Genomic DNA, 72,089 nt, shown 5'->3' with positions numbered 1-72,089 from the left:
CTCAATCTCGCCTCTCTGACTTTGTCTCCAAACTATCCCACCTGAGCTGTCCCTCTGATATGTACATTCCTAATCTTGTCCATTCTTGTCACTCCCAACGAGAATCTCAACATCTTCAGCTCTGCCACCTCCAGCTCTGCCTCCTATCTTTTTGTTAGTGCCACCGTCTCTAAACCGTACAACATAGCTGGTCTCACTACTGTCTTGTAAACTTTCCCCTTCACTCTTGCTGATATTCTTTGGTCACAATCACTCCTGCCACCTTTCTCCACCCACTCCACCCTGCCTGCACTCTCTTCTTCACCTCTTTACCACACTCTCCATTACTTTGAACAGTTGACCCCAAATATTTAAACTCATCTACTTTCACCACTTCTACTCCTTGTAACTGCACTATTCCACTGGGCTCCCTCCCATTCACACACATGTACACAGTCTTGCTTCTACTGACTTTCATTCCCCTTCTCTCCAAAGCATATCTCCAGGCCGACTGGGTGACTGTGAGGAGGAAGCGTAGTTCTAAACAGAAGCCCCGTGTACACCGCCAACCCTTCACATTTCTAACCGTTTTCCCCACTCGACAACACACCCGCCGAGGATCAAACTCTGGTTATTGGCGACTCTGTTTTGAGAAATGTGAAGTTAGCGACACCAGCAACCATAGTCAATTGTCTTCCGGGGGCCAGAGCAGGCGACATTGAAGGAAATTTGAAACTGCTGGCTAAGTCTAAGCGTAAATTTGGTAAGATTGTAATTCACGTCGGCAGTAATGACACCCAGTTACGCCAATCGGAGGTCACTAAAATTAACATTGAATCGGTGTGTAACTTTGCAAAAACAATGTCGGACTCTGTAGTTTTCTCTGGGCCTCTCCCCAATTGGACCGGGAGTGACATGTTTAGCCGCATGTTCTCCTTGAATTGCTGGCTGTCTGAGTGGTGTCCAAAAAATGAGGTGGGCTTCATAGATAATTGGAAAAGCTTCTGGGGAAAACCTGGTCTTGTTAGGAGAGACGGCATCCATCCCACTTTGGATGGAGCAGCTCTCATTTCTAGAAATCTGGCCAATTTTCTTAAATCCTCCAAACCGTGACTATCCAGGGTTGGGACCAGGAAGCAGAGTTGTAGTCTTACACACCTCTCTGCAGCTTCTCTCCCCCTGCCATCCCCTCATTACCCCATCCCTGTAGAGACGGTGTCTGCTCCCAGACCACCAATAACCAGCAAAATCTATTTAAGCATAAAAATTCAAAAAGAAAAAATAATATAGCACCTTCAACTGCACCACAGACTAAAACAGTTAAATGTGGTCTATTAAACATTAGGTCTCTCTCTTCTAAGTCCCTGTTGGTAAATGATATAATAATTGATCAACATATTGATTTATTCTGCCTTACAGAAACCTGGTTACAGCAGGATGAATATGTTAGTTTAAATGAGTCAACACCCCCGAGTCACACTAACTGTCAGAATGCTCGTAGCACGGGCCGGGGCGGAGGATTAGCAGCAATCTTCCATTCCAGCTTATTAATTAATCAAAAACCCAGACAGAGCTTTAATTCATTTGAAAGCTTGACTCTTAGTCTTGTCCATCCAAATTGGAAGTCCCAAAAACCAGTTTTATTTGTTATTATCTATCGTCCACCTGGTCGTTACTGTGAGTTTCTCTGTGAATTTTCAGACCTTTTGTCTGACTTAGTGCTTAGCTCAGATAAGATAATTATAGTGGGCGATTTTAACATCCACACAGATGCTGAGAATGACAGCCTCAACACTGCATTTAATCTATTATTAGACTAAATTGGCTTTGCTCAAAATGTAAATGAGTCCACCCACCACTTTAATCATATCTTAGATCTTTTTCTGACTTATGGTATGGAAATAGAAGACTTAACAGTATTCCCTGAAACTCCTTCTGTCTGATCATTTCTTAATAACATTTACATTTACTCTGATGGACTACCCAGCAGTGGGGAATAAGTTTCATTACACTAGAAGTCTTTCAGAAAGCGCTGTAACTAGGTTTAAGGATATGATTCCTTCTTTACGTTCTCTAATGCCATATAACAACACAGTGCACAGTAGCTACCTAAACTCTGTAAGTGAGATAGAGTATCTCGTCAATAGTTTTACATCCTCATTGAAGACAACTTTGGATGCTGTAGCTCCTCTGAAAAAGAGAGCTTTAAATCAGAAGTGCCTGACTCCGTGGTATAACTCACAAACTCATAGCTTAAAGCAGATAACCCATAAGTTGGAGAGGAAATGGCGTCTCACTAATTTAGAAGATCTTCACTTAGCCTGGAAAAAGAGTCTGTTGCTCTATAAAAAAGCCCTCCGTAAAGCTAGGACATCTTTCTACTCATCACTAATTGAAGAAAATAAGAACAACCCCAGGTTTCTTTTCAGCACTGTAGCCAGGCTGACAAAGAGTCAGAGCTCTATTGAGCTGAGTATTCCCTTAACTTTAACTATTAATGACTTCATGACTTTCTTTGCTAACAAAATTTTAACTATAGAGAAAAAATTACTCATAACCATGCCCAAAGACGGATCGTTATCTTTGGCTGCTTTCAGTGATGCCGGTATTTGGTTAGACTCTTTCTCATCCGATTGTTCTGTCTGAGTTATTTTCATTAGTTACTACTTCATCAAACCATCAACATGTTTATTAGACCCCATTCCTACCAGGCTGCTCAAGGAAGCCCTACCATTATTTAATGCTCGATCTTAAATATGATCAGTCTATCTTTGTTATTGGCTATGTACCACAGGCTTTTAAGGTGGCAGTAATTAAAACCATTACTTAAAAAGCCATCACTTGACCCAGCTATCTTAGCTAATTATAGGCCAATCTCCAACCTTCCTTTTCTCTCAATAATTCTTGAAAGGGTAGTTGTAAAACAGCTAACTGATCATCTGCAGAGGAATGGTCTATTTGAAGAGTTTCAGTCAGGTTTTAGAATTCATCATAGTACAGAAACAGCATTAGTGAAGGTTACAAATGATCTTCTTATGGCCTCGAAAGTGGACTCATTCTCTGTGCTTGTTCTGTTAGACCTCATGCTGCTTTTGATACTGTTGACCATAAAATTTTATTACAGAGATTAGAGCATGCCGTAGGTATTAAAGGCACTGCGCTGCGGTGGTTTGAATCATATTTGTCTAATAGATTACAATTTGTTCATGTAAATGGGTAATCTTCTTCACAGACTAAAGTTAATTATGGAGTTCCACAAGGTTCTGTGCTAGGACCAATTTTATTCACTTTATACATGCTTCCCTTAGGCAGTATTATTAGACGGTATTGCTTAAATTTTCATTGTTACGCAGATGATACCCAGCTTTATCTATCCATGAAGCCAGAGGACACACACCAATTAGCTAAACTGCAGGATTGTCTTACAGACATAAAGACATGGATGACCTCTAATTTCCTGCTTTAAACTCAGATAAAACTGAAGTTATTGTACTTGGCCCCACAAATCTTAGAAACATGGTGTCTAACCAGATCCTTACTCTGGATGGCATTACCCTGACCTCTAGTAATACTGTGAGAAATCTTGGAGTCATTTTTGATCAGGATATGTCATTCAAAGCACATATTAAACAAATATGTAGGACTGCTTTTTTGTATTTACGCAATATCTCTAAAATTAGAAAGGTCTTGTCTCAGAGTGATGCTGAAAAACTAATTCATGCATTTATTTCCTCTAGGCTGGACTATTGTAATTCATTATTATCAGGTTGTCCTAAAAGTTCCCTAAAAAGCTTCAGTTAATTCAAAATGCTGCAGCTAGAGTACTAACGGGGACTAGAAGGAGAGAGCATATCTCACCCATATTGGCCTCTCTTCATTGGCTTCCTGTTAATTCTAGAATAGAATTTAAAATTCTTCTTCTTACTTATAAGGTTTTGAATAATCAGGTCCCATCTTATCTTAGGGACCTCGTAGTACCATATCACCCCAATAGATTGCTTTCGCTCTCAGACTGCAGGCTTACTTGTAGTTCCTAGGGTTTGTAAGAGTAGAATGGAGGCAGAGCCTTCAGCTTTCAGGCTCCTCTCCTGTGGAACCAGCTCCCAATTCAGATCAGGGAGACAGACACCCTCTCTATTTTAAGATTAGGCTTAAAACTTCCTTTTGCTAAAGCTTATAGTTAGGGCTGGATCAGGTGACCCTGAACCATCCCTTAGTTATGCTGCTATAGACGTAGACTGCTGGGGGGTTCCCATGATGCACTGTTTCTTTCTCTTTTTGCTCTGTATGCACCACTCTGCATTTAATCATTAGGGATCGATCTCTGCTCCCCTCCACAGCATGTCTTTTTCCTGTTTCTCTCCCTCAGCCCCAACCAGTCCCACCAGAAGACTGCCCCTCCCTGAGCCTGGTTCTGCTGGAGGTTTCTTCCTGTAAAAGGGAGATTTTCCTTCCCACTGTAGCCAAGTGCTTGCTCACAGGGGGTCGTTTTTGACCGTGGGGTTTTACATAATTATTGTATGTCCTTGCCTTACAATATAAGGCCCCTTGGGGCAACTGTTTGTTGTGATTTGGCGCTATATAAAAAAAAATTGATTGACCTCTCCAGACTAGACTCAACTTGCTCTGTACTCTCACTACAGATCACAATGTCATCTGCAAACATCATAGTCCATGGGGACTCCTGTCTGATCTCATCCGTCAACCTGTCCATCACCACTGCAAACAAGAAAGGACTCAGAGCTGATCATTGGTGTAATCCCACCTCCACCTTGAATGAGTCTGTCATTCCGACTGCACATCTCACCGCTGTCACACTATTCTTTTCCATGTCCTGCACTACCCTAACATACTTCTCTGCCACTCCAGACTTCCTCATACAATTCCACAGCTCTTCTCTTGGCACCCTATCATAAGCTTTTTCTAAGTCCACAAACACACAATGTAACTCTTTCTGGCCTTCTCTGTACTTCTCCAACAGTATTCTCAGAGCAAACATTGCATCTGTAGTGCTCTTTCTCGGCATGAAACCGTATTGCTGCTCACAGATCTTCACCTATTTTCTAAGCCTAACTTCTACTACTCTTTCCCATAACTTCATGCTGTGGCTGATCAACTTTATGCCTCTGTAGTTACTGCAGCTCTGCACATCACCCTTGTTCTTGAAAATAGGAACCAGCACACTTTGTCTCCACTCCTCAGGCATCCTCTCACTTTCCAAGATTTTATTAAACAATCTGGTTAGAAACTCTACTGCCATCTCTCCTAGACATTTTCATGCCTCCACTGGAATGTAATCTGGACCAACTGCCTTTCCACTCTTCATCCTCTTCGTAGCAGCCCTCACTTCTTCCTTACTAATCTCTTGTACTTCCTGATTTACTCTCACCACATCATCCAGCCTTTTCTCTCGCTCATTTTCTTTATTCATCAGCTCTTCAAAATATTCCCTCCACCTTCTCAGCACACACTCCTCACTTGTCAGCACATTACCATGTGCATCTTTTACCACCCTAACCTGCTGCACATCCTTTCCAGCTCTGCCCTTTGTCTGGCAATCGGTACAAGTCCTTTTCTCCTTCCTTACTATTCAACTTCTTGTACAGCTCGCAATATGCCTTTTCCCTTTGCTTTTGCCACTTCTCTTTTTGCCTTACACCGCATTCTTATCCTTGTACTTCTGTTACTTTCTTCATCTCTCCGACTATACCAAACCTCTTTCTCCTTATGCTTTCCTGGACCTCTTCATTCCACCACCAAATCTCCTTGTCTTCCTTCCACTGTCCAGATGGCATACCCAGTACTGTCCTAGCTGTCTCCTTCACCACATCTGCAGTACTTTTCCAGTTGTCCAAAATTGCTTCCCCTCCAACCACCTCTCACCTGCTCTCTAAATTTCACACAACAGTCTTCCTCCTTCAGCTTCCACCATCTGATCCTTTGTTGAGCTCTCACCCTCTTCTTCTTCTTTACCTTTAAAGTCATCCTACAAACAACCATCCTATGCTGTCTAATGATGCTCTCTCCTGTCACCACCTTACAGTCTCTGATTTCTTTTAGCTTGCATCTCCTATAAAGAATGTAGTCCACCTGTGTGCACCTTCCTCCACTCTTATATGTTACCCTGTGCTCCTCCCTTTTCTTAAAGTAGGTATTCACTAAGCCATTTCCATCCTTTTTGCAAAATCAACTACCATCAGGAAGAGTGGAAAAGGTGCTGCTGATCCAGAGTAAAGGTGCCTGACACTTGCATGACTTTGATACACGCACTCGCCGTGATGATCCCACCCACTGTGTTCCCAGCTGTATGCAGTGCTTTGCTCCACCGGCTGCCACGCACTCTGTGCTGGATACTGTGTATATAAAATTATTATTTTGTAGTGGATTAATCATTTTCTCTACAAGTTGGCTGCTGAAAATGGCTCTAATCGCTTCCTGAATCACAGAGGACCGCTCCAGCCAGAGCTGTTCACGCACACACTGAACGAGGTGGAGAAACAATTTGGAGGCTCTAAAAAGGTAATTATTTGGCTTTGTAAAACAGTTGCGTGTTCTTTCTTTCTTGTGTGCAGCTGTAAAAGAATGTTTATGATAGATTTAACATCTTGTTATAATCGTTTTGATGAGCTGCGCTCTGATGTGGTGCGCTGACGCAATCACTCGCACTGTTCACTTCTTTACTCGACATGACGAGCTGCGCATAGTGTTGGCGAGCAGATCGCGCCACGTTGCACTACATTTATGCGTGAAAGATTTTTTGAACATTTCAAAATTATCTTTGTGCAGTTGCACAGTTGCAGGCATCTTTCTGACCAGATGATACATGTAGCTGCTGTATTGTGTAACCTACAGAGAAGATTGGTAAATTGGAACATGATCTCACTGCTGCCCAATCACAGAAGGGGTGAGAAATGTCAATACAGCAAAAAAGAAAAACCTCCCAGGATTTATATATTTTTTTAATCAGCCATATTGGTAGAGTGGTTGCCATCATGTGGACCCCCATCTGAAACTTTTGTCCACTTATTTTGTGCATTGCCAAAAAGCTATACCGCTCTCTGTGCCCAAAAGACTGGGTTGGTTTTAGAGGATGGGTTTAGCCACTGCAATCACAGTGAAGAATGAGAGAGGTGGAACTGTAGTAATAAAAATATTTCAACTGGATTTTTGTTTACTGCATTTCTTTAAACAATGAACCTACTTAATAATTCATGATTTGTCTGAAATTTTTGTTCTAATATTTTGTTTTCCAATAAAGCTAGCAGTTATAGCCTCCTGTGCAAAAATATATTTGATCAAAAGTTGCAGAGAACGAATCAGAGCTGGTTGTAAACTTGTGGGTGTTAATCTAGAACTTTTGTCCAAATATTTTCAGTTATCTCTACTGCCTCTACTGGTGGTTGGCTCTCACTGCGGTATTGTATCACTTCCTGTTCCGGAGCACAGCGGTGTTTTGCTGTATCTGTTAGCTGTTTAATCTGCGCAGTTAGATTGATCTAGATAACTAGATAACGATTTGTTTCACAGTGTAATCTTCACGTGCCTTAACTAAAGCACTCCCTCTGCTGAATCACCTCTAAATTATTTACACATTATTCACTTTGTGTGTTTTTAGGAATCCGCTAGCTTAACGCAGCCACTAGCTCTTAGCCAATTTAGCACGGCGGCTTCTCCTGTCTCTCCCGCACTTTTCTGCTCTGGGTGTGAAATGTTTAGTTATTCCTCGGCCTCCTTTAGCAGTAATGGTACTTGTAATAAGTGTAGCTTATTCGTAGCTTTGGAGGCCAGGCTGGGCGAATTGGATACTCGGCTCCACACCGTGGAAAATTCTACAGCTAGCCAGGCCCCTGTAGTCGGTGCGGACCAAGGTAGCTTAGCCGCCATTAGTGCCCTTCCAGCAGATCCCGAGCAGCCAGGAAAGCAGGCCGACTGGGTGACTGTGAGGAGGAAGCGTAGCCCTAAACAGAAGCCCTGTGTACACCGCCAACCCGTTCACATTTCTAACCGTTTTTCCCCACTCGGCGACACACCCACCGGTGATCAAACTCTGGTTATTGGTGACTCTGTTGTGAGAAATGTGAAGTTAGCGACACCAGCAACCATAGTCAGTTGTCTTCCGGGGGCCAGAGCAGGCGACATTGAAGGAAATTTGAAACTGCTGGCTAAGGCTAAGCGTAAATTTGGTAAGATTGTAATTCACGTCGGCAGTAAAGACACCCGGTTACGCCAATCGGAGGTCACTAAAATTAACATTGAATCGGTGTGTAACTTTGCAAAAACAATGTCGGACTCTGTAGTTTTCTCTGGGCCCCTCCCCAATCGGACCTGGAGTGACATGTTTAGCCGCATGTTCTCCCTGAATTGCTGGCTGTCTGAGTGGTGTCCAAAAAATGAGGTGGGCTTCATAGATAATTGGCAAAGCTTCTGGGGAAAACCTGGTCTTGTTAGAGAGACGGCATCCATCCCACTTTGGATGGAGCAGCTCTCATTTCTAGAAATCTGGCCAATTTTCTTAAATCCTCCAAACCGTGACTATCCAGGGTTGGGACCAGGAAGCAGAGTTGTAGTCTTACACACCTCTCTGCAGCTTCTCTCCCCCTGCCATCCCCTCATTACCCCATCCCCGTAGAGACGGTTCCTGCTCCCAGACCACCAATAACCAGTAAAAATCTAAGCATAAAAATTCAAAAAGAAAAAATAATATAGGCACCTTCAACTGCACACAGACTAAACAGTTAATGTGGTTTATTAAACATTAGGTCTCTCTCTCTCTTCTAAGGTCCCTGTTAGTAAATGATATAATAATTGATCAACATATTGATTTATTCTGCCTTACAGAAACCTGGTTACAGCAGGATGAATATGTTAGTTTAAATGAGTCAACACCCCCGAGTCACACTAACTGCCAGAACGCTCGTAGCATGGGCCGAAGGGGAGGATTAGCAGCAATCTTCCACTCCAGCTTATTAATTAATCAAAAACCCAGACAGAGCTTTAATTCATTTGAAAACTTGACTCTTAGTCTTGTCCATCCAAATTGGAAGTCCAAAAACCAGTTTTATTTGTTGTATCTATCGTCCACCTGGTCGTTATTGTGAGTTTCTCTGTGAATTTTCAGACCTTTTGTCTGACTTAGTGCTTAGCTGAGATGAGATATTATAGTGGGCGATTTTAACATCCACACAGATGCTGAGAATGACAGCCTCAACACTGCATTTAATCTATTATTAGACTCAATTGGCTTTGCTCAAAATGTAAATGAGTCCAACCCAACCACTTTAATCATATCTTAGATCTTGTTCTGACTTATGGTATGGAAATTGAAGACTTAACAGTATTCCCTGAAAACTCCCTTCTGTCTGATCATTTCTTAATAACATTTACATTTACTCTGATGGACTACCCAGCAGTGGGGAATAAGTTTCATTACACTAGAAGTCTTTCAGAAAGCGCTGTAACTAGGTTTAAGGATATGATTCCTTCTTTATGTTCTCTAATGCCATATACCAACACAGTGCAGAGTAGCTACCTAAACTCTGTGAGTGAGATAGAGTATCTCGTCAATAGTTTTACATCCTCATTGAAGACAACTTTGGATGCTGTAGCTCCTCTGAAAAAGAGAGCCTTAAATCAGAAGTGCCTGACTCCATGGTATAACTCACAAACTTGCAGCTTAAAGCAGATAACCCGTAAGTTGGAGAGGAAATGGCGTCTCACTAATTTAGAAGATCTTCTCATAGCCTGGAAAAAAGTCTGTTGCTCTATAAAAAAGCCATTCGTAAAGGTAGGACATCTTACTACTCATCACTAATTGAAGAAAATAAGAACAACGCCAGGTTTCTTTTCAGCACTGTAGACAGGCTGACAAAGAGTCAGAGCTCTATTGAGCCGAGTATTCCTTTAACTAGTAATGACTTCATGACTTTCTTTGCTAATAAAATTTTTATTAGAGAAAAAATTACTCATAACCATCCCAAAGACATATCATTATCTTTGGCTGCTTTCAGTGATGCCGGTATTTGGTTAGACTCTTTCTCTCCGATTGTTCTGTCTGAGTTATTTTCATTAGTTACTTCCTTCAAACCATCAACATGTCTATTAGACCCCATTCCTACCAGGCTGCTCAAGGAAGCCCTACCATTAAGTAATGCTTTGATCTTAAATATGATCAATCTATCTTTATTAGTTGGCTATGTACCACAGGCTTTTAAGGTGGCAGTAATTAAACCATTACTTAAAAAGCCATCACTTGACCCAGCTATCTTAGCTAATTATAGGCCAATCTCCAACTTTCCTTTTCTCTCAAAAATTCTTGAAAGGGCAGTTGTAAAACAGCTAACTGATCATCTGCAGAGGAATGGTCTATTTGAAGAGTTTCAGTCAGGTTTTAGAATTCATCATAGTACAGAAAACAGCATTAGTGAAGGTTACAAATGATCTTCTTATGGCCTCAGACAGTGGACTCATCTCTGTGCTTGTTCTGTTAGACCTCAGTGCTGCTTTTGATACTGTTGACCATAAAATTTTATTACAGAGATTAGATCATGCCATAGGTATTAAAGGCACTGCACTGCGGTGGTTTGAATCATATTTATCTAATAGAGTACAATTTGTTCATGTAAATGGGGAATCTTCTTCACAGACTAAAGTTAATTATGGAGTTCCACAAGGTTCTGTGCTAGGACCAATTTTATTCACTTTATACATATTTCCCTTAGGCAGTATTATTAGACAGCATTGCTTAAATTTTCATTGTTACGCAGATGATACCCAGCTTTATCTATCCATGAAGCCAGAGGACACACACCAATTAGCTAAACTGCAGGATTGTCTTACAGACATAAAGACATGGATGACCTCTAATTTCCTGCTTTTAAACTTAGATAAACTGAAGTTATTGTACTTGGCCCCACAAATCTTAGAAACATGGTGTTTAACCAGATCCTTACTCTGGATGGCATTACCCTGACCTCTAGTAATACTGTAGAAATCTTGGAGTCATTTTTGATTTTTGATCAGGATATGTCATTCAATGCGCATATTAAACAAATATGTAGGACTGCTTTTTTGCATTTGCGCAATATCTCTAAAATTAGAAAGGTCTTGTCTCAGAGTGATGCTGAAAAACTAATTCATGCATTTATTTCCTCTAGGCTGGACTATTGTAATTCATTATTATCAGGTTGTCCTAAACGTTCCCTGAAAAGCCTTCAGTTAATTCAAAATGCTGCAGCTAGAGTACTGACAGGGACTAGAAGGAGAGAGCATATCTCACCCATATTGGCCTCTCTTCATTGGCTTCCTGTTAATTCTAGAATAGAATTTAAAATTCTTATAAGGTTTTGAATAATCAGGTCCCATCTTATCTTAGGGACCTCATAGTACCATATCACCCCAATAGAGCGCTTCGCTCTCAGACTGCAGGCTTACTTGTAGTTCCTAGGGTTTGTAAGAGTAGAATGGGAGGTAGAGCCATCAGCTTTCAGGCTCCTCTCCTGTGGAACCAGCTCCCAATTCAGATCAGGGAGACAGACACCCTCTCTACTTTTAAGATTAGGCTTAAAACTTTCCTTTTTGCTAAAGCTTATAGTTAGGGCTGGATCAGCTGACTCTGAACCATCCCTTAGTTATGCTGCTATAGACGTAGACTGCTGGGGGGTTCCCATGATGCACTGTTTCTTTCTCTTTTTGCTCTGTATGCACCACTCTGCATTTAATCATTAGTGATTGATCTCTGCTCCCCTCCACAGCATGTCCTTTTCCTGGTTCTCTCCCTCAGCCCCAACCAGTCCCAGCAGAAGACTGCCCCTCCCTGCCCCCTCCCTGAGTTTTTCCTTCCCACTGTCACCAAGTGCTTGCTCACAGGGGGTTGTTTTGACCGTTGGAGTTTTTCCGTAATTATTGTATGGCCTTGCCTTACAATATAAAGCGCCTTGGGGCAACTGTTTGTTGTGATTTGGCGCTATATAAATAAAATTGATTTGATTTGATTTATCAATAGCAGTTATAATCCTCTGCGCAAATCAACATTTGAACACAAGTTACACAGAAAGCCTTTTTTTAATCTCAGTGCAGCTGAGTGTGTATTTGTACTTATGAATCTATAACTTTTGCCCTATTTTTTAGCACAGGTAGCAGTTATTGCCTTCCATACAAATAAATATTTGAACAAAAGTTGTAGAGAAAGGCATCCTCACAAATAATGTGAGCCTGGTAAAAATCAATAAATTCCACAAATGAGTTTTCAGATATATTTATTAAACAGGACTATCAAAATACACATATTATATGGTATGGGATTTTGCCAACTTCTGATTGGCCCATTTGCCACTGCTGAGTTGACCGCTGGTGGAGCAGAGTAGACCGCGCGCGAAACGAGTACACCTCGCGTGCAGTGTAGCGCTAGCGGAGGTCACTAAAATTAACATTGAATCGGTGTGTAACTTTGCAAAAACAATGTCGGACTCTGTTGTTTTCTCTGGGCCCCTCCCCAATCAGACCGGGAGTGATATGTTTAGCCGCATGTTCTCCTTGAATTGCTGGCTGTCTGAGTGGTGTCCAAAAAATGAGGTGGGCTTCATTGATAATTGGCAAAGCTTCTGGGGAAAACCTGGTCTTGTTAGGAGAGACGGCATCCATCCCACTTTAGAGGGAGCAGCTCTCATTTCTAGAAATCTGGCCAATTTTTTGGGATCCTCCAAACTGTGACTGTCTAGCGTTGGGACCAGGAGGCAGAGCTGTGGTCTTATACACCTCTCTGCAGCTTCTCTCCCCCTGCCATCCCCTTATTACCCCATCCCCGTAGAGACGGTGCCTGCTCCCAGACCACCAATAACTAGCAAAAATCTATTTAAGCATAAAAATTCAAAAAGAAAAATAATATAGCACCTTCAATTGCACCACAGACTAAAACAGTTAAATGTGGTCTATTAAACATTAGGTCTCTTTCTTCTAAGTCCCTGTTGGTAAATGATATAATAATTGATCAACGTATTGATTTATTCTGCCTAACAGAAACTTGGTTACAGCAGGATGAATATGTTAGTTTAAATGAGTCAACACCCCCGAGTCACACTAACTGTCAGAATGCTCGTAGCACGGGCCGGGGCGGAGGATTAGCAGCAATCTTCCATTCCAGCTTATTAATTAATCAAAAACCTAGTCAGAGCTTTAATTCATTTGAAAGCTTGTCTCTTAGTCTTGTCCATCCAAATTGGAAGTCCCAAAAACCAGTTTTATTTGTTATTATCTATCGTCCACCTGGTCGTTACTGTGAGTTTCTCTGTGAATTTTCAGACCTTTTGTCTGACTTAGTGCTTAGCTCAGATAAGATAATTATAGTGGGTGATTTTAACATCCACACAGATGCTGAGAATGACAGCCTCAACACTGCATTTAATCTATTATTAGACTCTATCGGCTTTGCTCAAAAAGTAAATGAGTCCACCCACCACTTTAATCATATTTTAGACCTTGTTCTCCCTGAAAACTCCCTTTTGTCTGATCATTTTTTAATAACATTTACATTTACCCTGATGGACTACCCTGCAGTGGGGAATAAGTTTCATTACACTAGAAGTCTTTCAGAAAGCGCTGTAACTAGGTTTAAGGATATGATTCCTTCTTTATGTTCTCTAATGTCATATACCAACACAGAGCAGAGTAGCTACCTAAACTCTGTAAGGGAGTTAGAGTATCTTGTCAATAGTTTTACATCCTCATTGAAGACAACTTTGGATGCTGTAGCTCCTCTGAAAAAGAGAGCTTTAAATCAGAAGTGTCTGACTCCGTGGTATAACTCACAAACTCGTCTTGTCTCAGAGTGATGCTGAAAAATTAATTCATGCATTTATTTCCTCTAGGCTGGACTATTGTAATTCATTATTATCAGGTTGTCCTAAAAGTTCCCTAAAAAGCCTTCAGTTGGTTCAGAATGCTGCAGCTAGAGTACTGACGGGGACTAGCAGGAGAGAGCATATCTCACCCGTGTTGGCCTCCCTTCATTGGCTTCCTGTTAATGCTAGAATAGAATTTAAAATTCTTCTTCTTACTTATAAGGTTTGAATAATCAGGTCCCATCTTATCTTAGGGACCTCGTAGTACCATATTACCCCATTAGAGCGCTTCGCTCTCAGACTGCGGGCTTACTTGTAGTTCCTAGGGTTTGTAAGAGTAGAATGGGAGGCAGAGCCTTCAGCTTTCAGGCTCCTCTCCTGTGGAACCAGCTCCCAATTCAGATCAGGGAGACAGATACCCTCTCTACTTTTAAGATTAGGCTTAAAACTTTCCTTTTCGCTAAGGCTTATAGTTAGGGCTGGATCGGGTGACCCTGGACCATCCCTTGGTTATGTTGCTTTAGACGTAGACTGTGGGGGGGTTCCCATGATGCACTGTTTCTTTCTCTTTTTGCTCCGTATGCATCACTCTGCATTTAATCATTAGTGATCGATCTCTTTTTCCTGGTTCTTTCCCTCAGCCCCAACCAGTCTCAGCAGAAGACTGCCCCTCCCTGAGCCTGGTTCTGCTGGAGGTTTTTTCCTGTTAAAGGGAGTTTTTCCTTCCCACTGTGGCCAAGTGCTTGCTCATAGGGGGTCGTTTTGACCGTTGGGGTTTTTCATAATTATTGTATGGCCTTGCCTTGCAATGTGGAGCGCCTTGGGGCAACTGTTTGTTGTGATTTGGCGCTATATAAGAAAAAAGTTGGTTGGTTGGTTGGTAGCTAATCGAGCAACGCCTTCTATCGATAACGACCAATCAGATAACGTGATACAATGCCTACTTTGGCTGTCAGTTTGTTGACAGAATGGCAGAAGACAGGTGTGCGTCTGTTAGCAACGCTAACTTAAAACAAATTTTACATGAAAAAGATGCGAAGAACACCCGCAGAAATACACAGCCAGCAGCCAACCTGTTTTGCAAGTATGTCAGTAAAAAGGGACACACGCCCAGCTTTGAAACTTCTGACAGACGGATGTTTGACAGAGTACTCAGTCGATCTTACGCGGAAGCTAGACAGGCGAATGGCGAACTTTATAAGAAAACAAGCCTGATGACTCTTCATCACGGACTTAACAGGCAACTCCAGTCAATCGATGAGATGTCAATTGGTGCAGTATGACAGTAATAATAAAGAGTTGAAATTTGAGATTGATTTTTCAGTTTTAGTATGTTTGACAAACTCCCAATTCTCTTGTTTACCATATAATAAAGTAGTTATAGACTTTTGATTTTGGTGTACCAATGATTATGCGGACCTGGTCAGGATGGGGTTCACCTCAGCCTTGGCCGAGTCTATAATTGTATAATGTACAACAGTTTTCAATATTAACATACATGGAACCACAACTGGAGGAACTGAGGTAGAGGTAGGCTTGCAACATCATAAATTTTGATGTTCAAGGAAACTTTTCAAGATAATTTCATACACAAGTGTTCAGTCTCTGCAAAAATATATACACAACACAAATCATAGCTACTAATCATAACTTTGTATCTCCACTGAGAATAAAAGTATCACAACTGAAGTGTAAAATAAACTGTTACGATTCAGAGCCAGGGACTAATCAAAGTAGAACCCCAATATACAGGTCAGCAAAGTCTCAAGGTGCATTCCAAAAGAAGCCAGTCCTCAGTCACTGAGATAAAAATCACAAAAACAGGAGTGGGGAAGGCATCAACAAAAATACAGTCTTAATCCAACTTGGGGAGTGATATCCAAAAACACAACAGGAGTGGGGAAGGTCTCAATGAAAATACAAACTAGCCCTGAATGCAAGGTGAGGAGAGAGAGAGAAAAGTGAAACAGGGAATGCAAACAAAAAGACTGAAATGCTTAAAGTCCATGGGAATTAACTGAACGCATAAGCTAACAAGATATACATACCACCCACACATGAGAAGTACGAACAATGGACCCACAAGGACTAACACAAATATCTGACCTTAAATAACCAACATACAAATTACTCCCAGGTGTACTCATTGGGCATACAAATTCATATGCTAACAAACTACAAACATCCACAGCTGGCTGAAAATCAAGCAAAACAATGACACGATTAACAGATCAAGAAATAAGAACACATTAACACAGCATGCACGGGGAGTATACAGTGCAACAGGATGGTAATACCAGATTAACTGGTGAAGACACGGGGGTGGAACACAGGGAACAGACCTCAACAACAAGATGGACAATGAAAACATGACCTAAAAGGTTCAACTCAAACATGCAAAGGACTAGAGACCAAATCGAAAAACCCCCATAACAGATGTCCCCACAACATAAATAATAAAATAAGGCCAATGTTACAGAATACCTGAATATCCTAAAATCCATGTATCTTGTATTATCAGTTACTGAACAGCTACACATTCACAGATCAGATTCATCAGCACTTATCAAGCGTGGTGGACAGAAATGGCTGGACACAACTGCACGACTCGAAATCACAGCTCTGTAGAGTAAAATGTTTTAATGAAGAATTTAGCTGCGGTCGGTACATGGTAAGGCAGTCCAGGAGAAGCAACAATGCAAAAAACATCAGGCAAGGGCATGGTCAAACAAACAGTCAGGTGATCTGAAAATGCGATGAAACTGGCAGGACGATAAAACACGAAAACAGAGCTGGAGAGAAGGCACAAGGGGCATCAATCTGGCGAGAGACAAGGCAACCAGTGGAGCTTATATACACCCAGGTGATGAGCTACAGATTAGGAACAGGTGAGTGGAAAGCACCAGAACAAGGGTGTGGCCCAACAGAGTGACACATCCACCACCAAGCACCAAGAGAAATAGGGACAGAGAAAGCCCAAGCAGGAAAGGGACCAGCAAGAGAATAAACACCCACAGAAAACATTCATTTAAAATAATAAAAAAAACAAACATAAGCATATACCAAATCCTGACAGCACTACTGTGTATTATGTCTCAGTATGCATGATTTCACTACTAGTCTACATACTAATTACCTTTACTACAATCTTCTACTGTGATGTCTTATCCTTCATTTGTCTTATTACTTATTATATATACCTTTTTCTTGAGCTGGGTGGGTAGGGAGAGTTTCCATGGGATCAAAAAGGTTTTAAACCTACCATCCCTGGTTCTCAAGACCAGGCACCTAAGTGGCCCTACTCTACTCTTTTCTACGCTTCCTTTTTAGATATACCTTTGTATACTGGCATATTTCCACCTTAGAATTGGAATACAATATATAAGATATACCTTACTGAATTCTCATGTAACTGTAGCAGATAACTGAAACAATCCTTCAAATTTTGATACAAGCACCAAATTTGGCATAAATACTCCTTGAATTTTCAATAGAATCAGAATCAGAATCACCTTTATTGTCATTGCACAGCGATCAACACAACGAAATTTGCTTGTGCATCCTCAAAAACAATGACCGCCCTCAAACACACTCACCCATGCACAGACTTCAATAAATATTGAAAAAAAACATCAGGAGATTGGGGGGGGGGGCAAGCTTGGAGACAAACATAACTTGTATTGCACTAATCCCACATTGTCATTATCCCATATTACACTTATCCCATGCTGCACATGTCCCATATTGCACGTATCCCTCTAAAACATCAATTAACAGTAAAAATACCCAACTTAATAAAACCCATTAAATAGCATAAAAACAGTAATAAATATACCTAAAATGAAAAAATAATTAAAAACAATTATTGCACATGTCCGTCCTTATTTTAATTAGAATAATGCAATTGTTTCAACTGAAGCTTGGGCGTGTCTGTTCAGTTCTGTAACAGTTCGAGGAAAGACGCTGTTTTTCAGCCTTGTGGTGTGGGCTTTAAAGGCCCGATAACACCTGCCGGATGGAAGCAAAGAAAAAAGGTGATGTGAGGGGTGTGTTCCATCCTGCAGAATACTGCTTGCTCGGCGGAAGCAGCGAGTCCTAAAAACATCATCCAATGAGGGCAGAGGGAGACCAGTGATCTTTTCTGCCGTTCTTATGACTCGTCTGATGGATTTCTTATTGTTTTCAGAACAGTTTGCAAACCATGCTGTAATGCAATAGGTTAAAACACTCTCGATGGAGCAATGATAAAAGGCCTTGAGCAGCTCAGCTGACAGGGTGTTCTTCTTCAATGCTCGTAGAAAATAAAGCCTCTGATGTGCCTTTTGACCACAGCAGATGTGTTAACTTCCCATTTAAGATCCTCAGTGATCCAGGTGCCCAGAAATTTAAAACAAGAGACCCTCGCAAGTACCTCACCTTTGATGGTTAAGGAAGAGGGGTCACCCTTGCGCTTCCTGAAGTCAACTATAATCTCTTTGGTTTTCTTGACATTCAGGGTCAAATTATTTTCTGTGCACCATTCAACTAGCCTTTCAACTTCATCTCTATAGGCTGCCTTATTGCTGTTGAAGATCTGTCCCACCACAGTAGTGTCATCAGCAAATTTTATTATCATGTTTGAGGGATGGGTGGGAATACAGTCATATGTATAGATGGAATAAAGCAACGGACTTAGCACGCAGCCTTGTGGTGCGCCGGTGCTAAGAGACAGACTGGAGGATAGATGTGGGCCCAGTTTGACTGCCTGTGGGCGGTCAGACAGGAAATCCTTAATCCATGCACATAAGGTATTGCTAAGGCCTAGGTTCAGGAGCTTTGTGACCAACTTACTGGGTACAGTTGTGTTGAAAGCAGAACTGTAATCTATAAAAAGCATTCTCACACTTGCACCTTTATTGTCGAGGTGCGTTAAAGCTGTATGGAGAGCTGTGATGATAGCATCCTCTGTGGATCTATTTGCCCTATAGGCATATTGATGCTGGTCCAGATTAAGGGGAAGGACAGATTTTAAATGCTTCATCACCAGCCTCTCAAAGCACTTAGCCACAATAGGAGTAAGGGCCACCGGTCTGTAGTCATTCATGTTTCTGATGTTACTTTGCTTGGGCAATGGAATGATGGTGGCTGTTTTGAAGCAAGTTGGTACAGTACCTTTGAAGAGAGGTCTTTTAAAAATATCTGCAAAGACATCTGCCAAGTGGTGGGCGCAGTCTTTAACCTCCCTTCCTGGAATTCCATCAGGCCCCTCTGCCTTCCTAGTGTTCATGTTGTATGGCTGGGGGGCCTGGCTGCCTTTTTGTTTCTGTCTTTTGTTTTTCCTTCCAGGTGGCTTGCATTTGGGACTGAGTGGCTGTGTAGCTGAGTTTATCAGGACCTCACCCTGATCACCTGAGGCTGATCACCTGCGGCTCTTCAGGACTCACAGCTGTGGTGCATCTACATGGATTGGAACATGGTGGCATTTAAGACTGGAGTACACAGTGTGTATTTGCCAGAGACTCGACCTTGTGACCAGACGGGTGAGATCGTCGTCTCAAGAGCCATCTCATCATCAGTGGATGCAGAGAACGTCCAGGTTTGATGCACGGTCTGTGAAAGAGGAGGGGGTGAGGTCTCACGCTCGTCAGCACACTTCCTGAGGTACGTTAGATTTTGTGACTAACATTTATACAGTCAGTAAATGTGGTGTCCCTCACACCTTTATTATATTAAGCTGTATGTTGGTCGTTTAAATCAGCTTCCACTGCAGTGGAGTTTTGTGAACTGGATGTTCCATGCCTGCAGGGTGGGAAGCTGATTAGTAACCAAGCCAGGAAGTGTTTGCTGTTTGTGCACCTTTGAGCGTTCTCTCTGTGTGTTGAGTGTGGACTCACATAATGATTCCTTCTTTCACAGACTCGGTTTGTCGCGGCCACCTGGGGGGTGTCGGCGGGGTCCTTGGGTCCGAATTGGTTCTGGCTCCGGACCGTTAGCGCTGCTGGGAGCGCACCGCAATCCACCACGCCAGACCGCGCACTTTTATATTTATCACAGCACTGTTATGTTCATTAAATTCTGTTATCCTTTGTACCGTGCTCTGCTTATTTTATACTGGGTCCTTCAAACGCTGGTCGGTTCTCCGGGCTGCGTCCGACACATAACAGTAGTTTCTGGCCAAACATCGCGGACCCAGCGGTAGCAAAGACGGTAACGCGCCGGGAAGGCAGCAGCAGACGGTCAGAAGTTATCCGGATCAGTTGCGGGTGCTCTCCGCCCGGATGGTGCGCGTTGGAGAACCCATTACTGAATACTGATTTGAGCGCTCATGCAGCCGTGTTCCTGTGTGTACCTTATCCGAGGGTCGTGGTGGAGTGTGACTGGCGACGGCTTTGCGTCGCACTTCGACCGGATAAGAGGTTTGAACGGGAGCTGCAAGAGTGTGTCTGTAATGGGTGCACGCGCACGGCGGAGCTCTGTGGCACGGGTCGCTGTGCTTCCCGTGTGACAGTTGTAGCCCCGTTTCCCCGGATGAAGATAACTACTGCGTCTATTGTGTCAGCTCCGGTGTTATTTAGTTAAATCACATTTTTGGTTGTGTGTTACACAGAGCTGCGCACAGGAAGGCAGCATGAGTTTGTTTTCTCAGTTACCAAAGGGGGTTTTTCATTTTTAGCACTTTGGCTCCCTCTTTTGGTGACTGAGTCACATTACCGTCAAGCTCTTAAGTTGGAACAGGTGTGTTCCATTTGTTTGAGCTTGACGGTATAAATCACTTATTAGTTTTGTGTTGGTTCATTTTTTGTGGGTGTTTTTTGAGTTGGTTTTTGTTTGGGGGTTTTATTTGTACACTATTTAGTGTCTGGGGTCGTGACCCTGCGGTTCTGTCTGGAGCAAAAAAAAGGACCCAAGCAACTTTGTTAGTCTGTTAGTCTTTCTTTTTATTTCTTTCAGTTTCACCTCCCAGGGTTTGATGGGACGGTCCCCTGGGGGGTAATTGGGTTGTTTTTTCTTTTTTTTTTGTTTTGTTTTTGTTATGCCCTCTGTTCTCCTCTGACTCCAGCCGGGTGAGCCGTAGAGTCGGCGTTGCTGGAGTGGTGCAGTTTGGTTATGCTGGGCATTTCCCAGGTAACCTCTGCACCCGGGGGGGGGGGGGGGTATTTTCTTTTTGTTCCCTCTCTTCTCCTCTGGCTCCAGCCGGGTGAGCCGTAGTGTCGGCGTTGCTGGAGTGGTGCAGTTTGGTTATGCTGGGCGTTTCCCAGGTAACCTCTGCACCTGGGGGGGGGGGGATGTTTTTGTTTGTTGATTCCCTGTTCCACCTCCGGCTTCAGCGCGCCTTTGAGCCGTCTGCCATCGGCGTGGCTGAGGTTTGGGGCAGTGGGATATACCCGCAGCTGGTGGCTGGTTTGGAAGTCGGAGGAGTGGCGCCGTTTTGTGCCGTCTGCCATAACCGCTGTTCCACTCCTCCCGGTTGGCTTCTGGGGTATAGTCACGGTTGGTGACACTGGACGTGCTTCCAGTTTCCACTGCGCCAAGGGGGTGGGGTTGGGGTTGTTTTGTTTGTATGTTTTTTTTTTTTTTCTCCTTTTGTTTTCCCCCCAGTTTCCGCCCTCAGGGTTTGACTGTGGTGTCCTCTGGGGGGGAAAGGGCTGTGGGTCCATCTAGCCATAGACGGCCGGGGCTGGGTCCGTTGGTCATGAGGGGAGGCGTCTCCTGGGGTTGATGGAATGGTCCTCTGGGTGGCGCTGGGAGTCCCTGTGGGTGACGTTGGATCCCAGAGGGACCTCGGCTGTGGTTATTACTCCTGGAGCTGGCGGGATGTCCTCTGGGGGGTGTTGGTCCCTACATGTCGTTGGGGGGGGGGGGGGGGGGTGTTTTTTATTTGTTAGCTTAAGTTTGGGTTGTTTTTTCTTTTCTCCCCTTCCCGGGGTTTGATGGAACGGTCCTCTGGGGCGGGGGGTGGGGGGGGGGGTGTTTTTTATTTGTTAGCTTAAGTTTGGGTTGTTTTTCTTTTCTCCCCTTCCCGGGGTTTGATGGAACAGGCCTCTGGGGAGGGGGGGGGGGTGTTTTGGTTGTTTGTGTTTGTCTTTTTTGTTTTATGACTAATCAGACTGTGAACATGGTTGGACAAAGGCTGACCGCACAGGTTCAAGAACTCCTGGCCACACCTGTGCTAATTGACTGATAGAAACAAGGGCAAAGATGCAGCCAGAGGAGAAGACATCTACCGTTCTGTTAGATGAAGATTCTGTTGGAAGATGAATGCGGGAGGTTCCAGCCATGGTCCCTGGAGGGGGGTGTTTCTCCTGGGCCAGGTTTGTGTGGTCGCCAGGAGGCTTCCCGTGAGGGTGGGGTACTGTTGTATGGCTGGGGGGCCTGGCTGCCTTTTTGTTTCCGTCTTTTGTTTTTCCTTCCAGGTGGCTTGCATTTGGGACTGAGTGGCTGTGTAGCTGAGTTTATCAGGACCTCACCCTGATCACCTGAGGCTGATCACCTGCGGCTCGTCAGGACTCACAGCTGTGGTGCATCTACATGGATTGGAACATGGTGGCATTTAAGACTGGAGTACACAGTGTGTATTTGCCAGAGACTCGACCTTGTGACCAGACGGGTGAGATCGTCGTCTCAAGAGCCATCTCATCATCAGTGGATGCAGAGAACGTCCAGGTTTGATGCATGGTCTGTGAAAGAGGAGGGGGTGAGGTCTCACGCTCGTCAGCACACTTCCTGAGGTACGTTAGATTTTGTGACTAACATTTATACAGTCAGTAAATGTGGTGTCCCTCACACCTTTATTATATTGAGCTGTATGTTGGTCGTTTAAATCAGCTTCCACTGCAGTGGAGTTTTGTGAACTGGATGTTCTATGCCTGCAGGGTGGGAAGCTGATTAGTAACCAAGCCAGGAAGTGTTTGCTGTTTGTGCACCTTTGAGCGTTCTCTCTGTGTGTTGAGTGTGGACTCACATAATGATTCCTTCTTTCACAGACTCTTTGTCGACTGTTTGTCGCGGCCACCTGGGGGGTGTCGGCGGGGTCCTTGGGTCCGAATTGGTTCTGGCTCCGGACCGTTAGCGCTGCTGGGAGCGCACCGCAAAACCACCACGCCAGACCGCGCACTTTTATATTTATCACAGCACTGTTATGTTCATTAAATTCTGTTATCCTTTGTACCGTGCTCTGCTTATTTTATACTGGGTCCTTCAAACGCTGGTCGGTTCTCCGGGCTGCGTCCGACACATAACAGTTCACAGACTTAAAGATCTGCCTCACCTCCTCTGCTGAAACAGTGAGTGGATAGTCTGTGCCACCAGAGGGGTGGGGAATAGCTCCGTTGTTAAGTCCTTTTGTTTCAAAACGGGCATAAAAATGATTGAGCTCCTCAGCCAGGGAGACATTAATGTCTGCAGTTGGTTCACGGGTGCCTCTGTGGTTTGTGATCTGCTGGATCCCCTGCCACCCTGCCACTGCCAATAGGCAATCAGGTCGGTCAATTGAAGAATTACACAGGTGTCAAAATTTAAAAATGCTCCAATCAAATTGAAAACTATGCCACATTATTTGTCTGATCATAAAGATTCCAAAAAAGTATAGTTTGGACAATCTGTTAACTGAATGTTATGGAGTAAAAACAGTAAGAATTGAGAAAGGTCAAGTTCAGTTTGTACAGGGGTTAAAGTTGCTTCAATTTGGTAAAACGTGATGCAAATTATTGGTTGAGCTAATAGGATTAATAAATGGAATGGTTTTGACAGTGCTGAATGCTTGGTCTCCAAAGTAAAAGTCAAACAAGGTCAACATCCATTGGATTCTATGACATGTGACATATGTTACCCCGTAACGTTATAACTAAGCATGTTTGCAGGCCACACCTGATCAATGAGATTCTTCAAAGCTTATTTAAACTACAACAGCAGCATTTCATTCTGCAAATGAGGACAACAAAGTAGTAGATCAGCTGGCAAAAGCCTCTCTGGAATCAGAAATACAGACCAACTTGGTAAATGTGAAGTCTAAATAATTATCAAGACAGAAATGAACAAAGCATGGCAAAAGCTATGGGACAGGGAATATTAGGGTCCATTTTTTACATAAAATTCAGGGACAGGTTGTATCAAGGAGCCAGGAGGTGGAGATGTATGGAAGAAGTCATCACACCACTACGTAGAGGTCACACATATTTAAATCATACTCTCAGCATCATTAGAAAACATGAAACCAGTCAGTGTTTGAGATGCAGCAGAAGGAAGACTGAGCGCCTGTTGCTGCAGTGCCAAACACATAACAGACAAAGAAGAATTCTGTTAGACAATGTCGATTGATTTATTGATTGATTTTTATTCATATAAAATATGAAATACAGGGTAACACAAAAAAGCAAAAAGAAAAATGCTTGTTTCCACTGTGGCCCAAACAATGGAACATTATGTCAGAACAGTTTAACATTTCAGGGATGGCTTTCTTTTTACTTACACCATGCTTGGAGGCATGTAATTGCATAATTAAAGGGAACAGGGTTATTCAACAGAATGTATTTCTTTTTCTTCCTCGCCTCCCTATTTTCTCCATTTCCTTATGGATATGGCATATACGTCAGACTATTAATGTTCCACTTCCAAACAGTTGGCAGCGGTAATGCACCGTGTCTATTTGCAAACCGCCAAAATACTCGACAAGAAGGAGACAAGGAGCAGAAGAAGAAGAAAAAATGGCGTCGTTAGATGGGGGTCTCGGTTCTGGGCCGACACCAGAACCGACTCCTAAAACCGACCTCTCAGCAGCCATGCGGGCTAAAATCGAACGGAATAGGCAGCGAGCGTTGTTGCTTCGCCAAGCTCGACTAGCGAGTCGCCCTTTTGCGGCGGAGGAGGGCGCAACAATGGCAAAGATCTCCAAAACGGTCGATTCCGGAGCCGGTTTCTTCATCGAGGAAGAGGAGGGTGGAGGTGAGGAACAGCAGGTCAGGAAGGTGGTGCAGCAGCCAGGTGAGTGATGTTTGCTTGTCTGTGTTTTGCGGAGTGTTTTTGTTGCCGTGGTTTGACTGTGTTTATTCGCAGCTCCAGTCATGGAGCCGGACTACCTGCTGTGTGATGACTGTCAGAAGCCCTTCATGGACTCTTTCCTCAGCAACAGCTTCGACCTGCCTGTCTGTGACACATGCAGGTATTCTCAAAGTCGGCCAGTAGCCCAGCGCCCCCTGATGGCCGTTTTTAAGTCGGTGAAAACATCACCGAACTCGGTAGCCTACAAATATATGTATTTTGGTAATTTCTCGAAGGGGTTAGACTTGTCAGTAAAGTCAATAATGTACAGTGTTTTATTTCATGTCAGTTTGGTGTATAAATCTCGTCGGTCCAGGCAATGAGAGCTGTCCACTGACTGTTAGAAGCAAGCTATAGACAAAAACCAAACCAGCTGATTTTAATAGAACAGCATACAGCCCGAGTGTGTTTTCACAGAGCGGCCAGTCGCACATGTGTGCAGAAGTACGAGTTCTTACCTTCGGCTTCGCCACTTCACCAGAAGTAACGTGTACCCGGCCGCGAGAATATACACATTAAATCAGGGGTCACAAACCCTGTTCCTGGAGGGCACCTACCCTGCATGTTTTCTAACTCTTACTGATCCACTCCAAGGCAATTAACTATCAGGTGTGCTCAAGCAATCAGCAGCTGGAAGGGGCTCTCCAAGAACTGGAAACTTGTTGGCGGAGGTTTGTGCGCTACAAGCGCAGTGCTCTAGTTCAAAATGTAGTCAATTCTATATAAAGACAGTTTTCATTTGGTATCTTGTATGTCTCGTTTGCTTAAAAGATGACGATTTGGTAACTCTTTGTGTTGTGTGAGGGGGAAAGAGTTATTTCATAGGCGGACATTTTGTTGTGGCAAGCAGAGTTGGTGGCCAATTGGTTAATGCACTTGGTTTCAGTGCGGAAGGTTCCCGGTTCAGATCCCATCCCTGCCACATTTCTCCATGTAATGCGGACTTGCATCAGGAAGGGCATCCGGCATAAAACGTCAACATGCAGCTCCACCTTGGATTTGCTGTGGCAACTCCAAGTGCCAACTCCAAGGGACCTGCCTAACCACATTTTGTTATGACTAGGTAGGTCAATAAAAGTGCTTGTGTGTCATCGTGAGTCCCAGAATGTTTACTGTTACCAGTTATTTTTGTAATATAGATGTCCTAAGCTTTCTAATGATACCAAATTTCTAGGGTTTTTTTGGGTGGGGGGTGCACATTGGATGATGCTGGCCCATGGCCTATATGAATTGGTGGAAGATTTCATGGATGGGATGTTCATCGAATAGAGACACTGCCATGGGTTTTTATGACTAATATATAAAACATCAAATGACATGAAATATATTGTTTACTTGCCGCAGCTGCTCTCCCAAGATTTGATGTAGCTTATACACAAGGTCAACAAGATTTCTTGCGACCAATTGACCTTTCATCAGCCGGTGCAGGAGCTTTTGACAGGCAAACTCCCTCATACTACATTTTTCCAGAAAAATCCCTGGTATGTAATCTGTTGTTGAGCATAGTGACCATCATGAAGTTTCTGAAAATTGGCATTCATATTGCGATATTGTGATCCGCAAAAGCGAATCACTGGATGGAATCTGTGCAGATAGGGTTTAATATGCCTCTTTTATGTTCATTTTATAGATCTCTTTGGTTTTATTTTGTTACTCCATCTTCAAATTCCTGCTTAATGTGGGTTTGGCTGCGCAGTTACTTTGATGCCAAGTTAAAATTAAAGGCTAAAGAGTAATTTTAAAAAAGGCTAATTTTATTTTTCCCTTAAAATTTAGCATTCACTAAACAGAATGAAAAGCTAACTTGTTTCAAGTAATGAGGTCTAGAATTAAATAACAGTAAATATTATTTTTATCTTTATGGTTTGAAAGGTGGCCAGAACTATGAGGAGCGTAGCACAATTTACAATCATGATTATTCTTGTACGACCTATGCTTTGTGTCTTCTTTCAGGAGTCGTAGTGAGGTGTGGTATGAAAGAAGAGTCGAGGGAAAAAAAACAGTTATATTCAGATGTGAATTTTCAAATATGGCAGGAGTATAATGCCCTAAAGTGTTACACTCCTGACACTTTTGTGTGTGTGTGTCTGGATATACTCACTGTTCATTGACCTTGTTAAATCTCCAGAAAGATAATGTACATCCATAATCCCTTGAACGGCATGCCGCACTCTTCAGCAGACAACGGTTTTCAGATACATTTTAGCTTTGTAGTAGCATCTTGTTATAACCACAGACCTGAGCGCATCGACTGCACACAGTACTTTTGTGAACATGCCCGGTACTTCCCATGTTGCGGTGCTGTGTTCAGTGTCACTTATAATCGGCAGTAACCTGGTGTATAATAATGTACTATGAAACACAGCTTCAGACTGTTTCATGAATTGGGCCTGATTTCCTTATCTTTGGAATCAGGAAGGCAAAAAATCGGCAGTGGGAGACTGGCCTTAATCTCATTTCAGTGAGGATGGATGAGAAAGATTTTTCTCCTGATTTGACAGAAAACTGTTTTTTTTTCCAGAGACAATGAGCAGAAGCACAGGCTGATCTCTCGCACTGAGGCCAAGCAGCAGTACCTGCTGAAGGACTGTGACCTGGACAAGCGAGAGCCTCCGCTCAGGTTCATACTGAAGAAGAACCCTCACAACTCACGCTGGGGAGACATGAAGCTCTACCTCAAGCAACAGGTACTCACTGAAATATTGGGACACTTCAAGGGCCCTATCTCGACATTCTATGACACACAGTGTGCAACACATAGTGCAAGTCCATTTATGGCCTGTTTGACTCCTTTTTTTTTTTTTGCTATTTAAACTGTGTGCAACTCCATGCAGCCAAACTCTTCTTGATGTGTCTGATTAATTTTCGCTTTGGATGTAGAGTTGTGGGCTACCACCAAGACTGTAGGCCTCTCTGAAGCGAGCAGCATACTACGTCACACCGGGACACTGCTGGTGTCTGACGTGCGCTCAGCCCAGTCTCACGCTTTTTTTTATGTTCTCGTCATGAAATGAGTCACATTTTCTGGATTTTTTTTTTCTTTTTTCTAACCCCCCCACTTACTTTGCATTCTGTGCTCCTGTCACGAAAAGTGCCACATTTTCGTGACAGGAGCACGAACCTTAAACTAATTTACTTTTTGTGATGCCATTACAGAATGGGGTGTGATAGGGTTGCGTGCGTTAGGACTCCCTACTGTAGCCCAGGAGGTGTTCAGCTTTTACCACCAAAACAGTAATGTTAACAAAATGACAAATAGAGTTCTACAGCAACATCAGCATATGTTAAACTTCAGAGAATGGATGCCTTTGGCCAACCATTGCTACCTCTGCCTACCACCAGAGGAAGGGCTGAGAAATATGCGTCAGATCTTTGTGATGTCATAAATTAAGAATGCTAAAGATTGACATCAAAAGAAAATTCTTGCACCTTTTAATATCAATGATAAAAGTGGAGATTTTGAAACTCACCAACAATTTGCTGAAGTGTTTCTTCACACAGGGACCATCTCTCTATGAAACCTGTCATCTGAACCAGTTTTTTGATTTGGCAAAGAAGAGCAGTGACATAACACCCACCTTTCAGCTGCAATCTTATCAAATATGACTTTCTGTTATGACACACACACACACAGGTGAGCCCTGTTAACTCACACACACACGTAAGTCACAATTCAGTTTTACTCGCAGTCATGTTGTGGTCCACGAAAATGTAGGCTACCGTATGTCAATTTTGATTTGACCATTTTTGGGAGGGATAGTCAATGTGGAAGATTCTGGAGGATTGAACATTTTTGAATGTGACTTTTTAGACCTTTACATCCGGTTCAGATTGGGAAAGAATTTATACACGCACCTGCCACAATGGTGGGCACATGTGGCAGATGTGTGTAGTGGGCTTCAAATCGTCCACACTGACGAAGCCCTCATCGCGGATGTGCAGCAGCCGGAGGAGGAAGAAAAAGATCCCAAACCCGCTCCAGATGAAGAAATCATCACCACCCAGGAAGGAAATCACGCTTAAAATGGTTGAATCTATTGTAATACGATCAAGGTAAGCTGATTTTTTTTTTTTTTTTTTTTTTTTTTTTTTTGGTCAACCTCATTTACCCGCGGTTTTAGATAACTCGCGGTCCGATTTTGTGGACTGCAACTCAGGTGAGATCACAGGGTTCACCTGTATATACGTGTGAGTGTATAATAATCTTCCTGCTCAAACAGCACATCAAAATTGAGTCAAACCTGGCACACGTGTACTTTGACATATGAGAATTGACACAAGCTATTGAGCACTTTAATAGTAGTAGTAGTTGTTGGGAGAGACACTTCTGTGCTGCATCTTCATCGGCAAGTGTGATAAAACATTGGCGTCATGCTTTTTTCTTTTTTTTTTGCTTTTTAAACTTTTTACCTATTAATATTTGCAAGTAGTGTAGTAGTAGCTGCTGCTGTTTTTTCTTGAGGCAGGTTTATTTGAACCCCAACAGTTCTCCAGAATTTGGGATGGGTGGGAGGTGATAGCTTTGTTGGTGAAGATGACCCACCCAGTCTAGTTTATAAGCAGTGAAAAAAGCACTGCTTTTAACAGTCAAACAGGCCAGGGCGTTTGTCCAATTATGGACAGTCAGATTTGTTACATTGTTTGAATCCAAATCATTATCTATCAGTGAGGTGACGTGACAGAAAAGTCACTGTATCCATCCAGATGTGCGCTCATCAGGTCTACAGGATACAGTACACTGCAGATGACAAACCCATGTCATTTGGGCCAGAATTCAACATGTACAAACTACATTTACATGCAGAGAGCATATTGTAAGATTTCCACATCAGTGTTGGCTGTGACAGGTACGTAACTGTAGGACATGTGACCCTCGTCCTGTTTGGTTCTCTTACATATGCTGGCATGAAATGTATTTGTGCACGTGTGTGCATGTTGCTGCAGGTGGAGAAGCGATGCATGGAGGTTTGGGGTTCAGAAGAAGCTCTGGAGGAGGCCAAGGAGACAAGAGAAGAGAACAGAGAGGTGCAGAAACAAAAGCGCTTCAACAAGAAGGTCAAAGGTTGGTTTTTAAAGGTATTTTTTCAGCTTCCGTTTGTAAACGGCATCAGTCAGCCGGTGTCACAGACCAAACGGTCCCTCTAAAAATCAGTCCGCCCTGCTTTCACTGCACATGCGTCATTAGCAGTGAATCACCGATTATCACGTTGTTTCTGCTTAAAACTGCAGTCATCTGTCTCAGCGACATATCTGAAGCTTTTGTACAAAAATCATTTCCACATTAATTCAGCATTATTTCATCGTAAAAGATGGAGGAAGTGATCAGAGCGCCGCAGCTCCACAGGGTGCTAGCTGTTGCGTTCACTGCATGGCCGCCATTTCAAAGCGTCACAGATTATGGTCTCGTTTCTACTTAAAACTGACTTTAGAACGATTTAAGAGGCTTTACCTTGTCATCTGGTGGTTAATAATCACATTAATCCATTTGATCGCTTTAGGTAAAGAGACTGTCTCAGACGAGCTGCTGAGCTCCTACATGACGCATGCGCAGTGAAGGCAGGGCAGACCGCTTGGTCTGCAACACCGGTTTCTACAACTGCAGTGCACTTATGTTATTGTCTCAGCAACATTCCCAAAACAAATCTTGAGTTCAGGCATGTTTTTAGAGATACTAATCTTTATCAACAGAGGAAAATGTGGATATTTTCATATTTATAATAATAACAATACTACATTTTATTTGTTAGGTGCCTTTCTGGGCACTCAAGGTCGCCTTACACCAATACAACAACAATATAAAATGACATTAAAACAAAGTTAAAAACAGTTGGAGGGAGCGGAGGGAACGGGCAAGTGAGTTGATGTAGATGAGGTCAGTCAAGTACGGGGGGGGCGAGGTTGTGGATGGCTTTAAATGTGAGGAGCACAAGTTTGTAGTAGATGTGGTGAGAGATGGGGAGCCAGTGAAGCTGCTGGAGAACCGGGGTGATGTGATTTATGGAGGGTGTGTGTGATGATGCAGGCAGCAGAATTCTGGACCAGTTGTAGTTTATGAATAGTTTTGTGGGGGGAGACCAAACAGGAGGGAGTTGCAGTAGTCCAGACGGGAAGTGACGAGGACGGCGGTGTAGTGAGGACTGAGGAAGGGACGAAGCCGGTGGATGTTTCGGAGGTGAAAGTAAGTGGAGCAGACGATGTTATACAGTAGTGTTCAGAATAATAGTAGTGCTATGTGACTAAAAATATTAATCCAGGTTTTGAGTATATTTCTTATTGTTACATGGGAAACAAGGTACCAGTAGATTCTCACATATCCAACAAGACCAAGCATTCATGATATGCACACTTAAGGCTATGAAATTGGGCTATTAGTAAAAAAAAAAAGTAGAAAAGAGGGTGTTCACAATAACAGTAGTGTGGCATTCAGTCAGTGAGTTCGTCAGTTTTGTGGAACAAACAGGTGTGAATCAGGTGTCTCCTATGTCAGGATGAAGCCAGCACCTGTTGAACATTCTTTTCTCTTTGAAAGCCTGAGGAAAATGGGACGTTCAAGACATTGTTCAGAAGAACAGCGTAGTTTGATTAAAAAGTTGATTGGAGAGGGGAAAACATACGCAGGTGCAGCAAATTATAGGCTGTTCATCTACAATGATCTCCAATGCTTTAAAATGAACAAATAAAACAGAGACGCGTGGAAGAAAACCGAAAACCATCAAAATGGATAAAAGAATAACCAGAATAGCAAAGGCTCACCCATTGATCAGCTCCAGGATGATCAAAGACAGTCTGGAGTTACCTGTAAGTGCTGTGACAGTTAGATGCCTGTGTGAAGCTAATTTATTTGCAAGAATCCCCCGCAAAGTCCCTCTGTTGAATAAAAGATGTGCAAAAGAGGTTACAATTTGCCAAAGAACACATCAGCTGGCCTAAAGAGAAATGGAGGAATATTTTGGGGACTGATGAGAGTAAAATTGTTCTTTTTAGGTCCAAGGGCCGTAGACAGTTTGTAAGACGACCCCCAAACTCTGAATTCAAGCCACAGTTCACAGTGAAGCATGGTGGTGCAAGCATCATGATATGGGCATGTTTCTCCTACTGTGGTGTTGGGCCTATATATCGCATATCAGGTATCATGGATCAGTTTGGATATGTCAAAATACTTGGTCATGTTGCCTTATGCTGAAGAGGACATGCCCTTGAAATGGGTGTTTCAACAAGACAATGACCCCAAGCACACTAGTAAATGAGCAAAATCTTGGTTCCAAACCAACAAAATTAATGCCTCGCGGATGTGAAGAAATCATGAAAAACTGGTTATACAACTAAATACTAGTTTAGGGATTCACAGGATTGCTAAAAAAAAAAGCAGTTTGAACATAATAGTTTTGAGTTTGTAGCGTCAACAGCAGATGCTACTATTATTGTGAACACCCCCTTTTCTACTTTTTTTTTACTAATAGCCCAATTTCATAGCTTTAAGAGTGTGCATATCATGAATGCTTGGTCTTGTTGGATTTGTGAGAATTTACTGGTACCTTGTTTTCCATGTAACAATAAGAAATACACTCAAAACCTGGATTAATCTTTTTAGTCACATAGCACTACTATTATTCTGAACACTACTGTATGTGCGGTGAAGGAGAGGGAGCTGTTGAGGATGACACCCAGACTCTTTACCTGAGGGGAAGGGAAGACCGGGACGCCGTTAATGAAAATGGAGAATGGTTGGGTTTTGTTAAGGGTGGATTTGGTGCCGGTAAGTAGGAATTCAGTTTTATTGCTGTTTAATTTCAGGAGGTTTGAGGTAAACTAGGAGTTGATTTAAGAGAGGCAGTTGGTTAGGGATGATGGTGGAAGAGTGGTGTTGGGTTTACTGGAAATATAGAGCTGGGTGTCATCCGCGTAGCAGTGGAAATTTGATGCTTTCTGAAGATGTGGCCAAGGGGGAGTAAGTAGATAATGAACAGGAGGGGGCCTAGGACAGAACCCTGAGGAACACCAGAAGTGAGGTGAAAGATTTTAGCTGGATAAACTGAGTGCGGTCTGAGAGGTAATAATGGAACTAGGTAAGGGGTTTGCCAGTAATGCCAATGGAGACAAGATGGTCTAGAAGGATGGGGTGTGAGATGGTGTCAAAGGCTGAACTGAGATCTCGCAGCAGGCGGATGGATAGTGAACCAGAGTCAGCAGGTCATTGGTAATTTTAAGAACAGTTTCAGTGCTATGGAGGGAATGGAAGCCAGATTGAAATTTTTCATGCAAGTTATTGGAGGAAAGGTGGGTTTGTAGTTGAGCAGCAGATTTTTCAAGAAGTTTTGAGATGAAAGGAAGATTTGATATTTAAGCCTTTTGCTTGGTCAACAAGCACTGTGTTCTGCTTCTAATTTGTGAAGCAGAGTTTATTTACTGGGTAAGGAGATGATTTGTGATATTGACTGTCGCCTGAATGTTCCGTGTCTGCTGCAGAGCTGCGCTGGGCGGTGAGGAGCAGCACATGGACCAAAGACAGCAGTGTTCACCAACATGAGTACGGAGCAGAGGAGGTGGTGGACGCAGAGGAGGACCTCTACAAGAAAACCTGCACCACCTGCGGGCACGAACTTACCTATGAGAGGATGTAGACAAACTGTTCATGGTTTCATTCTCACTGCTGGATAAACTTTGGCAGAAATATCTAAGACACTTGCTACAACCCTTGTTCCTTTTTTCTTACTGGAATTAACTTTTCTAGTTCAGCAAATAGATCAAAGATGATTCATTTTCTTTCTTTACCCCTCATCCTGACATCCAGCAACAAATGGATCTGACAAACAGCTATATAATGAGCGGCATAGCAGACCAGTTGACCCGTACAGACCACTGTCCCTGCAAAGTTGCATTGAAATCCAAATAGTCGTGTGTTTGAGTGCAGTACATTAAGTGATTGACACCTCGGGCTTGGTCCAAGAACAATGCAGTTTTGTGTCCATTCCTCAGACAGAATTACCTCTGAGTTGAATAGTTTAAAAAAAAAGTTTGCATGGTTTTCTGTCAAGTTGTGCCATGCGGTCCTGAACTGAGTGTGGGTGGGGCCGAGGTGGCTGGGAGTCCACATAACTCTGCATGGAAACAGGTGCTGCTGCTTGGCAGGACTCAGCACTGAATGCTGTCAAACACAGGCTCAAATCGGGTGAAAATCCTGAGAAGAGCAGCGGCAGAATGGAAGCAGAGAGACTGAACCACAAAAACACATGACAGGAGCCAAGTAAATGTAGTGATGGATGCTGGACTTGAGCTAATTTTTGCTCAAGATCAATTTAGCAAATAGCAAGGTTACATTTTCAGAGAAAGAAGCTTGTATAAAGTGCCCAAGGCATTTTCTGTTAAAACCAGAAAAGACTGATTCCTATACATTGACCTGAGTTTAAAAATTGCTGTTGGCATGCTGTATCTTTAACCTTTCACCCCCTAATTTGCATAAAGTAAAATGGCCACCAATTACATCAAAATTTCCACAATTTTGGTTGTACATGTACTACAAAAAAAACTAAACATCCTTTTCTATGGTTTTCACCTGCTGAATTCATATATTGTTCAAGAGCGAGGGACAGATGGAGCGCAAGATTGACAGACAGATCGGTGCAGCATCTGTAGTGATGCGGTCGCTGTATCGGACCATCGTGGTGAAGAGAGCTGAGCAGGGGGCAAAGCTCTCAGTTTACTGATCGATCTACGTTCCGACCCTCACCTATGGTCCTGAGATTTGGCTCATGATCGAAAGAACGAGATCGCGAGTACAAGCGGCCGAGATAAGTTTCCTCCGCACGGTGGCTGGGCGCTCCCTTAGCGATAGGGTGAGGAGCTCGGTCACTCGGGAGGAGCTCGGAGTCAAGCCGCTGCTCCTCCACGTCGAAAGGAGCCAGCTGAGGTGGCTCAGGCATCTTTTCCGGATGCCCCCTGGACGCCTTGCTGTTTGGAGGAAACAAGGCACCACCCCTACATTCTTATGCTGTGGGGATGTTTTTCAGCAGCAGGAACTGGCAGACTTAGGATTGAAAAGATTAATGCAGCAATGTACAGAGACAGCCTGGATGAAAACCTGCACTCAAGCTCAGACTGCGGTGACTGTTAATCTTTCAGCAGGACAGTGACCCTAAGCGTACAGCCAAGAAATCAAAGGAGTGGCTTCAGGACAACTCAGTGTCCATGAGTGGCCCAGCCAGAATCCGATTGACCATTTCTGGAGAGATCTGAAAATGGCTGTGCCCCAATGCTCCCCATCCAACCTGATAGAGCTTGAGATGTGCTGCAAAGAGGAATGGACAAAACTGCCTAAAGATAGGTGCACCAAGCTTGTGGCATCATATTCAAGATGACTTAAGGATGTAATTGCTACCAAAGGTGCATTAAAGTATTGAGGCATGGTTGTGAATACAGTTAGAGAAATAATTTACTACATTTTGGAATAAGGCTACAGTTGTGAAGACTTTCCAAATGCACTGTATGAGGAGAGAGGTGTCCCTTGGTTTTGCATATGTGTATTTAAACACTTAATACAAGACTAATCCACATTGGTGTCCACCACAACTGGAACTAGTTTCACATGTTCCTGAGATCTTATTCATTTTGGAGCCAAAGCTCAGAGTGTAATCAGACTCTAGTCTGTTTTTCCCCAAACCTCATGGTAGTAATGAGATATTTTAAACAGGCACACTATATTCTTCTCAAGTGTTAACACCCCTCGAGTACACGTGCTGCATTAAATTTGTTCTGTATGAAGCCTTCAGACTATTAATTCATCCAGCAAGAATAAATGTTTGAGATATTAGCTTTATTTCAACAATGAAAACATTTATAACATTTGCTTACATTAAAACATATGCACAAGTTTAAAACTCAAATGTTCTGTCAACATCAGTGCTGTGGAATATAAGATTGTCCTCTGTAGTGTCCACCTTCAATCTCTCAATTTCATCCTAGGACAAAAACAAGTCAGTCAACACTTGTGTGATGTTATCTAGTATCATAAACAGACTAACCCTGTCATCTTTTTGTAGATGCTTCTTTGACATGTGCAATGAAATGTGATAGTGCTTCACATACAGTGAAACTGCAGTAAAAATGCACCCACAGGAGCCCTGCAATGTGCATGTCTGTACAAATGCAATGTAACTATAAATCCACATGGCTGTCACCAGCTTTTCATCAAAACTGAAAAGTTATTTGCATCTTATGACAGCTGGACAGACTTGTTACACATGAGATGCGTATGGCTAAACTGACTGCTTTGAAGCTGTATGTGCCAGACTTTCATGCACAGCCCCACTTACTTCACTGAAGTATTTTTCTAACAGGTGACGTGCAGCCTGGCAGATGCTCTCATTTTGATGAGCTTGCAGCATCTCAATGTGATCCAGTCCTCCCAGTTCTTCAACCAACAAGGCAAGTTTTGCCGTCTCACCGACCTTTCCTGCAGCCTGTTTGAGCCAGAGCCATAATGTTTGATGTGTTAAGACTGTTTCTTCATCACATGCACACATAGTTGGATCGTTTTTGTTCCATTTTAAATAAGATAAAAATAAAGTTACACGATTGGTGGAATGATTTGTCAACAGGGTGACTTAGTGGTCATAGGATCAATTCCCACCTGTGGCTTGTGGGAAGTTTGCATGTTCTCCCAGTGTTTGTGTGGCTTCTTTCCTCAGCCAAAGACATGTAGGTTAGGTGAATTGGAAACTTTAGTGCGCATGCGTTTGCGTGGCCCTGATGCAGACTGGCATCCTGTCCAGGTTGTACCCCGTTTCATGAATGCTGGAATAGGCTCCAGCCCCCATGACCCTTAACTGGAGTCAACAGGTGAAGATGAGTGCGATTTGTCAGCAAAGTCCATGCATTTTGATTAAAGAGTGGTTAGAAAATTATGGTCAAAGTTTAAGCCCAGAGATGTACACAATTGTTATTTTGAGGTCAAACATGCACCAATTGTCACCATCCAGTAAAAACCTTTTCATGGGCACATAACCAAAGGTCTAACTTGGCCTGTTTGATCAGTCAAGTAGAATGTTGGAATCTTTAACTACAACCCCTGGCAAAAATTATGGAATCACTGGCCTTGGAGGATGTTCAGTTTAATTTTGTAGAGTGGGAGAGAGGAAAAAAAAAAAAAAAAAAAACATGACAAAACTAAAGTCATTTCAAACGGCAACTTTCTGGCTTTAAGAAACACTAAGCAATCAAGAAAAAAGTGGCAGTCAGTAACGTTACTTTCTTAGACCAAGCAGAGGGGGAAAAAAAAAAAATGGACTCACTCAATTCTGAGGAATAAATTGTGGAATTACCCTGTAAATTTTCATCCCCAAAACTAACATCAAATCTGCTTGTTAGTCCGCATCTAAAAAGGAGTGATCACACCTTGGAGAGCTGTTGCATCAAGTGGACTGACATGAATCATGGCTCCAACATGAGAGATGTCAATTGAAACAAAGGAGAGGATTATCAAACTCTTGAGTAAATCACGCAATGTTGGTTGTTCACAGTCAGCTGTGTCTAAACTCTGGACCAAATACAAACATGGGAAGGTTGCTAAAGGCAAACATACTGGTAGACCAAGGAAGACAAAGCGTCAAGACAGAAAACTTAAAGCAATGTGTCTCAAAAATGCACAACAAAACAAATGAACGAATGGGAGAAAACTGGAGTCAACGTCTGACGGAACTGTAAGAAACTGCCTAAAGGAAATGGGATTTACATACAGAAAAGCTAAACGAAAGCTATCATTAACACCTTAACAGAAAAAAAAAACAAGGTTACAATGGGCTAAGGAAAAGCAATTGTGGACTGTGGATGAAAGTCATATTCAGTGATGAATCTCAAATCTGCATTGGGCAAGGTGATGATGGAACTTTTGTTTGGTGCTGTTCCAATGAGATTTATAAAGATGACTGCCTGAAGAGAACATGTAAATTTCCACAGTCTGATATGGGGCTGCATGTCAGGTAAAGGCACTGGGGAGATGGCTGTCATTACATCAATAAATGCACAAGTTTACATTGATATTTTGGACACTTTTCTTATCCCATCAATTGAAAGGATGTTTGGGGATGATGAAATCATTTTTCAAGATAATGCATCTTGCCATAGAGCAAAAATTGTGAAAACATTCCTTGCAAAAAGACACAGGGTCAATGTCATGGCCTGCAAATAGTCCAGATCTTAATCCAATTAAAATCTTTGGAAGTTGAAAATGGTCCATGACAAGGCTCCAACCTGCAAAGCTGATCTGGCAACAGCAATCAGAAAGTTGGAGCCAGATTGATGAGTACTGTTTGTCACTCATTAAGTCCATGCCTCAGAGACTGCAAGCTGTTATAAAAGCCAGAGGTGGTGCAACAAAATACTAGTGATGTGTTGGAGCGTTCATTTGTTTTTCATGATTCCATAATTTTTTCCCTCTGCTTGGTCTAAAAAAAAGTAACCGTTACTGACTGCCACAATTTTTTTTTTCCTGATTTTAGTGTTTCTTAAAGCCAGAAAGTTGCCATTTGAAATGACTTTAGTTTTGTGTCATGTCTGATCTGCTTTTTTTCTACAAAATTAAAGAACTGCATGAACATCCTCCGAGGCCGGTGATTCCATAATTTTTGCCAGGGGTTGTATATAAAGTTTGTCTTAAGTATTAACCCACAAAGCTTTAGATATGGGGTCTACATTGAAAGACCATTTTCCATGAATTTGTCAAAAAAAAAAAAAAAAGCTTTTTAACCTACCATCCCTGGTTCTCAAGACCAGGCACTTAAGTGGCTCTACTCTACTCTTCCTTTTTAGATATACCTTTGTATACTGACATTACTCCTTACCCTCTTACCATGAAGATGTTGTTGATTGCATCCAGTATCACCATAATTAGTTTTGCATCTTTGATATGCAGGAGGTTGATAATTGCTTCCAGCGCACCACTCTGCACAAGTTGGACTACCTGCTCCACAGTGCCCCCACTGGTGAAGTTTGTGACTGCCCACACAGCCTCCCTCTGAGTCTTGAAGTCCCCCTGAGTAGAGAAAGGAGATGCAGATCCACATACAGGGGAGAGGTTTGCTAATTATGAGTAAGCTTTCAAATGTGGGAACAAGTTTGAAGTCAATTAGTACATTTACAGTGCATCTGTAAAGTATTCAGAGTGTTTCACATTTCCCATGTTATGTTACTGCCTTATTTCAAAGTGGATGAATTTCATTTGTCAAAATTCTACACAATACCCCATAATGGCAGTGCCACAAAAGTTGTTTTTTGGGATTTTGCAAATTTATTGAAAAATGTCATGTACACAAGTATTCGCACCATGAAGCTCAAAATTGAGCTCAGGTACATCCCATTTCCACTGATTGTCTTTGAGATGTTTCTACAGTTTAACTGGACATGATTTGGAAAGACACTTGTCTACAAATAAGGTCCCACAGTTGACAGTGCATGTTGAAACAAATCTGGGGAATGTTACAAAAACATTTCTGCTGCTTTGAAAGTCCAAAAGAGCATTGGCTTCCTTCATCTGCAAGTGGAAAAGCTGGGATCCACCAAGTCTTAGGGCTGACTGCTTGTCCAAGCAGACTGATCGGGAGGTGACCAACAACCTGAGTCACTGTCAGATTTCCAGCATTCCTCTGTGGAGAGGAGAACCTTGCAGACGGTCACTCATCTCTGTAGCAATCCACCAGTCAGGTCTGTTTGCTAGAGTAGCCAGACAAGCCACTCCTTAGTAAGCGGCACATGGCAGCCCACCTGGAGTTTACCAAAAGACACCCAAGGACTCAGACCATTTAAAAAAAAAAAAAAGTGGTTTGATAAGACAAACTGAACTCTGGTGTTAATGTCAGGTGTCATGTTTAGATGAAACCAGGCACCATCCCTTACAGTGAAGCATGGTGGCAGCATTATGCTGTGAGGATGTTTTTCAGCAGCAGGTTGGGAGACTAGTCAAGACTGAGGTGATGAATGCAGCGACGTACAGAGACATCCTGGATGAAAACCTGCGCCAGAGCGCTCTTGACCTCAGACGAGGAGACTGTTCATCTTTCAGCAGGACAATGACCCAAAGCACACAGCCAAGATATCAAATGAGTGGCTTCAGGACAACTCGATTTCCTTGAGTTGTCCAGCCAGAGCCCAGACCTGAAGCCAACAGAACATCCCTGGAAAGATCTGAAAATTGATGTGCACTGACACTCCCCATCCAACCTGATGGATCTGGAGAGCACTGATCTGTGTAACACTGGATAGCTCATTGGCCAATATTTTTGAAGCAAATCTGCTGCTGTATTACCACTCCTATGTACTGCTCCTGAATGCTCTTACAAGGTGCACAGTTTTTTTCTGATTGCCAAAAATGCTTTCATGTGCAGCTATAAACTGTGCAAATTGCCAGTTCAAAGGCTGTGGTCGAACTTTTCACCTGCAAGTATGACTGAGATGGAAATTAATGAATTTATTCCAGCATACAGACAGATAAGTGGCTTGTGTGTAGCCACATGTTAAGTTGGACAAACTATTTTAAGACATTAGGTCTACTTGTGCATAGTATTTGCGCTTTAGGTGTTGCTAAAGCTCAGAGCTATATATACACATATATATATATATATATATACACACACACATATATACATATATACACACACAGGCAATAATTATGGAATCACTGGCCTCGGAGGATGTTCATTCAGTTTAATTTTGTAGAAAAAAAAAGATTACAGACATGCCACAAAACTAAAGTAATTTCAAATGGCAACTTTCTGGCTTTAAGAAACACTAAGAAATCAAGAAAATTGTGGCAGTCAGTAATGGTTACTTTTTTAGACCAAGCAGAGGGGGGGAAAAAAAAAAAAAAAAAAAAAATTATGGACTCACTCAATTCTGAGAAATAAATTATGGAATCACCCTGTAAATTTTCATCCCCAAAACTAACACCTGCATCAAATCAGATCTGCATCTAAAAAGGAGAGATCACACCTTGGAGAGCTGTTGCACCAAGTGGACTGACATGAATCATGGCTCCAATACAAGATGTCAATTGAAACAAAGGAGAGAATTATCAAACTCTTGAGAGTAAATCACACAATGTTGCAGAAAACTTAAAGCAATGTCTCAAAAATTGAAAATGCACAACAAATGAGGAATGAATGGGAGGAAACTGGAGTCGTCTGTGACCGAACTGACAGAAATTGCCTAAAGGAAATGGGATTTACATACAGAAAAGCTAAACAAAAGCCATCATTAACACCTAAACAAAAAAAAAAAAGGTTACAATGGGCTAAGGAAAAAAGCAATTGTGGACTGTGGATGAAAGTCATATTCAGTGATGAATGTCAAATCTGCACTGGGCAAGGTGATGATGCTGGAACTTTTGTTTGGTGCCGTTCCAATGAGATTTATAAAGATGACTGCCTGAAGAGAACATGTAAATTTCCACAGTCAGATGATATGGGGCTGCATGTCAGGTAAAGGCACTGGGGAGATGGCTGTCATTACATCAATAAATGCACAAGTTTACGTTGATATTTTGGACACTTTTCTTATCATGAATTGAAAGGATGTTTGGGGATTTTTCAAGATAATGCATCTTGCCATAGAGCAAAAACTGAAAACATTCCTTGCAAAGAGACACAGGGTCAATGTCATGGCCTGCAAATAGTCCGGCTCTTAATCCAATTGAAAATCTTTGGTGGAAGTTAAAGAAAATTGTCCATGACAAGGCTCCAACCTGCAAAGCTGATCTGGCAACAGCAATCAGAGAAAGTTGGAGCCAGATTGATGAAGAGTACTGTTTGTCACTCATTAAGTCCATGCCTCAGACTGCAAGCTGTTATAAAAGCCAGAGGTGGTGCAACAAAATACTAGTGATGTGTTGGAGTCTTTTTTCATGATTCCATGATTTTTTTCCTCAGAATCGAGTGATTCCATATTTTTTTCCCTCTGCTTGGTCTAAAAAAAAATGTAACTTACTGACTGCCACAATTTTTTTCCCTGATTTCTTAGTGTTAAAGCCAGAAAGTTGCCATTTGAAGTGACTTTAGTTGTGTCATGTCTATGAGCTGCCTTTTTTCTACAAAATTAAACTGAATGAACATCCGAGGCTGGTGATTCCATAATTTTTGCCAGGGGTTGTATATAGCACAGGAAAACCAACTCTCCTGTAGCCAGTTAAGTGGCATTTTATTCTTTCAATGCAACAATTAAAAAAAAAACAAAAATCCAGTAATGCTATATTATCCATCATGACTTGTTAATGTTATGGAACCAATATATTGATAAGCTTGCTGATGATGCACAAATCTTGTATAAACATTGAAGAATCATAATTCTTAGAATTGAGTATTTGGAACCTTCTCCCTTTCTAATCTCAAATACTCATATCTCACTGGGATGGAGTACCAAAAGAAAGGAAATAGCTAATCACAGCAGACATTAGGAGGGATGGCGGTTACATTAACTGGAGAACAAGAACAGAATCAGCTCAGTTATTACTTGAAATTCATGTTCTAATAAGCAGTCTGTGTGGTCCACATAACCTGTGAGTGGTAAGACGGCCGCCAGTTTGCTTCAGTGGTTTGTACGGAGTGTGCAGGCCAATGAGCTATCCAGCGTTATATACAAATCAGTGCTGCAAAGAAGAGTGGGCAAAACTGGCCAAAGATGTGCACCATATTCAAGATTACTTGAGGCTGCAGTTCCTGCCAAAAGGTGCATCAACAAAGTATTGAGCAAAGGCTGTGAACACTTATGTACGTCATTTGTTAGTTTAATATATTTACAAAAAAAAAATTCAGACAACTTTGCCTGTTGTCATAGGGGTATTGTGAGTAGAATTGAGGGAATTTGTTCCATTTTGGAACAAGTCTATAACAAAATATGTAAAGAGTGAAGTGCTGTGAATACTTTCTGGATACACTGTAGACAAATCAGACACCTTGAACCATCAAGATTGCATGAGGAAATTCTGTGCCCAGATGAAATAAAGTTAGTTTTAAGGTAACATTTATCAGAGACATTCTGACTTTAAATGTTTCATTTTAGAGAAACTTAAAGTAGTCTTATGGGTGGCACAGTTACCTCTGTGAGAAGGTCCAAGGTTCACTTCTGACTGGAAGTTCCATCTGGCTTCCTTCCACTTCCAGAGATGTGGATTAGGTTAATGGTTGACTAGAGTGTATGAATATATGCATTTGCCCTGTGATGATGGGCTGGGAGCCTGTCCAGCAACTAACCCACCTCTAGGCCAGTGACTGCTGGATGGGCTCTAACAGTAATATCATTTAACACAATCTTGTCACCTCATCTTCTGCATTCTGGATGAGTCTTCTTGCTTTAGTTAATTTCTCTGCAGACACGCCTTATGGTTTTACTTTTCATTACACTTTAGGAGTTTTAACTCCCCTTGTATAGGCTGTGTTAATGTTAAAATGTTTGTCTTCTGTCAGTGTACCGTTCTAACCTTTAAATAAAAATTTTGTATTAAAAACCTTGGAGTGGCCTTCCCTCTAGTGGCTGGAGCATGCCATTACAGGCATTAAAGTTGTGATGAAAAAACTGGGTCCATTACAACGTGCTAGTGATCGAGCATGAGGTGGCAGCGCTGTCTATTCCAGAATCAGCACCTGGGTCGAGCCACTAACCCCACATAGGACTGGGGATGGACTTCTGTATCCTCATAACTTAAGTGCAGTTTTAGTCACCCCACAAAGTCTCACCTTTCTGAGCAGTTCTACCAGAGGAGGAACCAGGCCGCAGGTGATTAGCTGTTGGATTTGTTTACAGGGTCCAGCCGCGATGTTGGACAGAGCCCACACTGCCTCTTTCTGCACACTGGCTTTGGGGTGTCTCATCAGCTGAGGCAAGATATTCAGAACGCCAGCGTCGATCACCATCTGGGTCTGCAGATCTGAACCGCTCACTATGTTCCCAATGGCGCGCAGAGCTGGAATCTGCTGGTCAGAGTTTGGTTTTAATGCCAGAGGATCAAAGGGCTAACTTTTCTAGCGATAACTCAACCCCAGTCCTTTTGCCTTCCCTACTAGTGCAGCGGAAATCTGAATAAGTATTCAAATGGTGACAAGCACCAAATTTAGCACAAATGCACCTTAGACACTTGAAAAGGCAGGGTGACTACTTGAGTTTTCAATAGGCAGCCAGGTAGGGAGTCAAAATTTAAAAGTGCTGCAATCATTAACTATACCACATGTATATATACACATAGTTTTGACCATCTATAACTGAATGTTACAGTAAAAATAGCAAGAATGGTGACAAAGGTTAATTTCAGTTTGTAGAATGGTCAAAAATTAGTTACTCCAATTTTGGTAAGAAGTGAAAATTGGTTGAGCTAATAGGATTAATGAACTGAATAGTTGACTGTAGTCAATGTTTGGTGTCCACAATAAAGGTCAAACAACGTTGACATCCATTGGCTTCAATGGCATAGAACATGTTGCCCTGTAATATGAGACAAGCACGAAAGATGGTGTGAACTATTTGCATCACTTTACTAAAATCTGAGCAACTTTTAATCCCTGTACAAACTGAAATTTACCTCACCGTTTTTTAAAATCCCTTAACTTTAGAATTAAGTCATGGATGGGTCCAAACTATACCTTCTTGGTTTTTTACGATCAGACCAATATAGAATACCTTTTAATATGATTGGATCATTCTTAAATTTTGCCCTCTGTAATTCAATTGACCCCTACCTACCCACCTATTGCAATTCAAGTGGACACTGCTTTTTCAAAAGAGTAATGTTTAAGGTATCTGTGCTGAATTTTGTGCTTGCATCACTATTTGAAGGATTCCACTGTGTTATACAGGCTTCCCAGTCACACCTCAGTCCATGGGAGATGCCGGTTTTTGGAACCACATCCCTCCCCCCACAGTAGGCCAGGCATCCCACGGTGGTACACACCATGCGCAATGCCGAATTAAGTTATGAGGCAACATGTCATCATAGAATCTAAAGGACAGTTGACCTTGTTTGACACTTAGTTGACCAAGCATTCAACAGTTCCATTTATTAATACTGTTAGTACAACCACTTATGTGCATCACGTTAATCAAAATTGAAACCAGTTCTTGACCCTGTAGAAACTGACCCATCACTTGTTTTACCCACTCAGTTACAACTGCCTTTTTGGGTTGTTTATGCACCAACAAATGGTATAATTTATTATTGCAGTGCTTACATTTTGACCCTTGTGTAATTCTTCACTGATGCCAGTCTGGCTATCACTACCACCCTAGGATGACTAAAATAGGCTGTTAATACAAGTAATGTTTTATTCAAAGTAAATTGTTGTAATATTGGCTCAGTCATGACAAGACACCATAACTGAAGGCATTGTCAACTTAGAGATTACAAAAAATTTTTTGTTTCACTCTGGGTTGAAAAGGGGTGGTTCTAGAACTCCTACATTTTACAGTTCACATGCATTTACCACCTCTAATTTTATTATTAGGTAGAGTCTTCAGAACTGTTCAAAAGCTAGTTTAAAGCCACCTTTTATTGTTGCATATGGGTAGAGTTTCATGTTTTATATAATTCTGCTTTGAAGCAGTAATCTGGCTTCTGGGAGCCAGATATTTTGTGGAAAGAGTATGCAGTAAGTCCCCACATAGAACAATGTATTGAAGACAGGTGGCTGCCTGTACTAGCCAGTTAGTTTCAGTGTCCAATCTGACATTACCATGACGATGAGCTCCTTGTGGCTCATTAGCAGCACCAGCTGAGGGACGATGCCAGTTTTCATGATTACATCAATGCGATCGTTGTCGCCATCTGTTAGGTAGGATATGGCCCAGCATGCGTCAGACAAGATTTCCTTATCATTGTGATAGAGGAGTTGAGTCAGACTAGGAAGCACCTACAGAGGAGGAGATATAAAATCAAATCAATTTTATTTATATAGCGCCAAATCACAACAGTTGCCCCAAGGCGCTTTATATTGTAAGGCAAGGCCATACAATAATTACGGAAAAACCCCAGCGGTCAAAACGACCCCCTGTGAGCAAGCACTTGGCAACAGTGGGAAGGAAAAACTCCCTTTTAACAGGAAGAAACCTCCAGCAGAACCAGGCTCAGGGAGGGGCAGTCTTCTGCTGGGACTGGTTGGGGCTGAAGGAGAGAACCAGGAAAAAGACATGCTGTGGAGGGGAGCAGAGATCAATCACTAATGATTAAATGCAGAGTGGTGCATACAGAGCGAAAAGAGAAAAACACTCAGTGCATCATGGGAACCCCCCAGCAGTCTAAGTCTATAGCAGCATAACTAAGGGATGGTTCAGGGTCACCTGATCCAGCCCTAACTATAAGCTTTAGCAAAAAGGAAAGTTAAGCCTAATCTTAAAAGTAGAGAGAGTGTCTGTCTCCCTGATCTGAATTGGGAGCTGGTTCCACAGGAGAGAAGCCTGAAAGCTCTGCCTCCCATTCTACTCTTACAAACCCTAGGAACTACAAGTAAGCCTGCAGTCTGAGAGCTAAGCGCTCTATTGGGGTGATATGGTACTATGAGGTCCCTAAGATAAGATGGGACCCAATTATTCAAAACCTTAAGAAGAATTTTAAATTCTATTCTAGAATTAACAGGACGCCAATGAAGAGAGGCCAATATGGGTGAGATATGCTCTCTCCTAGTCCCCGTCAGTACTCTAGCTGCAGCATTTTGAATTAACTGAAGGCTTTTCAGGGAACTTTTAGGACAACCTGATAATGAATTACAATAGTCCAGCCTAGAGGAAATAAATGCATTAATTAGTTTTTCAGCATCACTGAGACAAGACCTTTCTAATTTTAGAGATATTGCGCAAATGCAAAAAAGCAGTCCTACATATTTGTTTAATATGCGTACTGAATGACATATCCTGATCAAAAGTGACTCCAAGATTTCTCAGTATTACTTGAGGTCAGGGTAATGCCATCCAGAGTAAGGATCTGGTTAGACACCATGTTTCTAAGATTTGTGGGGCCAAGTACAATAACTTCAGTTTTATCTGAGTTTAAAAGCAGGAAATTAGAGGTCATCCATGTCTGTCTGTAAGACAATCCTGCAGTTTAGCTAATTGGTGTGTCCCCTCTGGCTTCATGGATAAAGCTGGGTATCTGCGTAACAATGAAAATTTAAGCAATGCTGTCTAATACTGCCCAAGGGAAACATGTATAAAGTGAATAAAATTGGTCCTAGCACAGAACCTTGTGGAACTCCATAATCAACCTTAGTCTGTGAAGAAGATTCCCCATTTACATGAACAAATTGTAATCTATTAGATAAATATGATTCAAACCACCGCAGCACCTTTAATACCTATGGCATGCTCTAATCTCTAATAAAATTTTATGAACAGTATCAAAAGCAGCACTGAGGTCTAACAGAACAAGCACAGAGATGATATATGTTGTCATGGTGATGGTAGAGGCACTGATCCAAGCAGAAGGAATTTAATACCACATACCTGGTACACAGCAGACAGAGGAGGTGATGGGTTTTTATACCGGCACAAGTTGGACAAAGTCCATGTTAGGTTACGCAGGTAGCCAAGCTACAGAAAGAAAACCAGTGATGACTATTGTGTTTTTGACAGATGAGAAAAATATGCTTCTACAGACTTAACAGGGTTTGTAGAGGAAATTCAGGGCACAAAAAAAAAGTGCAGGAGACTTGATAAAACCATATAAATCCACATGTTTTGCAAAAACATCCTTGGGCACATTTAAGTTTTGTCAGAGTGACCATAAAGGTCAGTGAAAGCAGGTAAGTAATGCTACAAGACCTGATATGTTATCACTGGGTAACAGTTGTAGTGCCATTACATACAGCCCCCCCATATTCTAACCAGAAGAGCTCAGGATGATATATATATACACACACACACACACACACAGTAGTGTTCAGAATAGTAGTGCTATGTGACTCAAAAGATTAATCCAGGTTTTTAGTATATTTCTTGTTACATGGGAAACAAGGTACCAGTAGATTCTCACAAATCCAACAAGACCAAGCATTCATGATATGCACACTCTTAAGGCTATGAAATTGGGCTATTAGTAAGAAGTAGAAAAGGGGGTGTTCACAATAATAGCATCTGCTGTTGACGCTACAAACTCAAAACTATTATGTTCAAACTGCTTTTTAGCAATCCTGTGAATCACTAAACTAGTATTTAGTTGTATAACCAGTTTTTCATGATTTCTTCACATCTGCGAGGCATTAATTTTGTTGGTTTGGAACCAAGATTTTGCCTGTTTACCAGTGTGCTTGGGGTCATTGTGTTGTTGAAATACACATTTCAAGGACATGTCCTCCTCAGCATAAGGCAACATGACCTCTTCAAGTATTTTGACATATTCAAATTGATCCATGATACCTGGTATGCAATATATAGGCCCAACACCATAGTAGGAGAAACATGCCCATATCATGCTTGCACAACCATGCTTCACTGAACTGTGGCTTGAATTCAGAGTTTGGGAGTCGTCTCAAACCCAAAAAGAACAATTTGACTCTCAGTGCACAAAATATTCCCCCATTTCTCTTTAGGCCAGTTGATGTGTTCTTTGGCAAACTGTAACCTCTTCTGCATATGTCTTATTTAAGAGAGGGACTCTGTGGGGGATTCTTCCAAATAAATTAGCTTCACACAGGCATCTGTCACAGCACTTACAGCTAACTCCAGACTATCTTTGATCATCCTGGATCTGATTAATGGGTGAGCCTTTGCCATTCTGGTTATTCTATCCATTTTCTTCCACGCGTCTGTTTTTGTCCATTTTAAAGCATTGGAGATCACTGTAGATGAACAGCCTATAATTTTTGCACATGCGTGTACGTTTTCCCCTCTCCAATCAACCTTTTAATCAAACTATGCTGTTCTTCTGAACAATGTCTTGAACGTCCCATTTTCCTCAGGCTTTCAAAGAGAAAAGCATGTTCAACAGGTGCTGGCTTCATCCTTAAACAGGGGACACCTAATTCACACCCGTTTGCTCCACAAAATTGACGAACTCACTGACTGAATGCCACACTACTATTATTGTGAACACCCCCTTTTCTACTTTTTACTAATAGCCCAGTTTCATAGCTTTAAGAGTGTGTATATATCATGTATGCTTGGTCTTGTTGGATTTGTGAGAATCTACTGTTACCTTGTTTCCCATGTAGCAATAAGAAATACTCAAAACCTGGATTAATCTTTTTAGTCATAGCACTACTATTACTGTGAACACTACTGTATATCATCAAGGATGGCAACTGAGTATTCAGTTTTAACCAAAATAAATAAGTGACGTGTGGACTCACTGGTGTTTCTGGGGAGATGCGTGCCAGTAAGGCTGGAATGACATCACAGCTGATGAGGACATCTCGATAAGCCGGGCCATCACCTGCAATGTGTTGTAAGCACATTTAACATTCTAGAGGCTATCAGGTGACACTGCTTAAAATCAGACTTCATAGTAACTCAGTTTACTCAAAGACCAGGTCAACCTTTCCTGAGTACAGGGGGAAGTCATTGCACACTTTTTAGACCATTTCCATCCCAGTAGGTTACTTGTCAGTTGTGAAGTGCTACAAGCAGTTTTGCCTTTTAAAAAAAAAAGGCTTATTTTGGCAACTGGAGACCTCGGAAACAATCTCGGAGGGTCGGCTCTAATTAACCACTCTGCAAGTCTGATGCGTGGAAACAGATGGTATCCCAACACATCCCCATTATATATTAAAAGTATTTTCATTAGGGGCTGACCAGTAAATATTTTTAGGGGGGAGACATTTGAAGGAAAAAAGCCCATGAAATTGTCAAATTTCTGCATCAGACTTGGAGTCGACCATCTCAGAGCCACTACACTGTGGCAGCATGGTTACTTCATGGTTAACATTGTTGCCCCACAGGGAGAAGGTTCAAGGTTTACTTCCAACCAGATCCTTTGTAGGGCACTTGCATGGGTTCCCTCTGAGTGCTCAGTCGTCCTCCCACTTCCAAAAACAGGTATTGTGAAGACTTTAAACAGACTGTAGATGTTAGTGAGAACAGACTGTGGCTCTGTAACAGCATAGCAGCCTGCAGAGTGTACACCACCACTTGCCCAATAGTCACCAGGATAGACTCCATCCTTAAGTGTAATAAGCGTTTACATGAATTAATGGATAAACTAGACTGCAAATTTACAGTAACACCTACTGGTTATTCTTTAGGCCAGTTTTGGTCTTAAAAAAAAACAAGAAATCTAGAAGTAGACCAGTTCATGCTTTATACTGTGGTCCTCAAGACCATAAATAAGTTTGTTTCCTGCAACACCATGATAGAATAACTAAAGCTTTTAGCTCTAAGAACTTGCGTATTAAGCACTAATAACTGCATGAGTATTTTGTGTGATGGCCATAATGTGGCATCAATACAGAATGAGTGGCTCTGGTGTAATGAGAATGGCCATTAACAGAAGCACGTAGCTCAGAGGTTAACCAGCAAGCACTCTATGCATATTACATTTTTGCAGCTAACACTCTTTATTGGGAGCTAGCCCAGCGCCGCCGTTTGGCATAAGCAGACTACGCAGCCTGCGTGGGGCACCAACCATGTTGCACTAGTTTGCTGGGCCTCCAATTGACTGAAAAATGTGTTGAAATTATTACCAGTGATGCCGGTAACGCGTTACTCTAATCTCCTTTATTTAGAATTCTGAGCCGCTCCGTATCTGGTCGTTAAAAACTGCTGATCCTCCGCGACGTGTCAACAACTATTTTCCACTCAAATGCAAACTAAACTCTTTGAGGACCACATGATGTGAAAACAATAAAACTTTACTTGTAAATCTGGTCATGTTTTCTGCATAAATAAATGTTATCCATTCTTTGTGCTCAAACGCCAAAGCAGGGGCGAATCCAGATGGAATGGGGCGTGGGGCAGGGATGTGCCCCACGCCCCCACAACACCCCTAGATTAAAGGTCCAGTTTTGAAGCCTTTTACTACAACTACTAATACTACTTAAAATAATTTTGACAAGTAAAATGTTTACAGAGAATTTAATAGTTACATTTCTAAACAATGTAGGTTAGAAATGGCAAGTTTTACTGTTACAGTGCTGTCAACAGTTAAATATGACGTCAAGAAAGATTTTACTTTTTATAAAAAAAAAAAGTATTTTCATTGAAGTCAAGAAAGGGTGACTATAAAGTGAGTTTTGGCAAAACAGGTATTGTCATGTTGAGGTGGCAGACAGTTGTCAGCAGCTGGGGAAAGTAACTAGTAATCTAACTTAGTTACTTTTACAATTGAGTAATCAGTAAAGTAAGTTACTTTTTCAAGGAGTAATCAGTAATTGGATTACTTTATCAACGTAACTGTGGCAACACTGATTATTACATTTCAAAATCAATGTGAATTATTTATGAATAGGCCCATTGTTTCTTTAAACAGTGTAGGCCCCTACCCCATTACTTAATTGGGGCAAATTAACAGTTTTGCCTAATGTAAAGCCCCCCCATCCATCCCCGCCCCGATTCCCTGAAATGGTACAGCCCTGTTTGTGTCTCTGTGTCACCTAACCAGGGTTGCCAGATGTGATGATTTCCAGTCCAATAAATGCTCAAAAATGCATGGAGGCACTAAATCCTGCACAATTTGAACTGATTTTTAAAATGTGTGTGGCAATTCTATACAAAAAAACTCGTCCAGTGCCATATTTTTACCCTAAACAAACCAACTGGATGGGAAAACACCCAATCTGGCAACCCTGCGCCTAACTGAAGTAGCACTGCTAGCCCACATTTGATTCTGACACGAGACGACAAGTTGTCACTATGCCACAATTAAACAATGAAGCGACAGCAGGAGTCTGGAGCTGAAAAACGGAGGAAAAAAAACAAAAAGATGATGCCCGTGCATCCCTTGCTGGTAAGTACGTGTTAAAGGTTAAAATTGTTTTGATTACTTAATGTTCAGTGGTGCTGCTTAAGCTAGGTTGCATTGGCTTTGCTGATTTGATGTAGCTTTAAACGCTAAACTTAAACGCTTTAATAGATAGTAATGGTTGAGTAGAACTTGTGTGTGGGGGTTGGGGGCCTCCCTGAGCAGTTATGCTTAGGGCCTCCAAAACCTTAGCAGCGGCCCTGAGCTAGCCCATTTTTTTATAGTCATCAACTGAAGTGTGCTCTAGAGGATAGAGTTTTTGCTCTGAAACACCTGAAATTTTAACTGTGGAACACCAGACAACCATAATGACACGGTACAAGTGCTGATGCCAGTGTCAGTTGACAAGCCAAGTCCGTGTCACCGACTGAATGGTCCCCCACCCAAAAAAAAAAAAAAAAGATACACCAGTTTGCCCTGCTGTCACTGCGCATGTCATTTCAGAGCAGCGAGCCACCAATTATCACCTTGTTTCTGCTTAAAACTGCACTCCAGTCATCCATCTCAGCTACAGATAGATGAAGCTTTTGTACAATTTCCACAAATTCAGCATTTCATAATAAAATATGGCAAACCGATCAGTGTGCAGCAGATGTCTGCTGTGCAGCTGCGCCTACATCATTTTGGTGTGTCAGTAGTGAAATGAGGCGATTATCGCCTCATTTCTGCTGAAATCTGACTTCAGAATGATTTAGGAGGTTTTACTTTGTCATCTGATGGTAAATCACATTCCTTTGGGTGAAGAGTCGGTCTCAGACGTGCTGTGGTTTGAAATGACATGCAGTGAAGGCAGGGTGGGCTAGTTTTTAGGGGGGGACTGTTCAGTCTGCAGAAACTGAAGCAGCCACCTAATGACTGATCAAGCTCAGCACCAATATTTTACATTGCTTACCTTGTGTAAAGTTTTAATCTCATGTGTCAGCCCAGACAAAATAGATCCAGTTTTCCCCCAAGATGTATTGATGGTCTCACTTACAGATGCAAGGTCAAGTTTTGTAGAGTTCCAATAAATCACCAGGAATAAGGCTGCATCATCAGCATAGAATACTTTTATCAGTTATTAAACTTAAAAGCGTAAAAGGCCCAAGATGGATCCACAGGTAACTGCATTAATGGCGTTCCGGACAAGTCACTGTGGCTGCCGGTAGCCAAAAGACAAGGCACATTGCATGAGTCAAAAGATCATTACTGCCTTTTACATATGACAGCCTACACAGTTGCACTATTTTTTACAGTAGTTATTTTGTAATGGCAGTGGCCAGCCATACATAACTGCATGCATATAGCGAAATTCTTTTCATACATAGCATCTCTCTCATTGGTCAATTATGACGCTACATACTAGTACATGCATTTGCTGATTATATGTAGATTGATAAGGGGAAGCAGTTACAGCATGCACAGTAATTACCTCAGTCAATGAAGTTGGTATGTTTCAGCGTATCAGAGGACAAGTTTGGACATTTCTCTCTCGGCTTTCAATGCTTACCAGTCCAGTAAGTATCAGTGAAATTGTGGAGAGCTGGACATGTCCAAACTTGTCCTCTGACGTGCCAAAACGGAGGCGTTCCTTTGTCTCGCTTCCAAAGGGAATCGGTCTTTACGCGCGAAGCCTCCGCGTGGCTTTCCATGACAATCTCTTGTTAAAAGTGAAATCTGACGGAAAATGGCTGATGTCCAGCTCTTGTGATAACCAGAGAGCACAGGACGGTCTCGTATCCACAGAGCCATCCGTTTAGAAATGGTCCGGTGGCTTGTGGCGCACCGAGCGTCCTTAAAGCTGTAGTAACAGACCTTATTCTCTGTGAAGCCCGTAAAATTTTCACCGGAAGCCAGATAAATTTTTCGAATGGTTTCCAGGTGCCAGTCTCTAACAGCTTCTGAAAAAAAATTCTGATGGAAAAAAAAGTCCTTTTCATTCCGCCATTTCCAGACAATGAAAATCCGACGAGGGGGCGGGACCACTCCTTCCCAAGGAGTGCTCACAGGCGAATGATGTAACCGACAGGCGTGGGAAAAACTCACGCATGCGCACGAGGGTTCAAGCATGTCTGACGTAAAAACATGAATGAAATCCATAGTTTTTGAAAAAATAAAAAAGGACCGTTACTTTATTGACAGACCTCGTACAGCCACCTGTTGCTCACTCATCCCCTCACCAACAATAACTGCTCCACCAGGAGTGGATCCAGCCTTTTAGAGGGGCTGAAGCCCCCTCTTGGTTTCTCCAGACACCACACTGGCTCTCTTTTCATGTCCCTGTTTTTGATTTTACATGATAAGTTTATTTTTGATACTTAAGTACAGAAAATGTCAGATACTTTAAGACTTTTACTCAAGTAAATTTTTTTTGTTTAAGTGAGACTAACTTATCAAAGTAATTTATGGCAAGATACTTGTACTTTCAGTCAAGTATCACTTTGAAGTACTTTATACAAGACTAACATACCAACATATACTTACGGTTACCATAATAGCCACAGCCATTCCTCAACTACATTAACCACAACAACTAACAAGACTGCAGTATGCAACCTTGCCAAAGTAGGAATTCATGTTAAAAACCCAGATGTCTTTACAGCTCCATAAAAAAGCCACTGCCTAAATGGTGTTCTATAACTTGATTTTCACCTGCAATGTTTCCAAGCGCCCACACTGCCTGTTCACTGATGTGCAACAATGGTGATGCCAACAGAGAGATGAAAACTGGTACAGCTCCATGTTCCACCACCTGAGGATAAATGGTCACAGAGCACTGCTGAGAACTACAGCCAGAGCCACAAACCATGTAAGTAAATGAACATCTGACAAAGTGTGGAGATTGCAGGACAAGCCAGAGTCCTTCGAAAACAGGAAAGAAAAAAAGTACAAGAGACCTGGACCAGAAATTGTGAAGTGTAGATTAAGTGGAACTCCCGTGGAAGCAGAAGTCCTAATAATACAAGAGCTTTCATTTTTCTGTTATTGTGGTTACTGAGACATTGTTTAGTGATGAGCATGGACACTGTCCACCTTGAGGGTTCTGATTTTTTGCTATAAATAGGATGAACAAACGAGTTGGTGGCATGGCACTTTACGTTGGTTTGAGTCATCATTGTGAAATTGTTAATGTACCTTTTGTTTTGAAAGTGTCATGGAATGTTACAGTGGAAATGTGAAAAATCAAACATAAGCTGCATTTATAAAGCACCTGGGTAAAACAAATTTGTGGATAAATTGTCAGATATGTACAACACTTTAAAATAAGCTTTTTTTTTATCTGTGGAGACTAATATAGATTAATGATACAGGTTTGGTTTCCAAGTTGTATTTATTTGCCGATTATATGACTTTGTAGTGAGGAACATTTGGGGCAGCTCCTGGACATGGAGAATAAATTACAGAAATTTAAACGATTATTCAAACAAGTTATCGCTCCATTTTGGTAAAACTAAGTGCACCCACAAAGTTAACAGATACAAAATTTCTTGATGTTTATATTGATGATAAATAAAAAACACATTAGAACACTGGAAAACACTAATTATGTTAAATCTAAAATGTCAGTCACTAATTCTGCAGTAAACTTCCTCTCCAAACATTCTTTAGCCATTTCATACACATTACTTGTTCCATATGTCAAATGGTGTTTAGGTTTGGGGAAATACATATAGAATTAATACTAATCCAATATTTCTGCTGCAAAAGAAAGCTAAAAGAATCATTAGTAATAAATCATTGTGAGCCAACATCCATCATGTGCTTGTTTACAAGTTTTATACTTCTGGGACTTGGTTGATTATGTCACAATACAAATTATGTATAAAGTTAAAAATAAACTGTCCAGGATCTGTTTAAAATGAGGGACTCCAGCTGTGATTTGAGAGGGACAGTAAATGTGTTAATATTTGGAATAATTGTCCTAATATTAAATTACTTGGTATGTTAGTTGGCTTTACAAAAATATATTTACCCATTATAGTTTGAAGAATTAGGTTTGCCATTTTTGTTGTGCACTGTTGCTCATTTGGTTGCATTTTGAAATTTTGGTGCATTGTTTGTGCATATTTCTTTTGTATTGTTATTATATTTCAGGAATAACCCTGTTGTGTTTGATTGTGGACATTAATGCTGGATTTTAATAGTCGAAAAAAAAAAAAAAAAACCGTCACCAGTAAAAAAAAAAAAAAAAAGTTTTTAAATGGATATTTGCCACCGTAATCCAGCATTAACGTCCGCAAATCAGACAAGGGGGTTATTCCCCATTCTAATCCAATGCCATCATTTGCATGTTTATTTTGTTTAAATTGAAATGTTCCTAGTCATTGTGTAAGGGTGTGGGCGACTCGTCAAAGTTTACCGTCGCAACAATGTCTTCATGCCAAACTGGAAGTTCTGTGAGCAGACCAACAGATTTCTCCATCTCGTCAGCTGCATTGAGTAATTCTTTATTAGAATCCACATAAGTACTTTTGTATGGTAGCTTAAAGTCACACGTTTTAGCAGTCGTTTCTGCACCAGTTGGTCTCGCTCTCAGCCCTATTATTGACATCTGCGTAGCAACGTGGTCAGGGTGCGGAGTAATACATCAGTTGTAAAACTCATTTTGCCACAGTCAACGCAATATTTTATGGTCTGAAATCTCATGATTAACCAATCAGATTTTCATAACAAATGTAATTGGATTATAAATATGTATACATGATTTTTTTTAGTGTTGTAAGGGGAGGGTATTTACAAGTTTTGCTTCTGCCTTGACCCACACAGGTTCATTGTATGTTCTTTATGAATTTTGTTGTCTGTTATTCATCTGTGTGCCAAATAAATTCAACTAGTTACTTGAAGAGAAGTTTGTGAGCCCTCAGTGTAAAGCAGGTTGTCACTCATAACAGTGTTTGACCCCACAAACAACCATGAGTGTACAACATTAGCCGTAAATAGTGTTCAGACCTGCTGTGTGTGCCATGAGGTTCCTGAGGCAATGTTGGTGAGGGCCCAGGCTGCTTCAAACTGTAGGGTGGGCTCATCATCCATACCCAGGAAGGTCACAAAGTAGGCCAGTAGACCAGCATCTATGATTTCCTTCAGAGGAGGCCTCTGCGCTTGAGACAGCAGCTTCCTAAAGCCACAGAACAGAGTACTCATCAAACCCTGACACTTTACCACCTGCTCCTAAAACAAAAGCCACTTGGTGTTTCTACTGTTCGAACCTCACCTGGCCGCACGACAGCCTCGAGTCTGTGCCTCCCTACAGTCGCTGGTTACACATTTAATGATGTCATCAATAGACAAGCAAGGTACCTGAAAGTGATTTAAAAGTGTTTAGAGGATGTGTTTTAATGTTTAGACAGAATATGTTAACGACCTTTTCGTCAGCAGAAAGTTCCTCTTCATCTGGGAGAGAAGAAAGCGTCACAGTCCTCCGCTTCATGAAGGCCTCGGCTTGGTGAGCTTTGCGCAGACTCACGAACTCGGAGATCCTTTTCTCCCTCAATTTCTACACAAATTCAACTCCGTAAGAGAGCTACAGTCTGGCACGAAGCCAAACAACAAACATCAACTTACCGAAGGGTCTTTGTTGTTATTTTTGAACTTCGAGAACCGACTATTGGTGGGCATGGCTGCTTTTACGCACGGCGGCCGCTTGTTACACTCTAACCTCAACCCGCTGTAAGTGTACTCAAACCTTTCACCAGGAAAGTTTTATGTAGCCGAACCAAGTGCAGGTGAATCTACTTACTGTGATTGAGGCACCACCCCTTTTCCATTTGGTAACTCTCGTGCGTAATGCGCGCAGAGTCAAACGCCTAATTCACAGGTTTAACAACGAAGTTAATCTTTGATCACGTTTCATTCTTGTGGCAGAAAATGCAAAACTAAATCACACATGTTGGCATGTACAAATCGAAATGTAACTTGATTTTATTTATTAAATCTGCAATTGTTGTTTATTTTGTGGTTGTCGTGCATAACGCGCGCTGCGCCAAACATCTAATCCACACGTTTAACAAATAAAACCCACCCGTGGTCACGTTTTAATCATCTTTTTTCACAATTAAACAACATGTAGTGCATATATAACTTTATACAGTGTGCAACCATTTAGTCAACTTGATACATTATTTAATAAAGAGTTCATCGCTTATTCTCTGGTTCTCAACCTTTTCTTTTGCACTGTTTAGAGCCAGGGGATTAGAATATCATGAATATCTTCACCACCGTTTTGTTTTGTTTTTAACCTCCTAAGACCCGGAGGTTCTCATGAAACAAAACTTAGTATTATGGTCTAGACAACCAAAAATGTCATGTCCACATATGTGGATGCCAGGCCCTAGGAGGTAAAACCACATCTCTCACACTAGATGGCAGCAGAACACAACTAGAGCTTCTTTGGGGAAAATTTTGAACAAATCAAGACGTTCTTACATTTTTGTGATAAGACATAATTTAAGTAAATAAAAACAATAATTATGTTAAACGATTATAAGTTACATGTTTCAACATGAGGTGTGATAGTTTTTGTCTTTTCTGGTTCATAGAGAAAAGTGATGAGGTCATGAGAACTTAAAACACATGAGAGAGAGAGAGAGAGAGAGAGAGAGAGAGAGAGAGAGAGAGAGAGAGAGAGAGAGAGAGAGAGAGAGAGAAGGAGACAGTGATGCTCTTCCTCTGGAACAGGAAGAGCTGAACAATGCCTGAAGTTTCCTTCTGATGCCTTCATGATCGCTATGTGATGCATAAAGCACGTTTAACCTTTCTGTGAGTTCAGGTCATAACCCTCATCATAGTTGTTTTGTCTGAAAGTAGCGCTTACATTTTTGTTCCCACATTCCAAAAACCTATTGCACTCAGGTTACGTCAATGTTAATGTGACAACTGAAAATGCACCTCAGTGCTTTGGCTTTTCATCCATGCTGAGCTGCTGTAAAACCAAAACAGAGCTTTAGAATTTTCCAAAGATGAGCATCCAACAGCGGCAAAGCTACAGAGACACTGCCCCTGAGTTAAAGGTGAGTCCCCACCAGTGTGGCAATTGTCACTAACACGATATATCCACACTAAACTAGAAAACACAAAAACTTCTTTATTGCTCTATATCTGCTTTTGATCCACACAAAGAAATTATCTTTTATACGAGTATTACCCTTTATCACATTCAATTTCTATACCTACCTATTCCACTTAAGGGTCATGGGGAGCTGGAACATATCCCAGCAGTCAATGGGCGAGAGGTGGGGTAGACTCTGAACAGGACACCAGTCTATTATGGGGCCAGATATAGGCAAACAAACACATTCACACCGACAGATTTTAAGTTTCAAGTTCACCTAACCTGCATATCTTTGGGAAGAATCCAGAGCACCCACAGGGAACCCACACAAACACAATAAGAACATGCAAACTCCACACAGAAAAGACTGAGGAGGGAGCAATACAAGGGTCTTCCTGCTGTGAGGTAACTGTGCTAACCACTAAATCACTGGGCCGCCAACATTCAAGCTACATTTTTAAAGCATCTTATTATGATCATGAATAGACTTTGTAATGTTTAGAACAGAAAAAAGCATAAAACCATTATTACGTTGTTACTTATTAATGCTTATTAAAGAAAAAAAACAGTGTTTCCAATACTTGAAAATCCATATGGAATTCTTTCAGGCCCCTTACACGATTGATGCCGACTAGCACATGAAGGAGGAATTGCATGCCATTTGTGAAAAATCTGAGCCACCTCTAATGCCTCGTACATCTGTCTCTACAACTACTCGCGCACACCAGCGGTCGAAAGACAGAGAGTGCCCTGTGAGAGCCCCTTCGATCCCTCTCATGGCAGGTGTCGGCCAAATTCCAGGTGACACACAAGAACATCCAACATTGCTCGCTGGACACTTAGAAAATGTGTGGCCATTCGCACTGTTAGCATGAAAACAGTGAGCAGACAATCACTTTCGAGCTGGTGGTGAAATTTGTCTAAGTGTCCCCATGACTGTTGGGTTGCAAAAAGCAACACATGTGGCGTGCATGTGTATTGCATGTGTGCGTGTGTGCGTGTGTGTCGTGCCCCCTCACTCCCCCCCGCAACATGTGGTGTGCGGGGGGGTGGTGAGCACACTTGCATGAAATGCTGATATGTATGTACAGACATGATCATATGGGGGCTGGACTGCCACATCTGTGCACACACAGCACGGTGAGGTGCCTCTCAGCTGATCGCCAGATACTGACAACTGCAAATGATGGCTCAGTGCACACAACGTGTAACATTACAAACACAGAGACCAGGACAGGTTTATAAATACTTACAACAATAACTACATACACAATTACATGCCACATGACTAAAATGAATGACCACATAACACAGAAACAGAGAGCGACACTTTGGTCTGGGCACTGAACAGACAAGGTGGCGTGGCCCCAAACAGCAGCAGCTGTTGAGATCTCTGCTCCTGGATGTCACCGCTGGGGAACACGTACCGAGTTTTGAAGGACATGACCTTACAACTGTCCTCCCTGAGGCGCGTGTCTCTGCCTGCTGTCCTCATGTGGAAATACATAAAACATCTTTGCTTCATTCATGACTGTACATCTGTGACCATGGGTCACATACAGAGGCACAGAGGGATCATATTTGTATTGTCTGCTCAATAACAGGGATTACATATTGGACATTGCAGTGTTTTCTATGGTGTGTAGTTTTTATTTTTTGTTTCTCCACAGCTGCGCGATGTGGTTCCACTCGTTACAGCTGTTTTGTTTTTTTTTTATCTCCACAGTAGCTGTGTGACGTGGTTCCACACACTCCAGTTGCTCACACTGTGTTCGTGCACATGCACAAGCATGCACAAAACCATCGCAGTGGGATCGTTCATTCCTGCCCGACCGTGTGCCCCTCACAACATCGGCTTGATGTTTTCAGGGTTCGCTCATTCAGGCTGTTTCGCCGTGATTCGCCGTGATTCCTACTTATTCCTACTTATTCGTGTTATGTGTGAAGGGGCCCTTAGATTGCAACAGAAATTAAATATTTTATTACCCACATGTATTCATATATAAACATGAACATAAGCAAATGATCTCTCTCAATCTCTCTCTCTCACACACACACACACACACACACACACACACACACACACACACACACACACACACACACACACACACACACACACACACACACACACACACACACACACACACACACAGAAGCAACGGTGGTGGGGGAACATAAAGATATCACTCCATGGACATTTTGTCTATAATGCAAAAACGGTAAGAAATATCGCACTGCAATTTAACGGTTATTTTTTTTTAAACTAATTGTTTTGTGTTGTACAAAATACACCTCAGTGCAAGTCTTGAGATGTTCTTTTTTTGCATTAGTATATTGACACTAAATAGCACTTTGATTTAAATAAACATATATAAACAAGAGAGATAATACTGAGTCTCCATCTGGTTTTGTGCACAATAGTCTATCCAAATATGGAGCCAAATATTTCCTGTAGAGGTAGTAATGAAACATTAAGGGAATTTCCAGTGACATCACGGGGAACCCTGCTCTTGGTGAAGAATTTTGTGTGGCCAGAAGACATAAAACGTGCCCATTTTATGGCATAAATATACTATACTATGTGATAATGCAGTATTTTGGCAAAATGCAAACTAGATACTTTTCTTGAGATTTGTCAGTTTTATTTCTGCAATGAAAGTGTCCATGTTGTAGGGACATTTATTTATCTAAGCACTAACATTCATGTCTCTTGATCCTCAACGTTTGAAAGCAAGAGACACCTGGGAAAAACTTATGAGATCATGAGTTTATCGGACAGAGGTGTTAAACCTCTTGGACCTTCAATCTCCTGTAAAATATGACGGGCCAAGCCTTTATGGTTGTGGTGGCTCTTGATATACTGTCCAGTTGAGAGACTTAGAGATGAACCAGCAACCCAAAATATCTTTGGTACTAAGTCTCTTCAGAGGATCCTTGGATACCCCTGGAATTAATTTGTGCCAATCTAGCAGCTACATAGGGAGATTCAGATAAGGAGTATAACTTGCATTGTGAGGGAACATCAGCTACAGCATTTTAGGCTACTTTGGATAGGTAGGAATGGACCTGTTGTCTGCCTGAGTGATTGCTATCCAGGATCCAAGGTTCAGTGTTGTGGTGGAAGCAGTGACCTGCGGCACTGACATACTGTCAAACCTGTCACTTGTATTTGGAGAAAAAGAGGGAATTCTTGGAGAGAATAGTAAAATTCTGTGAGCCTTCTATCATATGTCTCCATCATCTGTTTCCCATCAGATTCAGCCAGAGCCAATCACCTGTTGACCTTTCGGAGACGATGTATGACTGTTCATAAAAACACAAATCAATATGTAGATGTACATTAACCACTGAGACGATCCAAAAAAATGGAAAGTAATCAGATTGCATTTCTTTAATTTTATGAGGATTAGGTTCCGTTCCATTTTTGTTTTAGCAGGTTCATGGTATCTTTACCCTTGACTTGAATATATTTAATAAATAATCCTCTAAAACCTTCTAATTTTGTTTGTGCCCATTAATCAATAAATGAATCACTATTGGACTTTGAACAAAAGAGAAAACAGTTTTACTTATTTCACAAGCCTTCGGGATAGTTTTGATTCCTCTGTTTTCTTAGCTCTCTTACATTATAAGTCATTTCCTCCATTAGATGTGAGAAACCAAGGAGGATAAACAGAAATGATTTAATTTCCTCTCATGTTCTCCGAGAACTTATTTTCATGATCATTAGGGCTGAGATGGTGGTAGCCAAGTGGTTAATGTGCTTGGTTTCAGTGCAGAAGATTCCAGGTTCAAATCCCACCCCTGCCACATTTCTCCATGTAATGTGGAGTTGCGTCAGGAAGGGCATCCGGCGTAAAACCTGTGCCAATTCAACATCCAGATTCACCTTGGATTTGCTGTGGCGACCCCAAGTGCAAACAAGGGAGCAGCCAAAGGGACTTACTATTAGGGCTGAGATCTGAATGTCCTCCAGAGGACAGCAGGTGCAAACATGGGGCCATGCTACTGCAAGCACATAACAGATATTTATAATGTGCTGTATAACTGCTACATTGTACTACAATAGGCAGGTTTTCATTACCTTACAAACTGAGTAATTTGAAGCAACGAATTGAAAATATGCTCAATAAAAACGTGCATTTCGAGAAAAAAGTTGCAAATATGTTTTTAAGCTCACATGAGGTAGCTTTTTAGGCAATTTGAAAAACCCATATTGCAGAAAACTGCGATTTCAAATACTTTTCCCAACATAGTACCCAACATAAATAAATACCCAACATAGTATAGTGTGGATAGTGTAAGAGCAGAAGACCTTGTTAAATCTTATAAAAGATGGCATTACAGTAATATTGGATTCGGGGGGGGCAAGAAAATGGTAATATTTAGCACAACATAACCATCCATCACCATGATTATTGGAATTACAGTTCTCATGGGAGCCTGGCTAAAATGACAACTAGTGTGAGTGGACAAAACCTAGCAGTGAGAGTCAATAACTCAATGGAAAGGCTGACATTTCACTGTAGTGTTTTGTTGATGTTCTGAAAATATCACATACCTTTTGTGCAAATCTGTAACTCAAACCCACAGAACACTGAATGGCAAAAACAACATAAAACGTCATCAATTAAAGTTTGTTTCATATGATTCAGTTGTTCGGTCTTATATAACTGTTATGTGTCGACGCGGGTTGAGGAGTGGACCTGCGTCTGACGGAACCCAGCGCTAAAATAACCAGAAAGCGGTTCCAATAACAAAAACAATTTATTTGTTTCACCCTCTGGTGCATAATAAAGTGTAGAAACTAAAACTGCGTCATTCTGGTGGAGTGAAGGCTGGCACGCTCTCCAGCGCCCAAAAGGATCGAAGCCCGGCGCTTCTGGACTCACTGTTACAGCCAAACACCCCCCAGGTGGACACGACAAACCGACTCTCTGTGAAGGATAGAAGAGGTGAGGTAAGTCAGCAGTTACAACTAATATCCTTCAAAAGACACACACTATCAGCAACACATTCAGGTCTGTATTTTAAGCTTTATGCAAATGAACAGCTTCTCACAACAGGTGGAGGATCACTTGTCCGCACGCCACAGCAGTGAGAAGCAAGCTGCACAATTCTCATCACAATTCAAATATACTGCGTAACAAAATACCAAGTTACTATCAACAAGTAGTCAAACAATTAATCACCTCTGATGTGTGCTGACAGCATGTGTCCCTCACCCTTCCTGCTTCACAGGCTCGATGTGTCAAACCCAGGTGCGGTCCTCAGCGTCTCACAAACGAACATCACAAGGTCGAGTTCCCGGCAATTCTGCTTGAATCACACATGGCTTAAATGCAGAACGCCATCTAATTATCTGCTTCAGCTGAAAGTCTTTAAGGTTGCACGTGAGCACCATTCACAGGTGCTGCACATGATGTTGATGAGAGTGAAGGACTCTTCAGCCAGCACCTTCTCCACAGACAAATCAGTTTTCATGCCACCTGGAGAGCAAAGAAAAGAAAAGAACACCAAAATGTCCAGCCACACCCCCCCCAACACACAACAGTACCCCCCCCCGTTAACGGGAAGCCTCCCGGCGACTGAACAGACCAGGCCGAGAACAGCACCTCCCTCTGGGGTCCTTGTCAGGAAGCAGACAGCACAACGCTCCCAAGGTCCACCACAGACAGCAGGACAGGGCACCGCAGCTGGAAGGCCGGCTGGCATCAACAAAAACCCCAAAACAGTCCCTAGTATAATCCAACACACAAGAAAAAACATAAAACCCACCCAAAACCTCCCCAGGGGACCGTCCCATCTAACCCCGGGAAGAAAAGAAAAACTCCCAAACGCAAAAACCCAACACAGCCCCACAAACACAATACAAACATAAATGCATAAAAGAAAAATAACAAACAACCCCCCCAGAACGACCTGCAGAGCCCCCCCCCCCCCCCCCCCCCCAGAAGGCCTTTACCGCTGGTTCCAGGAGGAATAGCCAGAACCGGAATCCCACAAAGGTCCCCAGGTATACATGGAGCAAACGGCGCCCCCCAGAGGACCGTACCATCAAACCCCAGGAGGCACCCTCCCCACAACCCCGGAACCCCAGACCCGGCCACAGCTGGCTAGTCGGCCCCACAAGTCAATTTCCCCCCCCAGAGGACCATCCCATCAACCCTGGAGGTGGAACAGGAAGGAAACAAAACAAAATCAAAATCCAACCCCCGGAGGACTACCAGAAACAACCCCGGGGGCAAATAAAACAACCGTAAACCCTGTTACCTTCCCCGGCACCCCGAAAGACCCCAGGTCCCTCCCAGAGCCCCTCGGCGGCTCAATTTTGGCGAACGGCTCAAAACATTAAGAACGGGGAAGGGAACAGGAAAAACTAACCCAGCCCCAACCCCAAGGCGCAGCGGAAAACCGGAAATACGTCCGGTGCCCCAACTCGACCATACCCCAGCCTCTCGGGAGGGGTGGAACTACCGAAATGGCAAACGGCAACAGATCGGCCCACCCCTCCGACTGAGGTATGTTTCCGCTGCACAACACCCCGGCAACACCAATGACGAACGGTACAAAGGCTCACCGAGGCTGGAGTGGAACCAGGCCCTAACCAAACCAAGAAAAACGCCCCTAACAACCCCCCCCTAGGTGCAGAGGTCTTCTGAGAACGCTCAGCGTGACCAACCTGCACCACCCCACAACCCACAAGACAAACGGTCTTGGGGCAAGTGAGGTTGGGGTTAGGGATGTAGGGAAATAAAAAACAACAAAATAAAACGACCCCAAAACCCAAACAGAAAATACCTAAATACACATAAAAAATAACAAGCAAGTGAGCCCAGACGGGCTTCTAACCGCCTAACGTTCACTCCACCAGACACACCTCTGACTCCCCAAACAAATTATAACCCCTACAAGTTTTTTTTTTTGTGTGTGTGTGTGTTATTTTGCCTGTCCCAGAACACCTGGAGATACGTCACCATTATTTTTCTTGACGCTTATATGTCGGGGCAATACAGTGGTCTCTGCTCGTCCAAGCTGCATGGGCTCGTCAGCAAGAGGAGCCAGAGGTCCCGTCGGAGGAGCCTCAGTGGGGCGAAGAAGAGGCGGCCCAGATCTGTGTCGGGGAAAGCCCAGAGACGAAAAACCCCGCTCTGATGGCCGCCCTCTCTCGCGTCCACGCTCCTTCATCCGATCATCTAGACGAATCACCAACGATATTAGCTCATCTAAATCGTTTGGCTCGTCACGGACTACCAGCTCGTCTTTTAATGACTCATTTAACTCATCTACAAACACCCCTCGTAAAGCTGCGGCATTCCAACCTGACTGAGCAGAAAAAATCCGGAAGTCTACGGAATACTCTACCGCACTCCGCCTCCCCTGCCTGAGATTCAGCAACCGTTGGGCAACGGTATTCGTTTTCACCGGATGGTCAACAACCAGTTGGAACTCCCGGGAGAAATCCTTAAAGGATCCTAACAATGGCGAGTTGTTACTCCACAACGCTGTGACCCAAGCTAAGGCATCACCTCGGAGCAAATTTGTCACATATGGAACATGGCTCCCATCAGAAGAGAAGGAAGCCGGTCGCTGAGCAAAAACCAGAGACCATTGCATCAAAAACGAAGCACAGGCTTCAACGTCTCCCGGATAAGGCTCCGGATGACAAATAATCGGTTCGGACGCCGAATCTCTGGGTGACGGAGTTATCTGCACCGGTATCGATGGTGCCGCAGCTGGAGCAGCAGGAAGCGGAACGGCTTGCGCTGCAAGCTCCGTAACACGGGCGTCTGTTTGTTTAATTTGGTTTGCGAGAAGCTGTAATTGCTCCCATATTTTCTCCAAGTGTTCTTGAACTTTTTCGGCAAAAGGAACCGCCTCTGCCGCTGGGTCCATTATGGAATGGCCGGGAACTACTGTTATGTGTCGACACGGGTTGAGGAGCGGACCTGCGTCTGACGGAACCCAGCGCTAAAATAACCAGAAAGCGGTTCCAATAACAAAAACAATTTATTTGTTTCACCCTCTGGTGCATAATAAAGTGTAGAAACTAAAACTGCGTCATTCTGGTGGAGTGAAGGCTGGCACGCTCTCCAGTGCCCAAAAAGGATCGAAGCCCGGCGCTTCTGGACTCACTGTTACAGCCAAACACCCCCCAGGTGGACATGACAAACCGACTCTCTGCGAAGGATAGAAGAGGTGAGGTAAGTCAGCAGTTACAACTAATATCCTTCAAAAGACACACACTATCAGCAACACATTCAGGTCTGTATTTTAAGCTTTATGCAAATGAGCAGCTTCTCACAACAGGTGGAGGATCACTTGTCCGCACGCCACAGCAGTGAGAAGCAAGCTGCACAATTCTCATCACAATTCAAATATACTGCGTAACAAAATACCAAGTTACTATCAACAAGTAGTCAAACAATTAATCACCTCTGATGTGTGCTGACAGCATGTGTCCCTCACCCTTCCTGCTTCACAGGCTCGATGTGTCAAACCCAGGTGCGGTCCTCAGCGTCTCACAAACGAACATCACAAGGTCGAGTTCCCGGCAATTCTGCTTGAATCACACATGGCTTAAATGCAGAACGCCATCTAATTATCTGCTTCAGCTGAAAGTCTTTAAGGTTGCATGCGAGCACCATTCACAGGTGCTGCACATGATGTTGATGAGAGTGAAGGACTCTTCAGCCAGCACCTTCTCCACAGACAAATCAGTTTTCATGCCACCTGGAGAGCAAAGAAAAGAAAAGAACACCAAAATGTCCAGCCACACACCCCCCCCCCCCCCCCAACACACAACAATAACATCTCAACTTGATTTGAGGATTAAAGACTATATGTATCTTGAAAGACAGTTTTGTTCCATTTCAATAAAAATGGGACTCTGTATTTTTAAAATGTCAACTGTAATTCAGCTCTCTGCTGTTTGCAGTTGCTGACTTGAACACTACCTCCTCCACCTGCACTTCTATTAGTTTTTCCCTGTCTGACATCTGGGGTAGGCTCTGCCCCCACCTTCTTCTGACAACAGGATGCGAGTTCTACATACCCCTACAATGTTGAGACTGGGACCACCACAAAAGCCTGTTCTACCAATCTGTACAATAACACTATCTATTAAAATCTTTCTTTATGGTAGAACTGTAGCATCGCGGAAGTTCTACCAGGAATTTTCACATCTTTATTCAGATTCACCTAACCATTAAGAGCTGTGTCTCTAATAGGAAGTATACAGTACACAGTCTATGGTCACTCTTTCCTTCATTCCTTCTTTCCTTCATTCATTCTTCTCTCCTGACTGTACCACCCACCCTCACTCCCTGGTTCCCAGATCAACTTGAGGTGTCTATGGGAAATCTTTTGTATAGATTGTACTGCAGTGCTGCATCAATACACACAAACCTGTGCACAATAGCAACTCTGTGCAATTAAGAACGGGACATGTTTCAATCCTCAAGGCTACATGTAGCAAACAGGATGACTGTGGAATGCACATGATGACATTGTGTTTGGATGCATGTACAAAACACACACATAGAAAAAGCAGATCGCAACAAATAATGGCAGTTAAGCTGTTTCAAAATCAAAGGTTTGCTTTGTTTTTCTACAAGACGGAGGTTCTCAGATATCAAAGTAGACAAAACCACAGCAGGATGGGGTTAGAGTGACAGCAAGAGAGCGAAAGAGAGAGTTTCTCTCTCAACACAGACACACAAACACACATGTATGTGTGTGGGATACATGTCCAATGTATCAGATGCAGGGAATTTCCACTGACAAGAAAAAAAGAATTTTAGAACCTAATATGTGACTGATATACTTCACATTGGAGACATACAGTTTATTTGCCATCAGGTCCACAAGTATTTGGATGCTGACACAATTTTTGGAATTTTGCCTCTGCACACCACCATGATGAAGTTAAAATGAAACAATGTGCCTGCAGTGTAGCCATTCAGATTCAATTAAAAGGGCCTGCAACCTAAACATTGCATCAACCGCATGTATAAATTACAGCCATTTGTATACATGCACCCTGCATTTTCAGAAGCCAGAGGTAATTGGACAAGATAAATATCAGGATAGCTGTCAAATACGAATCGTCACTTTTGCAGCCAGATTTCTTATGACAAGTCAGAAGTTGAATGAATATTACCAAGTCAATGTGTCCTGGCCCAGCCCAGTCTCACATTTTCTTTTCGTGCTCCTGTGACAAAATGAGTCAAATTTTGTGACTTTTTTTTTTTTAACTCACTATTCCTAACCCTACTCCTACCTGATCCTAGCCTTAATCATACACTGAATAAAGTGAAACATCAGTGCACTTCATTCAAAGTACTTATTTACATTGGTCTGATGGGAAATTGTGATTTCCATCTTAAATCTGCTGGAATCACTTTACCAAATCATAAATATACATTGTGAAAAGCTAAAAAAAAATTAGCTGTAACAAATTACATCAATTTTTTAAGTTGATCCAAAGTATTTTTTCAGTGCAACCTAATCTTACTCTTTCCCCCCCCCACCCTAACCATAACCCCCCGCTTTACCTTTATTTTCGTGCAGCCATCACGGAATGAATTAGAATGAATTTATGCTGCCATGATGAAAATGAGGCACTTTTCGTCACAATATCACGAACCAATAGATTAATGTATATTTCGTGCTGCTGAATCACGACTTGCCGTGAGACCAGGTTGCCTGGCCAGTATGTACTATATGGTAAAACTGTTTGAAGTAAGGTTGTGGCCGTGCAAGAAGGAAACTTGCAAGAAAGGCCACCAAGATACGCATGACAGCTCTGATGGAGTAATAGACTTCCTCGGATGAGACTGGAGAAACTCTGCATGCAACAGTGTGCACGTGTATCCATGATAAATTTTGTCTGGTGGAACACCAGTCCCAATGTCATGGTGGAGTGGAAAAGCGAAAGGTTTTCATACCAGAAAACACAACAAATCAGGGTTTGAGTCTCCCATGTGTCTGTGGACAAATTGCAGATGAAAGTTTCTGTTTTCTTGGTTGGTTTATTTGTCATCCTCTGTGTCACAATATCCCTGTGACAGAGTGACAGCTTGTTCAGGGTGTACTCCACCTCTCTTCCAATGACTGCTGGAACAGGCTTCAGCTCCCCATGACCTTTAACTGGAAAAAACAGGTATAGAAAATGAATGAATACCACAATATGAAAAAGTAATTAAAACATTTTTTCAATTCATGGTATTTACATCCAGATGTGTTAAACAACAGTTCTCCAATAACTGCCACCAACGCCTTAAACTCAGCCAGAGAGATGGGTGACTTGGTGGCTTTTCTCACTAGTCTCCTTGTATTGTCAGTTTTTGAGAACTACCTACTTCCAAAAGATTTACAATACAGTACCATACTGCATGTATGTCTTAATGATTGATGAAAATTGAGTTCAAGACATATTCAGTGATTTAGAAATGTTCATGTATCCATCCCCTGACTTGTCTACAGAAAACTGGCTGTAAAAGTGATTATTTGTATTCATAGTATTTGTTATATTTAGTTTTTCCAATTATGTATGGGCTCTGAAAGGAGTATATAAAATGGGTGTAATTCCTAAATGGTTAAGGTGGTATTTTTGTTAAACCCCTTGAAGTAAAGCTAACAGTTTACATTACAAGCACATCTTGATTGTTTTATTTCAATTGTGAACTATGGTATACAGAATTTCAAAAAATTGTGTCAATGTCTAGATAATTATGGTCTCTACTGTATGAATCCTCCAATCTCTAAATCAGTCACTCACTACCTTTGTACATTTCAAACATCACTTTTCTTCTCGTGTGCCCTTCACTTTCTCCTTGTCGTACTTCAGCATTGACTTTTGGCTACCGTCTATTAATATTTCATGCTGCTGTCCAATACCTGCCTATCAATAACCGAGACAAGCCACACCTCCGGTCCAATCCATCACACTCACACCTACCAGGCTCTAAATGTGTGTGATATACATCATGTGTTAGTGCTGACACAGCTGCAGTATAAACAGGCCTTTCCGCTCATCTCAAACAGCTGAAGGTGTGAAACCATTTAACCATTTATTGCTGAACACTCTTGCATGCATGCAAAACACAGACTCTTGCTCACATCGAAATGCAGCTTTGCGTGATTTATGTGTAGTCCTAAAAAATCTGTGGACACCTTCTCAGTAAAAACAGAAGACTAATACACATACATTTATAAAGCAAACCTTCTATGGCTCCTGCCCAAGACCAGTGGCCAGGAATGGTTTGTGCCTGGCACCAACAGCTGTGGGGAACCCTTCTCTCAGCTCCTGTGCCAGGGCACAGTGGTGCTCGTGAGTATTTCCAGTTGTTTGGGTGGTCCAGGAAGGCCACTGGCCTGATCTGTCTGTGACAAAGTGGAAGGTTTTCCAATAGAGAACCGCAGCCTCTTGAACCCCTGCATGATATCACAGGATTTGACCAATTCCGGGGACAGCCTGCACACACACATACCAACACTTCTAATGGAAAAATGGTGCACTGTTTTGTTTTCAGCTGCAGTCACAAAAGTACAGTTTTTTTTTTTTTGGTTCCCAGTGGAGAAGGGAAGACAAGGTAAATGGCAGAGGTTGTGTCAGTAATGTTAGCCTACACACCTTAATAGAGTAGTTGTGATCTCTCACCTGCACAACCCCATTGACATGTTTGAGCTCTGGGTCATAAACAAACCACAACACATGTCCACTTTCCAAAGTATCTTCACTTTTTCTTTGCATTTTCGCTTTGTTTGCCATGTAATTTACCCAAAGACTCAGAGACAGTACCATGTTTCTAATGGGGACAGACGAGGGCTGTCCCCAAGTAGAATTATGCTCTTTCATTTTACCCCTTTAGCGCCCACCCTCAAAACAGGCTACAGTATCCAATTCCATCAACGGCTGCTTGAAGCTGGCTCCAAATGAGAGTTCCTTTTAGACACCATTGTTAAAATCCCAAACATTAGAGCAGCAATGAAATGTTTACAGTCTGATATAAAAATGTTAGCTACTGTAGTTCTCCCCTTCATGGCAACTGTACAGTGAGTGATTTTTTTTAAATAACTCACCAGTTTAAGGGCCCCTTCACACATAGCACAAATTTGGACAAATTGCGCATGAAGTGCGCATGAAGCAGGAATTGTATGCAATACGTGTAAAATTGTAGCTGCTTCTAACGCCTCGTACACCTGTTGCTACAACTACTTGCGCACACCAGCGGCTGAAAGACAGAGCGTGTGCTGTGAAAGCCCATCGAACCCCAGGTGTCGGCCAAATTCCAGGTGACACACATGA

At 42.2% G+C, this 72,089-nt stretch overlaps 2 protein-coding genes across 2 annotated transcripts; one reads left to right on the top strand and one right to left on the bottom strand.

Moving 5' to 3' along the window:
* Positions 1 to 24,227: 24,227 nt before the first annotated feature.
* On the top strand, positions 24,228 to 34,525 carry xpa (xeroderma pigmentosum, complementation group A). Its single transcript, XM_034188458.1, has 5 exons — positions 24,228 to 24,773; positions 24,846 to 24,951; positions 27,352 to 27,517; positions 29,775 to 29,892; positions 33,297 to 34,525. The coding sequence occupies exons 1-5, from the start codon at positions 24,497 to 24,499 to the stop codon at positions 33,449 to 33,451; spliced, it is 822 nt and encodes a 273-aa protein (XP_034044349.1). The 5' UTR covers positions 24,228 to 24,496; the 3' UTR covers positions 33,452 to 34,525.
* Positions 34,526 to 35,107: 582 nt separating this feature from the next.
* Positions 35,108 to 57,342, bottom strand: kpna7 (karyopherin alpha 7 (importin alpha 8)). The gene is made up of 12 exons (XM_034188457.1): positions 57,289 to 57,342; positions 57,089 to 57,220; positions 56,939 to 57,024; positions 56,674 to 56,842; positions 54,376 to 54,475; positions 49,139 to 49,221; positions 47,295 to 47,381; positions 45,533 to 45,709; positions 43,547 to 43,780; positions 38,674 to 38,856; positions 36,140 to 36,286; positions 35,108 to 35,785 (listed from the first exon to the last, which is right to left on the bottom strand). The coding sequence occupies exons 1-12, from the start codon at positions 57,340 to 57,342 to the stop codon at positions 35,699 to 35,701; spliced, it is 1,539 nt and encodes a 512-aa protein (XP_034044348.1). The 3' UTR covers positions 35,108 to 35,698.
* Between the last annotated feature and the right edge of the window lie 14,747 nt (positions 57,343 to 72,089).

The sequence above is a fragment of the Thalassophryne amazonica genome, chromosome 15, assembly GCF_902500255.1.
Source record: "Thalassophryne amazonica chromosome 15, fThaAma1.1, whole genome shotgun sequence".
NCBI classification, from domain to species: domain Eukaryota; kingdom Metazoa; phylum Chordata; class Actinopteri; order Batrachoidiformes; family Batrachoididae; genus Thalassophryne; species Thalassophryne amazonica.
The sequence above is the reverse complement of the archived record's forward strand: the minus strand, read 5'-3'. Positions and strand labels throughout refer to the sequence as shown.

Coding starts and splice junctions, on each gene's coding strand:
- kpna7 (XM_034188457.1), bottom strand. CDS start 57,342: ATGCCCACCAATAGTCGGTTCTCGAAGTTCAAAAATAACAACAAAGAC. Junction 47,382..49,138: donor GCATCTCCCCAGAAACACCA/GTGAGTCCACAC, acceptor TTCTTTCTGTAG/CTTGGCTACCTGCGTAACCT. Junction 36,287..38,673: donor CAATCAACAACATCTTCATG/GTAAGAGGGTAA, acceptor TGGCTCAAACAG/GCTGCAGGAAAGGTCGGTGA.
- xpa (XM_034188458.1), top strand. CDS start 24,497: ATGGCGTCGTTAGATGGGGGTCTCGGTTCTGGGCCGACACCAGAACCG. Junction 24,774..24,845: donor GAAGGTGGTGCAGCAGCCAG/GTGAGTGATGTT, acceptor GTTTATTCGCAG/CTCCAGTCATGGAGCCGGAC. Junction 24,952..27,351: donor CCTGTCTGTGACACATGCAG/GTATTCTCAAAG, acceptor TTTTTTTTCCAG/AGACAATGAGCAGAAGCACA.